At 38.3% G+C, this 72,089-nt stretch overlaps 4 protein-coding genes across 5 annotated transcripts; 1 reads left to right on the forward strand and 3 right to left on the reverse strand.

The window, feature by feature from the left end:
* Positions 1–15,613: 15,613 nt before the first annotated feature.
* LOC144708329 (RNA binding (RRM/RBD/RNP motifs) family protein) lies at positions 15,614–26,417 on the forward strand. 2 transcript variants are annotated; one of them, XM_078581575.1, is made up of 10 exons: positions 15,614–16,045; positions 16,144–16,173; positions 16,454–16,554; positions 16,653–17,025; positions 18,051–18,806; positions 19,426–19,483; positions 19,677–19,738; positions 20,114–20,220; positions 20,302–20,389; positions 25,938–26,417. In XM_078581575.1, exons 1-10 carry the CDS (start codon positions 15,917–15,919, stop codon positions 26,244–26,246), a joined length of 2,013 nt encoding a protein of 670 aa, XP_078437701.1. In that variant the 5' UTR covers positions 15,614–15,916; the 3' UTR covers positions 26,247–26,417. The 2 variants fall into 2 exon arrangements, with proteins under 2 accessions (XP_078437701.1, XP_078437702.1); XM_078581576.1 differs by lacking the exon at positions 16,144–16,173.
* A 3,655-nt stretch (positions 26,418–30,072) lies between these two features.
* Positions 30,073–36,193, reverse strand: LOC144708346 (nucleolar protein gar2-like protein). The gene is made up of 8 exons (XM_078581599.1): positions 35,938–36,193; positions 33,667–34,488; positions 33,344–33,593; positions 32,934–33,101; positions 32,668–32,841; positions 31,743–31,928; positions 31,420–31,533; positions 30,073–30,459 (listed from the first exon to the last, which is right to left on the reverse strand). The coding sequence occupies exons 2-8, from the start codon at positions 34,449–34,451 to the stop codon at positions 30,109–30,111; spliced, it is 2,028 nt and encodes a 675-aa protein (XP_078437725.1). The 5' UTR covers positions 34,452–34,488; positions 35,938–36,193; the 3' UTR covers positions 30,073–30,108.
* A 7,108-nt stretch (positions 36,194–43,301) lies between these two features.
* Positions 43,302–43,886, reverse strand: LOC144708746 (uncharacterized). The gene has a single exon (XM_078582186.1). The coding sequence runs from the start codon at positions 43,799–43,801 to the stop codon at positions 43,454–43,456; it is 348 nt and encodes a 115-aa protein (XP_078438312.1). The 5' UTR covers positions 43,802–43,886; the 3' UTR covers positions 43,302–43,453.
* A 21,132-nt stretch (positions 43,887–65,018) lies between these two features.
* On the reverse strand, positions 65,019–70,646 carry LOC144708778 (Beta-ketoacyl synthase). Its single transcript, XM_078582214.1, has 14 exons — positions 70,486–70,646; positions 69,582–69,811; positions 69,406–69,513; positions 69,256–69,327; positions 69,100–69,186; positions 68,077–68,228; positions 67,880–67,960; positions 67,760–67,793; positions 67,617–67,683; positions 67,464–67,540; positions 67,225–67,285; positions 66,139–66,221; positions 65,896–65,967; positions 65,019–65,319 (listed from the first exon to the last, which is right to left on the reverse strand). Exons 1-14 carry the CDS (start codon positions 70,595–70,597, stop codon positions 65,155–65,157), a joined length of 1,401 nt encoding a protein of 466 aa, XP_078438340.1. The 5' UTR covers positions 70,598–70,646; the 3' UTR covers positions 65,019–65,154.
* Between the last annotated feature and the right edge of the window lie 1,443 nt (positions 70,647–72,089).

Here is a 72,089-nt window from a genome sequence, read left to right on the forward strand (position 1 = left end):
AGAGGTTGAAGTGATATGTAAACATGAAATGGATGGAAAAATGGGAAAAAATTCGATGAAATCCTAATTAAGTGTTTAGGAGTTACCTCTTCCTTTGGTGATTCTCCCAAGCATTAATCTCCCTTCATGAGGCCGTATATTTTTCCCGTTGCCTTGGTGCATTGCAATAGACACAAAGATAGATTGAGAGAGGGAAGAAACTCACTTTAGAAAGAAGAAAACCCTAATTGGCACTCCAAAGCCTTTGTCTCACAAGGTCTCCCGAAATGGAGAAAGACAAAAAGAGGACAAAGATTTTTCGGACCTTGGACCTCTATTTATGGGGCCCACTGCTCCATTGGAAGAGGGGAAGGAGAGTAAACTGCCAAAAATATTTCAGTCACAAAATCCTCCAGATTGAGGAGTTATGGCCATTTGAAATTTGGCTCAATTTCTGATTTTTTAGGCATTTTTGTGATTTTTTCTTGATTGTTTTATGGCCATACTGGTTATTTTGATCATCGTGAGCCGTTGGATGAGTGGAATCAAGTACAGATCTTCTCTCAGCTATCCGATCATTGGCGATCTGATCGGGTGAATTTTAACACAAGGTCCATTGCCCAGGATCACGCCACGTGTCCTGCCGAAGATCCTGCACAAAAAGACAAAGCAGAAGGTAAGCTCACCTCTCTTTTTCACCTGATCACTATCAAACTATCGCAATGATGCCACGTCGCGCCTCCTTGAAAAAAGATTAGTCCCATATCATTTTTTTGTAGGATATTTCTGGCAATAAATATGGAGACCACCTTAGCATTTTTAAATAGTGCACACTCATGCCTCTCTCTCTTCCCACATGCGCACTCACACGCGCCCCATTAGCATCACCTATGCTCTTGTCTATGCTACAGTCGCATGCCATGTAGGGGCGCCTGCCACAACAGCCCGATGGATATGGACTCCCTTTTTGTGATTTTTAATCTATAAAAACTTAGAAAATATTCAATAAATTCTAGAAAATTTCCAAAAATTCAAACTTAAATATCTTTCAAATTACAACTCCAATTTAAACAAAATTTGCACCAATTAAATCTTTTTAACTCTATTATTCTCTAAAATCATAAAACTTTAGAATATCATTCTAGTTTAAAGAATGGTTATTTATGAAAATTACATAAAATTCATGATAACGTGCATAAATTAGCTCAATTTTGCTCTAGAATGCATGAATTAACATGCTTATTTGCATGTTATCACAGAACTAGGGTGACTTTTAATACCAAATAGTTTTTCTTGAATACTAAGTTTTGTTCTGTATTTTTCTAAAGCCAACAAAAATTTCTATGTACATCTCTTCTTATAATTTTACATATAGAAAATCATTGTTTACATCTAGTTGTAACTCCGACCCTTTATTGCAACTAGGGAAATCTATATTCTGACAATGCTTATTTCTTCCACTAGAGAAAGTTATTACAACTAGTATGTCACATATGTCTAGGTATAACCTTTGGCAATCATTTAGCCTTATATCTTTATATCTCTCCATATGATCAGTATTTCACTATGAAACCAATCCATTACCGATCACCTTTTCCCTTTTCTGTAGTGCTACAAAGGACCATGTGTCATTCCCTTTTACTCTTAACATATCTTCCTATATCTCTTTTGAAGATTAAGCTTTAAGGCATTTTAGTAAAATACCTTAATATGTATTTTGATGAATTTTGAAAGCAATGCATACCTTGATAAAGTTTTGATCAAGCACAATAGGTCTTCAGTCAACTAGTTGACTGATTTTAAGTGAATACCAAATAGCGCACTTGTTTGTATTAAGAGGCTACTTAGTTTGACAACATGGTGAACAAGTCAAATGATGAATTTAGAACTTGGATTTTCTGTGACATGAACATAAATATATTCGCAAACACTTTCAAAATATTTATCTGAATTTGACCTCATTTGATTGTTTTAATAACTTCTTCAAATTTCTAATTACTACTGCCAGGTATTTAAGGTTGAATTTTGATGATTTAATTAATTATATAAAGATATTATTATCCAATGAGAATATTTTGGGAAATGATGTAGTCAACATACTTGAAATTTTCAGATTATTTTAAAGCTGAAGTAGTTGGCATAATGGCCTGGTCTGATTTGGGCCAGCTCAACCAAATGTTGGGCTGGTCTGATAGCCATTGGGCTTCCGTTGAGCCGTTAGGGCCCACCATCGCAGAATGGCCCTTGTTCAGTCTGAACGGGCCCCATTCCGTGCTGGGTTGGCCCCATTCCACCTTAAACAAAATCCTGTTGAGCCACCGAATGGGGTTGTTCAAGCTCAAGAGAGCATAGAAAGGAATGGGGTGTCATGCCCAAGGGGAATGCACCAAAAAAATTCAAAAAACATTTTTTTGCACTCCATTTGGACGATTTTGATGTCATTCTTCATCATAATCAAGGCAGAACCTAGCTCTAATACTATTGTTGGGTTCCAGAGGCCTTGATCTGGATGAAAATGATGTTTCCATACAGTGGAAGTCTTATAACGGAATCATAACGACATCTACAAAAACATGAAATGAATCACATGTGCATGGATCATATTTGTGATATATTGGATTATGGAGTGAGATGAGTCGAGCTGCTCATGTGCGCAACCTCTAGACGTATCCACGCAATGCTCGACACATCTAATCTCCTCCTTCACCCTTGCAAACTCCGTTCACCCTCCGTCGTTGTCGTTACGTCATTCCGATTGCATTAGGAGTGAAGAGGAGGTGTGGGGAGAAGGGAGAAGAAGGGGAAGGCCCTTGAAAAATTATGGCTTGGGTGAATTTCATTCAAGCCCTTCCCTATTTATACTAAGTGGTTATTTTTCATAAACCCCCCCAAGATTAAATACATCTTCCAACGTCCAAAGATCATTCATCTATGACCCTCTAGGCCCATGTATCAGTCTACTTAATGACTCTAGCAGCCCAATAACATTTTATTAACCTTATAAATTAATTAACTATGTATTCATATCAATTTAACCCAATTGATAGGTTTAGACTCCAACGTGTGGGGTGCCAAGCTACACTTCATGCTCTAGAAGATACAAAGGAGTGTGGATAGATTCACTCATGGAACCTGTTTATCATCGGTTACCATGTACATATAGTCCCTTATCCACTTGATGCTCCTTGGATGACTTAGAGTATGGTCAACTATCAAACCCTAATTGGTCATCTGAGTTAGTATTAATGCATTCAGAAAATCATCGGAGAACTCTTCTCTAATATTTTACTACCTTGGCATACTACCATGGATTTGGATGAGTGAGGGTGATAGATAGAGGTGATGGATGATGATGATAAATGAACTACCCAAGTGTGTTGAAGAAGAGTAAATATAAGGCAAGAGATTAACATTAGATCCCTATATTCCGCCAGAATCAAAGCATCTTCTTGATGCATATCAACCTTCCGGCTTCTGTGTTGAACCTCTCCAAGCACTAGGGACTCCAAGAAACTCTTGATGGACCTTCAAAACTTCACTCTCTTTCAATCTTCATCTCTAGGAGGAACTGAGCTTAAAGGTATTGTTTACAAAGATTGCAAAATCAATTTATAGATCCAACCATGTGGATGGATAGATGACATGTAGATGAAGCTATCCTTAAAATTTCAGTTACCCTCAATTTGTACCATTAGATATCAAGGTTAGAAGTTGGGCGATTCCAAGCTGTTTATTTAATCAAAATATTTCTTTACCCTCATCCTTGTCAGTGCCATCAAGTCGTTCGATTAGGGTTTTGTCTCATCTTAGCATTTAATTTGATGATTGGTTGAGATTCTTCCAAGTCATCCATGATCAAAGGCTCTCGTTGCGCCACATGTCACCTTGGGGAAAAAGATAAAGTAGTAATAAGGGTTTATATTATTTAAATATACTATAAAATAACTAGTTGGTAGCTGGCATGCCGTCGCGTCAGCGTGAGCCACATTAGCACATTCCCTTTGACACATGTCCACGACGTGTACACGTGCACGCCACATGTACATATAGTGCAATATGTCTCGTGCCACATCGGCGTTGTCGCAAATGTTCATTGGTCAGCCTAAATAAAAAATTCAAAGCTTTAAAAGTCGAGCCTCGGTCACCACGTGCATTTATTAAAAAAATGTGTCCTTTTTTTATTGGCCACATCACCCTACGCCATAAAAAATAAATAATTAAAGCGTTAGTCTTAAATGCCACTATTAAATCATAGTAGGGATGCCCTCGGTTTAGGTAAATGATTAACTGACACTAATCATTAACTGGGCTTAATGATTGGTTGTCGCCAATCATTATCACCAACCCGAGTCAGTGCCATTTGACGAGTAGATCAGTGACACATGGCGTCGCAAAAATAAAGGGTTTAAAAAATTTCCTAAGATTCAAATTAAATTAAATAAAGGCCCAAACATATAAAAAATATGTATTTCAACGTAGAAAAAACATTTATTTATAATTTTAATGTAAAAAAGTTCTAAAAAATATTCTAACCCAATTCTTTCAGAATTTAATACCACAATAATCTCCAAAATACTTTAAAATGCAGAAAATTCAGAATATCATTCCAAAAATAAATTTAATCATTTAAAGCTTGATAACATGCACATATAATTAATTTAATTCAAATTAATTCATTCGATCAATGTGAGACATAATTTAATGAAACTGTCCAAATTTTGGAATTTTCAATTTTTTCCATACTGGCTGTAGAATCATAAGTCCTTTTGCTGTTAGATCCTTTATCTTTTGGAAAAATTCAGATATTAGATGAATAAACTCTAATTGTGTGCCATATGTTCTATAGCTCTAGCATTCAAAATCTATAATTATCATATTTTTAATGGTAAATTACATGACATGAGAGGTAACATAATATCAGAGATACATGTAATCACAAAGAGCTGAAAATTTTTATCAATCTAGTTAGTGGGGGAAGCCATCCAATCATCCACTACATGTTGAGTGTGTGTAAAAGATGGTACCACCAATTATCAAAATGCCCCAAGAAGATCTGAGTGAAGAGAGACCTGCTATTATGCTTCTTTTCCAACTTGATAGAAAAATGCCTTTGGTTCATCAAATTATGGTCATCCATGAATATTCTAGAAAGTCTCTATGGTGTGTACATTCTTCCTGAAATGTGAGCACCATAAGTTGGACTTTGGGTTGTCACCTGAAGACTGACCAATATAAGGTCAAAGAGTTTTATGGGCTGAAACATGAGTCAGATAACAATCCATTTATAGGCTTTATATCATCCAGTGATAAGGCATGCAAGCAAAATTTTAGATCCCCTCAAACAAAGTTAAATGACTTGTGTACCAAAATTTCCATATCCAACTTCTTACTTTACATAGAGTACATCTTCTGCACTCAATCCCATAGCTCACAAACTCCATGTCAGGCAACCATTAGGGAATATTTCCCATTTTCTGATGTGATTGACATGCATCATTGTGTCATTCACTAGAAAAGGATAAAAAAGAAGAATATAGTGAAATGGTGTGCGGTGACGCAACACCACGTCACAAAAATTAAACTTAAAGTTGTTTCTCTTTTTCTTGTGCACAGGTACGAGTTGCACTCTCAGAACGTGAAATTATAGAAGACAAGGTGATCGTAAAAATCATTAAATGATTGATGATTGGACATTTCACCTGCCAACAAAAAATGAGGAAGCGTTAGCATCGGCGATGATTGCTCCAACTTCAAAGCTTGATATCTGATACTCCAAAATTCAAGCTGAGCTTAAATTTTGAAGGATGCTTTGTCTTCACACCCTCTTTCCATCCATACTCTCTCATCTATAAATATAGGTGTGTATCATTATCAAATTGATCCTTAAACTTTCTACCTATTCATGTGGATTGATTGAAAGATAACGAGTTTTTGAGATACATCAAGTTTATTCTTGGTGTCCTAGGTGTGTGGGAAGAGGCAACAAATAAGAGAAGGATCTTACCTACATTTTGAAATCGCCATAATCCTCGCCAAGTGTAAGGATCTACTATAAATGTCTCCACCTTATGTTGTTCTTTCTCGACATCATTGATGTCGGGCGTCGTCTAATGTCGTGATGAATCCTTGGCAGACATACGTGCATGCCCTGCCTTGTGGGGATTCGCCGAGCTCCGACCTCCGAGGTTGGCGACCGGTGATGGTGATGGTGACCTTCTGATCCTCGTCGGAGCGACGATGGTGACTATTGTACCGAACGGAACAATTTTGTTGGCACTCCCACGTAACGGACGGGCTCGATCCGTACCAGGGAATTCACTCGAGACATAGTTTTTGATAGATAAAATCTCTCACCTAAAATAACCCAAGCGAGGTGGAGTGCAATTGAAAATATACTGAAGAAAGTAATGTAACAGATGAGCAAGGGACGGCGTACCTCGTCGGGGCGATGCTCGTAGTCGGGTTCTTCGTTGGTGCAGGTTCCGATGTGGGCTGAAGTAGTGAGAGATGTGCCATAGAGGGGTACGGCTGGGCTCGACTAGCGGCGATATCCCGGTGCAGGAGCGAAATGACGGAGGTCGGAGGAGAGGAGGAGAGCAGCGGAAGAGAAGCTCAAACAAATGACTGAACTCAGCGATCGCGACTTGAGTGGTCGATCTGCGTGGGTGGGGTGAGTTCTGGCGTACAGTGTGTTGCGAACGACGCGACAGCGCAGGTCTTGTAGTGCAAGGCGCAGCGAAGACATCACACAAGCACGGTGATGGCGGAAGTCATGGTGCGGAGTGCATACGGCGGGTGGCAGCTCCTGGCGTGGGCGTCACAACTTGGCAGTAGTGGGCGCTACCTGGATGGCATGGACGGTGCCAAAGAGTGCACGTGCGGTTCAAGAATCGGATGGTGCAACACAAAAGGAATTGACGTTGCAGTCGCAGGCGGCCACACAGGATGTCAGCGCAGTTGATCGGGCGTCGCGCGGGATCAGCGGTGGGTGGCTTCCCCCCAGGCACGGGTTCGAGACAATCAGCATGTGCGGTTGTTGGGCGAGGAACTAGGCAATCAATGCGACCCGTCACCTAGCCGACGGCAGGAGCCGCAAACGGTCAAGCAAACATAGTGCTCGTCAGGCTGTCGAACGGCCAACGACGCTGGTTGTGTGGGTGTCCACGCATTGATGCAACTTGTGATGGTCGTCAATCCCGGACAGGTGCTCTCCATCAATCATTGTTAGATTAGATCAATTTTACTGTCACATTACCTTGTGTCCGTACACTCTCTAGTCACATCTTAACATTTTCACATCATTGTATCGTTGTTACCCCATTCATTCGACTCGCTCTTTACATCACTTTGGTGCATTCCTCTTTTTATTGTTATTTCATCCTCATTCTTGCTCGAATTTCTAAGATATTAATTATTACCATCAATTAGCTACTATAATCATCTTAATTCTTGTACTAGTTACCAATATTTCACCTCACCTTTTTCTCGTCACCTATCTCATATCATCACAATAATCCCTACCTTAAGAATATTAAATCATTAATCATTGTTCCTTATGGAGACAGATAAATTTATATTTTTATTGATTAATCTCAAAAATATTAACAAAGAATTAAAACCCTAATTTTTTACATTATCATGGTCAATTGTTATTATGATGTTCTATGTTGATGATATGCTCACCACATCAAAGAGATGACATGAGAGCGTGAGATTGAAGGTATTTTATATGAAGGAACTTGAAACTACGAAGAAGATCCTTATTTAAAAATATAGGAGAGAGGTCACTTATGGTTGAATCAAAAAAGTTATCTTGATAATAATATTATTGATCTCTTTGGCATATCGAGTGCTAATATGGTGATTACTCCTGTTCCACATCATTTCATGGGGTCTGCCTGCCCAAGGTTGAATATTTTTCATGGGGTTGGTGATGGAAATATATATGGCCGGCAAGCCAATCACACATTCCATATCTCGTATCATGTTCATTAATAGAACATATTCATCATAGTACGCATGTGACGCTTATAATGAAGTCCATGAATACATAATCCAACTTAGTGAATTATGATGAGATAGTAATACGGAGATCACTAGACTTTAAGCATGTGTTCTAAATATTCCTATTCAAAGGATACTCGAGAAGGACATCAAAGTATCCAGATAGAATAACAATATCTAGCCTCAGTCATATGATGAGTATGGTCGTTCCCGTAGCCATTAGTGTGAAGACACTAATGACAAATAGTGGGTGCTCTTTAGTGGAAAGAGTTCATTGAATCGGTCTGTAAAAACCCCTGAATAGTATTATACCAAACTGTCAATCAGGTTGATTCAAGTCACGGTTCTGTGGGTGGTCCTTAGACCTAAGACACCAAAGATGTATTATGGACGGACAGTTGTACTTTGATTATGGCCAACGAGTCTTTAATCATGGGATTCTAAATAGTCTTATTTCGGGTAAATCAAAAAGTTCACAAAGACGATTGAGTGGTCAAGATGGGATTGTCCACCCTCGGTATAAGAGGTGACAACTCAAGGAAGATGATGCGATGAAGTCCTTGGCCAAGGCAGTGAAATATCAGAGAAGAGTTTGATGATTTTCAAACACATCAGTACTAACTCGGATGACCGATTAGGGTTTGACAGTTGACCATACCCTAAGTCATCATAGGAGCGTCAAGTGGATGAGGGACTATACATACATGATAACCGATGATGTAAAGGTTCCAATAGTGAGTCAATATAGAATCCATTGTATCTTCTAGAGCACAAGGTGTAGCTTGGCACCCCACATGTTGAAAACTCAACCTATCGATTGGGTTTAATTGATCTGACATTAATTAATATATATGATGATATAGTTAATTAATTTGGAAGGCTAATAAAGGTTATTGGGCCACTGGAGTCATTAACTAGACTGATACATGGGCTTGGAGGGTCACACGTAAATCGTCTTTTGGACGTTGAAAGATATACTTAAGTTTTGGGGGTTTTATGAAAAATACCCACTTAGTATAAATAGGGGAAGGCTTTGAATGAAATTCACTCAGGCCAGAATTGTTCAGGGGCCTTCCCCTTCTTCTCCCGTCACCCGATGACTTCTCTCCACTCTCGATGCGATTGGGACAGTGTAAGAACGGCGACGGAGGTTGAAGGGGGCTCGTCAACAAGAAGGAGGAGATCCAACGTGTCGAGGACCGTGTGGATACATCTAGAGGTTGCACACTTGAGCAGCTTGACTCGTCTTGCTCTAGGATCTAAGAAATCATGGATGCGATACATGCTCAGGTACTTCGTTTCAATAGTTTTATTGATGTCATTCAATTTCGCAAAAGTCTTCCACTACGTATCATTTTGATTTCTTCATCCAAATCTAGGCCACTAGAACCCAACAATTGGAGCATGAGAATATTTATAACAAATCTATGGAAGGAGTATGAGAATGCGGTGATGTGATTTCTCCTAAATCTAAAGTGTTCAGTTGATTAATGAAAGAACTGGAGATCTTGAAGGGGAAATCACCTTTATTTTGTGACAATTAGAGTTTTATATTATTGGCAAAGAATCATATGTATCGTGCATGTTTGAAACATATTGATGTGCAGTGAGAGTAAACAATCACATTAATCAAAAGTTTCTGAAGTTAGGAGAATGTTCTTCAAGATATTCACCTTGAGGGTAATGCCTCAGAAATATTGATGAAGGTGTTCATAATTAATGTTGTCCATCAGAGTGAGGACATACTTCACATTGTTTGTACCTCGATGGAGGTGAAGAACCTAAGAGATGGTGGAGTGACATCTATTTGTCCTAGGAGGTCTGATTATGCAGATATTATTATACTGTGTCAAACCCCATAGCCTAGAATTAATAAGTTGAGGGATTGACCACATACCTGTCACATAATCAATAACTTTGTGTTAAGAATTATTCCTTTTTTCTTAGGAATGTGGGCTGAGTAGGCTTATATTTATTTTTTCATGTATAAGGACTTTTTTCATGTCATGTCAGACAACGATTGTTATTGGAGATTTCCTTTTTAGAGTTTTTTCATTAAAATTGAGTCACTACCCTTTTCTTTCTTATCTCTTCTCTCTTTCTCTGTCTCTCCATTGGAACAAAGGATTTTTTCTTGATTATGAGGAATATATTCTATTATCTCCATTAAAGCACATGATGTGAAAATTATTTCAATGTGTATTCTCCTTGTGTTGGTTCTTTGATAATCCTCATTTTTTATGAATTTGTTCACACCTACACAAACTTTTGTTAGTATTTATTATCTGCCCTTTCTCACTTTATCTCTCTCTCATGCCACCTGATGACATCAAATATGTAGTGATAAATATGCATTTTTTTATTTATATTAAGAGTATGCACAAAACTATCACTTATTCATGTTGAAAATGAAAGTAACACTCAGTTTTCTAATTGGTCTTTACTAATAGAGTTAAACAATTTATGAACTAACCCCATTGGATTCCCTTGAATCAAGTGGTTTATTGTTCTCATGATTGCCTCGGAGCTTCATTTATAAAAGGACTTAGGTGATTGGAATATTAATGGTGGAGAAGAGAGGGACCTAAAGCACAATGAAGCCCTATGGAGCAAACCCAATCTGAATCCCAAAAGGAGCTTAAGCCTAGTGTCATACGGTCAAATCTCGAGCTAGGTTTCTTGCTCGGAATTGGCGTGTGCCGGCCGCAGTGCTTGGAGCATAACACTGAGCAGCCTTGATCTCTTGCAGCGGAAGCTTGTGCAATTGCTTAAGATCGCTTGAAAGGGGTTAGAGGAGATGTTGGTGCTAGGCACCGTCAGTGAATAGGGTCATTGCATTGATATCTTAAAGAGTACATCAAGATTACATGGGGGAAGACGAGGGGTGTTACAAGGAACGAGACGAGGCACCTTACGCCGATGTAATGTCGCCACACCGCCTCAGGGCCGTCGCTCCGCGCGCGCGCCTGCTCTACCGCTACACAAGCGCGCCGGGCCGGGCGCCGTGCGCCCGCGAGCCTGGAAATCACACACGCCACCCCTGCCTTGATGATCACACACACCACCGGCACCCATGTCAACACTCTAGCGTGCAGTCTGTGCGACGCCGCCGCATTCGGCGCCCCCGAGCTGGGCGCTGCGCACCCAGCACTACCCACAGGAGTGCTGCGCGCCTGCTGTGCCGTCTCGGCGCTCTCTGTGCGCCACTTGCCTTAGTCTCCTGGCGGGATGTCTCCCTACCGCGCGCCCCGCACACGCAATGCGCGCGCTGCCCGCGCGGCCGTTGTGCGGCATCCCGCACAACTCCGCGCGCTGCACCCGCGGCATGCCGCCCGGCCTGCGCGTCCCGCACTCGCGCGCAGCGCTCAGTGCTAGCGCCCGCGCGTGGCGCTTGGCTTTGGCACGAGGCGCTTGGCGCGCGCGCGCACACACGCCGATCAGCCCGCGCGCCCAGCACGCGCGGACTGTACCTGATCCGTCCCGCTCTTGGGCGTGGACGACACGTGCGCAGTTTGCCGTGAATCACCACCGACAGTGGCAATGGCCTAATAGATCAGGTATTTGGATATCACTATCCATTATGACTCAGTCCTTAAAATGTCGTGAGCCAAATACAATGGACACGCCCTCCCAATAAGCACGCAGGCCTCTGGGCAGGGAATGCCGCCTAGTTAGGGGCCTAACACCTAGTCAAAGGAGAGGCCTATTTTTAAGGAGAAATTCAAGTGGGTGGTTGTTGTTTCTTTCCTATAAAGGGGGTCACAAAACTTAGTGGCCAAATAGCCAAATCCTGGCCACGCATTCTAGGTTTTTCACATTGAGAATCTAAGATCCTTATTTATACCCATTTTCTCCCACATTATAACTATCCCCTGAATTTCTGTCCCAAACTTTGTTTTGGCAGCCTTGAGTGCATTTGTGTTTCTTGGATCCACCATATTTGAGTATCATGTTGAGTGAACAAGAGAATCAGATCATCAGGTTTGGAGGAAACTGAAGAATAATGCGTCCTTGGCCCAAAAGGGAGTGACACAAGAGGTTCATGCAATATCGGAGGTTTCTACCTTCCACACTCAATTTTTATGGCTTGATAGCCAAGACCTAGGGCTTCCCAATGCCACAAATGGTGCTAAAAATTTTGTCGTACAGCTCAACTTATTGCATTTTACTGAATGAAAAAATGGGAGATCCGCCACATGTTTTTCGGCGCCGACACGCCAAGTCAGGGGTGCTCCTGTGGGAAACCCTTGTGCCCTCTGCCAAAAAAATACTATAAGATATTTTAAGTAGTTATTCTTTCATCTCTTAATATAACATGATTGAAATAAAGCTTATATTTGTAGTTATTCTCAACATTATTTAGGTTATCCTTCATTGCATTTTCTTAAAAACAAGAAAACTATTGCTTCTCTTAGGGTTAGTTTTTGTTTTTATCTAAACAACTATAAATCTATAATCCCATGGAAAAATATTCTACTTGATTTATGGCTCTCTGTGGTTCAACCCTTACTCAAATCTACACTTATTAATGAAACATAATAAATTGGTTGTTTAATCCAATAATTAACGATGAATTATACTCTTTTTCTTGGTTTAAACCCCATCCCCTTCTCTCTCTATTTCTCTCTCTCATGCCATCATCCATTCCACTTCCCTCCCTTTCTTTTTCTCTATTGTTCCACCACCAAAATTTCAGAAATGTGAGCAATTGAAAAGATAAAAAAAAGTGGAAGCACGTTTCTGACAGGGAGAAAGTTTATGTCCATCTTTTTACGTCCTTAGCTCATTCCATTTTATCATCATCATCACTCCATACATAAACATCAAACAAAAATTAAAATTCACGGATGCTATAAAATGGAATATAATGATGAGGTTGATGGGTTAGTTGACTGGTGGCTGGGCTAACGGCGATTAGACATCAAAATTTGTGCGCAAATGGATGGTTGAACTATTCATAAATTTATTTACGTGAAACATATATTTAGCCTTGCGTTTCACAAGTAATGGTGTTGTTATTTTAGTATCCTAATTTGGTAGGCGGGTGTTGAGAATAGTGTTGTATCTATAGCGTTTGGTGATCGTATAAATTTTATATTATTTATTACTATTTGCAATCAATGAGGAAAATGGGTCATCGGGTAAAATTATTATGTACGAAAAGAAATACATCAGCCATGTGTATTGTAATTGGGAGCTAATAGAATCATTAGTGTGGAAAGAAAATATATAATCAGTCTAATATCATTACTCTTATGTATTACAATTGAACTACCTAAACCGTTTTCTTAATGCATTGATAATTACTACAAGGATAGTTATGTAATTGTTATTAGAAGTGTTTTATTCATATTTATCATAGAGCTATCTAATATAATTATAGAGATAGATAGTGTCTTTAGGTTCGGTTAGACTGCAATCAAAGTTAGTTGGATAAGTCAGGATTATCGGTTGACCTGACCCAAAATCTACCAAACTTATGACCTTTTTTATTGTACAAAATGATCAGGATGCCTGACCCACCAGTTTTGGGTCACATTAGCTCACTGATAGGTCAGTTGGTACTAATCATCTCTTTTAATTAATGTTTAACTTAGAAAGTAGAGGCATTAATGATTTAGTATCAAAATGTGGATCTCAAAAATATAATGTACAAGTAAATAATTGACATAAAAAGTTAAAATATTTTTGTTTTAGTATACTCTCTAAGAACAGAAAAATCCTAAAACTATAATTTCTACAAAGTATTTGATTAACTCTTCCCATTGCATGGCTATAGATACATTTATTACTACAACTTCATGTCTTTGATTATACTGATTCAAACTGGATTGCATAGTGGAATTTCAATCGAACATGGATCTTAAAACTGAAAATATAGGTCATATCACTTTCACATGGATAGTGCCCATAATTTATTAGTTAAATGAGAATGTTTGAGCCACTCGGATGTCTGGCCTCCAAACATATCCACACAATCTTCACAATGTTGAATCTCCTCTTCTATTCCTTAAATTTTTCCACCAGAAATTTTAGTAGATTTCCTCACCATCTAGTCTCACTAGAAGAAACACTCACGAAGAGTAAGATAAGAGACGAAAGGGGGCACTCAAGAATGACTCGCATCGGTATCAAAAACAGGTATTCCTCTAGGTGTACTTTTTGGGACAGTTCCATAAAAGTCTTAGGGAGAATCATATAAAAGTCTCACAGAGTATATACACTAACATCTACATATATTGTGTGTGCGTTCATCTAGTCCATGTATTAGTAAAGTTAATAACTCTAATGGTTCTATATCCTTTATTGACCAACCTTTTTAATTAAGTATATCAATATATAAGTTAATCAATGATTTATTTAACCCAATCTACAGGTTAAATTACCAACTTATGGGTTACTAAGCTACAAATCTTGGTCTAGAAGATATAAAATAGTATGTCAACTCTCTCATGAAACACTCACTGTCATCTCTTACCACATACACATAATCATTCATCCACATGACTCCTAAATGGCGTAGAGTATGGTTAATATTAATGTACCATTCTGGTTACTACTAATGTGTCATTGGAGAACCTCTTATCCAAAATATCCTCTACCTCGTCCATCGAATTCAATGCATATTATTCTTTGAGTTTAATCTCCCCTTAGACCCTTGACGGACTATCCCACATGGACCACACAATCACCTTCATGGACTTCTTGCTACATCCCAGCTTAGACAGTCTTGAATCTCATGATTAGATACATGTAGGTCATCACAAAATAATTGTCCATCCACAAGGTATCTAGGTGTCTCAGGCCTAAGGATAAGTTACACAAATGTGATATGAATTTACCTGATTGGCATTAGTGACAATACCATTTAGGGATTCGATACACATCACATTAATGAATTATTTCCCATAAGAGTGCACACCATCTATTCTTAGTGTCTCCCATTCATGGCACCAGGATCACCCATGCTCATTATATGAGCTAGGCTAGATAGTGATATTTGTTTTGATATTTTGATGTCCTTCTCGAGTATCCTTCAAATAGTAATATGTATAACATATATTTAAATGCCTTGCTCATAGGTATCCTAATATTTTTATTTACAGTCTCAATAATGATCACCAAAAACAAACTGTGCAATCAGCATTAGAAGAAATGACAAAGAAAAAAGAAAGAATTTTCATGTAGTTTATTTGATAGGAACATAAACACATATTGAGAAAGTCCTCTCTGCAAACCAAATTATAAAAAAATCTTGAAAAATGTTATTTCTGCTATATTAATCTCACACTTTTTTGACAACATAAAAAATCTTTAAAAACGTACTTTCTGCAAAATATATGATAAACTTTTCTCTTTGAATGGGTACAAATACATTTATGTGAAGCAAATATTGCCAGTCAGGAAATAATCCTTGCTCATAGGCATTAAAATACTTACCTTCCAGTATCATCCAAAATTTACTCTAATACTATTCATGAAAAAAATTGATATGAAAAAAAATTGACATTTTCTGATAGTTTCTTCCAAAGGAGAAGAACCCAAAAAAATCTTGAGAAAGTACACTCTGCAAGATAAATGATGAAAAAATCTTCTCTTTGCACAACTATATATACAGTAATGCGGGGAAACCAGCGCCAGTAGGGAAATAACGCCTTGCTTCTCTCCTCCGTCGCCGATCTTCACCTTTCCCAGAGAGAAGATCAGTAGGTGGTCTGCCCGTGTTTTGTGGAAGATTTTTTGATGTGGGTCGTGTTGAAATCGGGAACTTTGCCGGAGGCAAGATCAAACTAGTGATTGCGCCCTATTGGTCATAAAATCTAGGGTTTTTCGGTGTGGGTAGGCATTGCATGAGGAGTTGGTGGGTTGGAGAAGGGTAGATATCAGATGATCGTTTGATTTCCTTGGTGGATTTTCCGCCGATGTGTTAGGAATGGATAACGGAGACGACGCTAGAACCTTCCAAGTCGATTTCCCGGCGGAGGGTTTTGCGAGGCTCCGGGATACTGTGAAGAATAAGCTTCAAGAATTTCTTGGCGATTACACCGATGACACTCTTGCGGTAAGGATCGGTATCATTTAGTTCTTCAAATACTCAATGATGAGGTTCATGCTTGCGGGTGATGGTTGTTTTCTGTGTTTTTCTCTTCTTCAATTCAGATTTCTTCGCGGAAGAAGATATCCTTGGTTGTGTGTGTTTCTTTCCTTTTTTTCTGAAATTATGTCTACTCTCTTTAAGGACTGCGTACATTTATGCAATATTTTGAAACAATTTTAGATGGGTTATTCGTTGATTTTATTCTCATTATCCTTTTTTGCCATCTTCCGTAAAGTGCCCGTTGCTCTCTTACAGTTTCATGCCATTTACATTTTTTTCTTCTTAATTTATTGTCTTCTCGTAGTTCTTGAGCATTACAGAAAGTCAATTTCGTAATTAAGGCAGAATCTTTGTTTTGCTTCCCTTTTTTAGGAATATGTTATAGTCTTACTTCGAAATGGAAGGCGCAAGGAAGAGGCACAAAAAGAGCTCAGCGTCTTCCTCGAAGATGATAGCATCCCGTTTGTGTCCTGGTACCTCTCTCTACATCTTGGATCAATTTTCTTTGACAAGAAACATTTCATTTAATCAAACTTGAAGTTTTTCGTTTTGAATATCTCATTTTTTGCAGGCTTTGGGATCATTTATCATCAAACATGCACCTTTATCTGCCTCCAAGTGAAGAATCAATGGATTGGGAGAATGATCCATCCCCAAGATTGGATGAAGAGGAAAAAAAATCCGATCAAAAGGTGGAGAATATAAGTGGTATCTCCAAGACAGATTTAGAAAATGGGCAGAAGGGATCTATCCGAGAGTCCAGCAATCGGCGGAGAAGAGACTGGAGAGGAGTTGCTCGAGATGAGATGAACTCATTTAGTCTTAGCACTTCAGTCGAGAATGCTTCCAAGGAAAGGACTCTATGTCACCGCAGTCCCAAGCGCAGATCTCGATCGCCAAGGAATGAAAAACGGAGGAGACAGGATGAACTACATGAAGTGAAGGTAATTTTTTGTATTTTTATTCTCTTGATAAAGCGGTGGTTTCTCTAACTTTGTTATTCAATCTTCTGTGATCTCCTTGCACATTCCTTGGAAATTTCTCTGTATGATAAGTTTTTACCCCATCCGGATTTTACTAATAATTATATTTAAGTAAAGGTCAAATTTTCTTTTTCCTAATCGGTCATGTCATATTTATTTCTGCATTTCTAAATTATTAGCTATTGCGGACATGTCCGAGAGCTTCTATTATAAAAAAATATTAATGAATTTTAATCATCTTTTGCTGATGTTAATCATACCTGCTCTCGCTATGTGGGTCTATTGGTTATTGAGCATCATTTTTTCACATAATAATGAATGTTGTTAATTAGGAAAACTTCTATTAACTAGGAAATTAATCAAGATTCTTTTATGTTTTGTAAGGCGACGACACATATTTTTCTTCCTTAGTTTCTCATTGGAGGCTTTATAAATCTTTGGGGTTTCCTTTTTTGCGTTCTCATATCTCCATTAATTGATTGGGTCTGGTGCTTATCCATCAGCATTTTAATAACATGATAATGAATCGAATATTAAATATATTTAAAATATGAAATTAATCAAGAAATTTATCGTTTTTCAAGGAGATGGCTCATATTCTTCTTCTCTGGTTTTCTCCTTGGGTACAGTCTCAGTATTTTGGGGTTTTCTATTGTGGGTAGTTTTTATCTTTTCATTTGTTTACTATCTAATGGAGTCTGGTGGTTATCTACTGCAATTTGGTAGAACATGATAATGAACGGTTATATCAAATACAAACGTTTATTCCAAATTGGAAATTGAATCGTTAACGTTTTGTTTTTTTAAGAAGATAACATGCATTCTTTGTCCCTTGTTTTCTCTGGATACCTTCTCGATATTTTGGGTTCCTTTTTGTGGGTAGTTGATTTTGCTCTTGTCATCATGTAGTTTGACTCATATGTTCTTAACTGATCTAGGTTGGGTCAATTAATCTGTTCAATGTTATTTCACTTTGATTTTTACAGGATATGAGTGCAAAACCTGTTTTAGCAGTTCCTAGTCGTCTGCTCCAGTTTGCTATGAGGGATGCAGTCAAAACATCTCAACAATTATCCCCCAGATGTGAAAATGTATTGACATCTGACCTCGGCTCAAGACGACTCAGATCTGTTGTTTCTACTTCTCCGACTTCTACCACAGATGAGCTACACCCGAAAAAAAGACCTACTCTATCATCTGTCGTCATTGCAACTGCTGTGAGGGCAGCAGCAGAAGCGGCAACCGAAGTATCAAGACCCCGACCAGCGAGGAATGTATTCAGCAGATTGGGCAGCGTTGTGGATCACATTGCTCCCAGATACTCCAATCATAAACTGGCATCAGATTCAGACCGCCGTGATGAGTTTGGGTGGGATGGCCATGAAGAAGAATTGACGGGGGTCAAGGAGATTTCTAAGTCTGCCTCTAGTTTAGACAATGAGGATGGAATGTTTGAGAGTATTGATGATTCTTCTATTAAAGGTTTTTTAGTGAAGCAAAGGAGAGAAGAGAGTACAGTTGATACATCAAAGAAAGATCAGGAGGCTCTTGGAATTGGTGGTTTAAGTACGATTAATAAGATTTCAAATACTTCTGTGCTTGTGGATGCAAGAACACTGCTCTCCCGTCGTTTGCCGAAGGAGCAGACTGTTGATACCCAGAGGGAGCAAATAGAAGCGGTGCATGAGAATTTGGTTGGCAGGCTTCCTGCGGGTAGTTCCAATTTCAGCAAAACCATAGAAGTATGTTGAGATCATTTTTTTTAAACAGTGGTGCTTATGCTTTCTTCAGATAAATATCAATTTTAAATCTATTGTTAAAAAAAAAATCATTTTAAAATCTAGACGTAAGTTCAAACTTCATTCCTGTGACTGGCACTAGTTCCAAATCTCATTAGCAACTGAGTTTGATTTTTCTGAAGATTTGAACTTGGAGGGAACAGAGCTCTCTCTGAACAAAGATTGTTAAAGCTATTCATATTTTATTATAATTTTGAGTATAATTTTTTTAGATCAACCGTGTTAAAGTCGATAAGTTTGTAACTTTATTACTATAATTTAGGTGAGGTTGAAGCTGTATCGGCTACTGAATCTGATTTTTTAGAAGATTAAAGTTTACCCTGTCCTTAAAATCTGATTCCCACGTCTCCGAAATATGAAGGCTATATTCCTTCTAACTCTAAAACGAGGTTTTATATGTATTTTCCCTTGTAAATATGATATCTTGCATTGTAACGAATATGTATTGTTTCATACATTCTGCTACACTTCTTCAAATACGGATACATGCGAATTTTTTTTTTGAATTATCTTTTAATATAAATTTTGGGATAATCTTTTTATCGAATCCCCCGTTGTACAGGAGTCAAATAGTGCTGAAGGCCAAAAGAGTGTGCAGAGGCCTCCAATGCCCGCCACAGGTATGCCATTGATCAGGGTTTTCAAAAATTTTATCAACACGTCTGTCATATAATCACCTTCGTCATAAATTTTTATACCGTTGATTCAATTCGGTACATGAATTGTTTTTCAATTGAATATCCTTACTCATATAATTGTATTACCATACATAATTTAAAGGCATTTAAAGTGATTTAATTTTTGTTGCGACAGGTTCTTATTCGACAACTCGTCCCTCAGAAGATGCAGATTCCAGAACAATCTTCGTCAGCAATGTATGCTCTTGTTTCGTTGAAATTAAAATGCCAAATTATAATGTAATTATAAATTATAAATGCAATGATTGCTTTCTTTATAATCTAGTCTGTTATCGTCCCACGTCAATGTTTGCGAGAACAGGGAGAAGGCAATCTCAAAGGACTCAACTCGTGTTATTCTATCTCCCTTAAATAGGCGGGTAGGAGATACTATATTTGCCTAAAACACCCTACAAAAACACTGAATGTGCAATCTCCTTCAGTCATGTACCATCTATTTCTTTGTCAAATAGATCAGTTTTTTATCTTAATCTATTCGCTTTGATATTATGCAAAACTTTGGTTTTTCCCTGAAATGGGATATTATGGTACGATACTTCTATCCTTTGGCAGGTCCACTTTGGGGCGACAAAAGACTCGCTCTCACGACATTTTAACAAATTTGGCGAAGTGCTGAAAGTGATAATCATAACTGATGCGGCTACCAGGCAACCGACTGGGTTAGTTGTTGAGAAAAAAAATATTTCCGTTTTATTAATTAGCATCTTATGTTCTCTAAATTTGCATTGATGGATCCACAGGTCTGCCTATGTGGAGTTCTTGAGGAACGAATCTGCAGAGCTCGCCTTATCTGCAAACGGGACATCGTTCATGTCTCGAATTCTCAAGGTATAACATATTCAATTTTATACATGTTATTCATAAAAACAAGTGGGCGGTACATCTCCAAACTAATCAGCACTGGTTTAGCAATTCGTCAATCATTAGCTGTTTGATTTTGTTTCCTAATCCCTATTTATCAGATACACTGATTGAAAACGTAACCAGCATTTCAATTTTGATAATTTTTGAGTTGGTGAATGGATGTCTGTTGGCCTACTCAAATGCTGACTCTGGAGCATGGATTTTGTTAGTTCTTGGATTCTAATCAATGGTTATAATACAATCTATGCCCCCTAGGGGCATCTTCATTGTTTTAGCCTATCATTGGCATACTATTCATTTCGCATCAAGGCTAGTTTCATTTAAATAGATGTAGAACTTACTTCTTCCTTTCTGAAGTTCAACGAATAATAAAGAATTGAGTTTGCACCTTGGATCGACCGTCCTAGTCTCTCTCTACCCGCAGTGATTCCCTCCGTCACAGGATCTTTAGCCAGCTCAAGCTGTGATTGATCCTGCCTCGTCTTGTATGAGTCTCCCCCTCAACCCTCAGCGATTGCCCCTCCCCCCTTGTGATTGTTTCTTTTTCATTGGATCTCCTGCCAGTTCGTCCAAGATCGATCTCTAGCTCATCACCTGATCAATGCCTCCTCTACCCTCGGAAATTCCATTCCCATGTGATCGTCCTCTGTCATTGACTGCTCGTTGCTTGATAAATTCATTTTTTTTGAAATTATGCTTGATAAATTCATTCTCGTCCCTGATTGGTATCTCCTCCTCAAACCACCCTGATTCCTGTTACAATCGGAACATGTATGTGAAGAGGAAGAGTGAAAAATACCAGTTGACGGAGAAAGAGGAAAAAGGAGCATTACCAGGTCAGCACGTGAAAGCCATTCGTGCCGAAATAAGTATAAATAAAGAGGAAGTGAGTCAACATGAGGAAAGTGAGTTGGGAAAAGGGATACTTAAAAGGAGGAGCAGAGAAGAAAGGGATCATTGTCATTTCTTGGAAGTTATGTTTACGAGGACAAGGTGTATTTGGAAAAGGAACTGGTGATGCTTGTGTGAATCAAATCTTCAGGAGGGGCAGATATCTGTGGACGAGAGACTCCATTTGGCTCGCTCGTCTGAAGTTGCTGCTGCCACATGGTAGTTGGAGTTACATTGGCAGAATTCGCTCTCAACTAGAAAGGGAATTTAAACTGTTCCTTGAAATAAAACTACCAAGACAAGGTATGGGAATTCAATTGAGTTCGTGAACTTCGCTTGTCTCGCATCAAGGCCCTCCAACCATGGTTTTCTCTCCCTTATCTTATCTTCTGCCCAGTCCCACATCTGGGACTTGGATGTGGTGCGCACAGAGCATCGTCCCATTCGGTTCACAAGCTCCACCTTCCCTTGTAACTGTCCCTTGCTTGCCAGATATTCAGCTGGATTGTCCCGCAATCGATCCCAACCTCGTCTCCAATCAGCCTCTCCCTCAATCTTTGGCGATTTTCCTCCCCCTGTGACTCTCTCTCTCCACAGATCTCCATCTGGTCATTCCCCAATCGATCTCTTCTTTACCCTTGGCAATTCCCTTCTGTTGTGAATGTCTCTCCCACACAAAATCTTCAGACAACTTGTACCAGATGGATATTTAATTCAAAATAAAAAATCTACTATGTTTCCTTTTGGTCTTACCCTCCTCAGCCCCCAGTCATTTCCTCCCCCATTGATTGTCTTCCTGTCATTGGATCTCCAGCAGGCTCATCCTCGATTGATCCCTACCTTGTCTCCAATCAATCTGCTGCAGGGTTATCCCCCTCTCAGAATTATAGAGTGTGTCATCAAGGCTTGATAATAGATTACATTAAGGTTCCTTGCAGGTTATTGAATTTTCGATGCTATTTCTCCTAAACACAAAATTTATCTGTCCTGGTAAGTTAATCAGCTCAGTATAAAATCCAATTTACCACCATATTTTTCCTGTATTCTATTTGAAATTAGCCTATCTAGATTTCGAAGTAAAAAGACACTCTTTTTCATAATGAGCCACTGACCATTAGTCTATACTCTATGCAATCATCGCACATTGCCATAAAATATAACCTACATTCTTTCTACTTGTTCTAGAAAATCCATGAGGAAAACCAGCTTTGCTAAATTGTTAGATGATCCTGGGGCCCTATTAGTTTAGGGTTACTGGCTCCTCTGGTGTGAGCTACTATCATGGTGTATTTCAAAGTTGTTTGTTTATTTATATTTCTTTATGTTAGATGTCGAAAACTCATTTCTGAGCATCTTTTCATTTTATTTGTCATTTTACCCTAGTCTCCATTTATTTAGTTTCATACCCACTGTTACATCTACTTCCTTTATGACCTTTGTATGCACTTGGCTTCGGATCTTAAGATCCGAACCTGCTATGTATTTTATAAGAAGGGCATTATCCCTAACCAATAATACAAGACTTTTTCATGTTCATGTCTTGCGATTTTTCTCCTCTCTTGCTGCCCTTGATCTTCTTCCCGTCAGATCTGTGAGAGCTGACATTGTCTTGAGGAGATCAGAGATTCCAATACATTCCAACACATTCCAACACATTCCGTTTTTTATTCATGTAAATGAGCCATGTTATGAGTGGCCCAGAAGATTCTTTCACTTTGTGTAGATGGGGCTCCCGTGGCTGATCCCACTAGGATAGTGACTTGTTCTACGTGAATAGGTCACTTAAAACAGGCGTATGGGGCATTTTTAGCACGCGATCTATTGCAACTCTCAGAAAAATAGAATTCCATCAACAATGTTTTGTGGTCCTCATCCATACCCCTGTACTCTGAATCGTAATCAGCTGATTATGATTCAGCGTTAAGGGTTTCTTTCTTTATTTGTCTCTTCCATTTGCCCAACCTTAGTAGGATCTGCTCTCCTCTCCACGACCACCTGTTTGTCGGTCCCTTTTTATATGATATCTCAGATAAAAGGAAGAGGGTGTTTCGACAGTAGCAATGGCAAAGTCTGACAAAGTCTCTGAGACGACCGGGGTCACTGACATCGGGAGGACTTTGATTGTCTTTCATGATATTGAGGTCACGTTCGATGGCACAAAAATGTTTTTTTTTCCACAAAAGCATGTTTGAATGGAGCACAGCATTGGAACTTACTCTTGAAAGCAGGGAGCTTAGAGTTCATTTGACCAAAGAACCTATTCCAAAGGACCCAAAATACAGAAGGCGGAAAGCTAAAGAGACCCTTCTATGTACTAGGAAACCAGCATGCTGGGTTGCAGACCAGTTAATCCACCGGCCTTGGTTAACAAGGAGTTCTTTCAGAGACCTATTTGACAGCTAATCTACTTGAATCCCACACGTCCAGACATCTGGTATGGTGCAAGTACTAGGACCCAATTCAGAATCACGTTCAGGGATGTACCAGGTCCTGGCCTGTTGGAAGAACACAGTTGGTAAGGGACTTCTGTGTACAAGAGATGGAGGACTGTCGGTGGAGGTCTTTACTGATGCCAGCTCCATGGTTGATTGGAGTTCTACCTCCAGACATTGGATGCAGTTAAACATGGGGAAGTAAGAAGCAGAAGGTTGTAGCATTTTCGAGTGCAGAGGCTGAATATGGTTGTCTGTGAAAGGTATTTGTCGGCAGAGTGGATTCATGGAGTGTGGAAGTTCAGAAGTTGTTTGCTCAGAAAATCCATACTGTGACAATCAGTCTGCACACGCGATTCTTGTAATCCAGTTCAACATTAACATACCAAGAATGTTGCAGTCAACCATGGTTTTATCATGGGGAATATAGAAAGTGGTATCATTCTCCTAGTGTTTCTGGTGTCGAAGGAACAGACAACTGAAATCTTCACCAAAGGCCTCCCAGGTCTCTAGGTTCAGAAATTGATGTCCGAGTGGGGTGTGGCTAATATCTACACCCAACTTGCAAGGAGTGGGGCGGGTGTTAGATAATGTTAGATAATCTTAGCTTTTACTCATTTGCAATCTTGTAAGCAAGCCACGTTCTATTAGTGGCGCTCTGTTCTGTTCCTTGTTTCCCTGTTCCATTTCCAGTTAAGTGACTCATGAGTTGTGACATACATGTAAATAAGTGACCTACATGTAAACCCTGCTTTGGCACACCAATGGGTAAAGAACTTGTATTAAAATTGGCCAACCTAACTAAGGATTTAGATGCTCTAACCCTACTCCGCTCTTGGTAGTTTGTGGTGCTGGAGTCTGTACATCACTGTTCTTGGTGATTTCTAACAATTTTCCGTGGAGTCAGATCTCTAAGTCAGTTTAATACAAGCAGTTAACAGGTACTCTGACATTTGGAGTTACTAAATGTCATGATACGCGCATTCCAGTGAACAGAACAGACATATTTGCTGGAACAGGAGGTACGAATACATCAGGGTGCTGCTCCTTTAGTGGTGGCAGTCTTTTCACTTGAGGAAGTAAGAAACAGAAGGTGGTATCCATTTCAAGAGCAGAGGCAGAAATTTATGCCCTGGGCCATGGAATTTGTGAGTCACCATGGAGGGAGGGAATGAAAAGACCTAAAAGTTTTCTGTCAAGATGGTATTTGGTTTTACCATGACCAGTCTGCTATAGATTTTGCCCACAACCCAACCCAACATGGCAGGAAAATACTAATGGAGATAGATCGTCATTTTATAGTATCATTTTCCCAGTGCATGTGGGATCATCTGAACAAACAGCTGATAGATTTACAAAAGGACGACCAGGCCTGAAGTTCCAGAAGTTGGTGTCCAAGTTGGGCATACATAACATCCATACCCAAACTGGGGGTGTTAGTTTATTTATATTTCTTTCCTTTGTCTATTTCACCGAAGTGAACCACATGTTACAAGTAGCCTACATGGTTTATTTTATTGGCTCAGTGGGCCACTCTCTTGATAAGTGGCCCACTGAATTGTGTGGGTCCTCGTCCATACCCACTGACTAATTTATTTAACATGCTGATTCACGATTCTGATGTTGTAGTTAAATTACGATGGGATTACTTTTTTCATTTGCATTGAATTCTGTATGGAATTGGAACTTTCATTGGGATTGCAATTTTGATGGGATTACGATTTTCGCTGGGATTGAAATTTCACATTGAATTGAAATTACAGTAGGATGGTTATTTTCATTCGGATTGAAATTTTTATGGGATGACGAATTTCGCTGGGATTAAAATTTTCGAATATAATGAAATTACGGTGGGATTGTTATTTTCATTCGGATTGAAATTTTTAGGGGATTGCGAATTTCGCTGGGATTAAAATTTTCAAATAGAATTGAAATTACAGTGGGATTGTTATTTTCATTCGGATTAAACTTTTTAGGGGATTGCGAATTTCGCTGGGATTAAAATTTTCAAATAGAATTGAAATTACGGTGGGATTGTTATTTTCATTCGGATTGAAATTTTGATGGGATTACAAAATTCAGGGGGATTAAATTTTTGAATGGGATTAATAAATTTGTCAGTTATAAAAGGTGTGCAGGTGGTCATTCAAATTGAACTTTACAGAAAACAAACGTTTTTTTGTTTACAGGTGGTAATGAGGAGCTCATCTGCTCATCAAGAGGCGGCAGCCTTGAGCCCTTGGTCCCAGGGAAGCGTTTGGGCTCAGCAATCATATCCGGGCCGAGGGGGACGATATTCATTTTCTAGAGGCGCCGTGGCCGGGCCATACCGAGGCCGGCTCGCTATCAAGCCGGGAGCTCGGAGCTTGCAATGGAAGCGTGATTCGCCTTCTCCGTCGTCTTCTTCTCCGGCTGCCAATCCAAGCAAGACCCTTTTGACTCCCACAGGCAGGAGCCTCACCTATGTCAGAAACAAGCCAGATGCAGCTTCAGCATGAAGAATTAAGCTTTTTAGGGTATTATGCAGCTAAAAAAGTGGAAATTTCAGGGTTCCCGTTTTGGAGGGGAGTCTGCTATTGCTGGAAAGAAATAAGCTTCTTCATGAGATTATTAGGTTTTTTGGTCTTGGTGTGTGAACATGATCTATTTTAGGTAATTTTTTGAGGTGATGATGTGGATCTAAGGGAAGGCGGTTTTGAGGGGAAAGCATAAATATTTTAGAAAGAAATTTGCCTAGTGGTTAGTGATTCAAGGACTTACATTGCATTTCTGTCTTTTCATTCATGACACCCATTATACCTAAGATCTCTCAATGCCTGTATGGTCTAAATTGTCTATTGCTTGCAGAATACTTTGGAAAATTAAAAGATGTCACGCCCTTCTAATTCCAAACGTTTGTTCGGTATTAATATCGACGTTATGGGCAGACAATGATAATGCTTGTTATGGCCCAGATTATACCTCATTGAACAGTGTCTTAATAACCTGCAAACTGAAGTTACTATTAGAGTTAATTCAAGATAGTTATAAATTACATCATAAGCATGACATTTTGGTGCACATCTTAAAGGTACCATTCTGCAACTTCATTATATATTCGATAAATTAGTCGTTGAGGTAAAGTTGCAACGAAATATGATAAAAGCTTTTACATAAACTTGAATATTCTTGTTCTGTTTGGCATTCTTAAGCATTTAGTTGGGTTAAAGTATTATACATAGATTATGAAAATGAATAAAAGTGGAAAAATTTAAGCTAGTATGCAAAGGGGATCACCAACTATGGTGACCATTATAAGGTCATTATCTAGCCAAAAATGACCTTTTGCAGCAAGCAGATCCCCTGAGAAATGTCTTTTCATCATTTATACACATTGATGAGAAAACTAGCTCCTTGAGCGAAGGGATAATAGCCATATTTGGAGAAGAGGGGCATAATTTTTTAGAAAACCGTTAGGTATCAACAGCCTCAGAAAGGAATATAATTAACACTAAATTCTAATGGTTATATGTAATATTTCCTTAATGGAGTTTTTAGAAACTCGATTAGGTGAAAAGAACAAAAAGAAAAGGTCTATGATATCTCTGGTGTGAGTAAAAACCTAAGAGGGCCTGAATTATAATACATTATAATCTAATTGAACCGTGTGTAGATTTGAACAAGAGGGGCATGCATTCTTAGCAGATCAGTTATACCAACAGCCTAAGAAGGGGGTTGAATTAAAGTGGGAATTTCTAATTTTCCCTTCGATTATTTAATTTTTAAAAGTTTAGATTAGGAGAACAAAACAAATGGAAACGGTCTATGATATTTTTGGTCGTTTGAAAGAATGAGTAAAAATCTAAGAGGGCTACTGAATTAGGTACTTTTAGAAATTCGAAGGACAAAGGTAGATATCTCATACCTTAGAATCCAATCGAATTATGTGTACATTTATTTGTTTTTTAGGGAACTACTAACCGTGTTACCAAAGCCTATCCCATTCATAATGAGGGAGTCTAAAACACTTCAGAAATCGCAAAATTGACTCAGGAAGTTTGACATTAAAATATCCTGCATCTGATAATTTGACCTCCACATCTATGAACCATATCATTTCCTTCTGACAATGCCTCCAACATATGTTCCTCAAAATCCCCTAATTTTTCACCTTATCTCAAATATTTTATTTAAGCCTAAATCTCTACTAAAAAGTAGTCACATAAATCAAAATAATAAAATAATTCTAGATCTCTATCCCAACCTAAATAGTCCAACGTTATTTATATTTCTATCTTTTTTTTCAAAATCCATCCCTATTACTTCATCTTGAAAGTTAATGACACTCTAAGAGGCATAGATTTACATAATTGTTTTCTGATATATTACTTTTCAATCAATTTAGATGATAGGTCTGGTAACATTCATTTATATAGTAGGAATCTGAATGTAAGAACACACACACAACACTTAGGTTACCCTAGATCATCCTAAACAAAATCCTTTTACCATTTTTTTTTTCCATTTTTATGATACTGAGGAGTACATGTAGATTTTATCTCAGTTATCCTATGAGATGAATTAACATACAATAAAGCTATAATTTTAAAACATAATTTTTATCTATTCACATGAGTAGACATTATATATTTTACCATCTTACAAAAGTCCATTCGAAATCATCATAATTTAACAATGTCCCCTTGATTCAAAATGACAGCAATCCTTTCAAGTTTACTACCAGGGACACATTTTTCACCTTAATGTATTTTATTTAATTTTACATGAAAATGAAGTTAGGGAACTTTGTCCTTCCAATATAGGAAAAATACTAGATTGGGATTTTCCTCATTCCCAGGTTGATCTTGAGGAATACCTGAGAAAAGCACGCAATAAAAATCATATGGGGGGATGAGAATATGTAGATCATACAAATACCTTCATATAAGATGTTTACCAGAGCTAATATCATCCCTTTGAACTGTCAAATGGAGTGATGTTACATCATCACACGTACTGCATCATCACACATACTGCACCTATGAGTTTGGTCTGCCTAATATAAAAGTTAGTGTACACATTTATTCATGTTCATATTGTATGAATTTTCTGCTAGTCGTTTGGAAGCTTAATAGAAACAGCTTATGAACTAAAAAAGGATTTGTATCATAATTAGCATATTTTTTATGCAAAGGAGGTATGAAAATAGTTTGTTTATGACAGCTAATATATCACTCGGTTATTAAAAAAAGTAATATCTGGACAAAAGAAACATTAGTGTTTTAAAGTAGAGACGTGGCCAAAGGATCGATAATTAGTTCAGAACTATGCTTCCCCAGTCTTCAATTGGTTAATTAGTTGGTAATATTCATTGACTTAATTTCGATGCGAAACTGTGTATAATCTGATAAACAAGCCTGATACCCTTTAAAAGTGAATCAACCTGTGCACCTCAGGAAATAGCATTGTACAATGCGAGCTTACATCAGCTATGCCATTTGATACAAGATTTCTAATAATTAAAAAATACGAGGCTTAATAGATTACAAAAAAGTATAAGACCAATTGTAGGTCATATTTATTAGTTTTGGTTTGCTTTGGATAGGAAAGTCTCCAGATGAGAACCAAGGTAAAATAAATTATTCTGCAGCCATTCATTAATAATATTAACATCACAGAAGGTTGAAGTTAAAAATAAGGAATTGCCTAGATTCCTTATTTAAAAAAAAAAGAGGAAACTGTTTTGGACAAAGCCAACCACTGTTTCTCAGATTTGCCTAGACTCTATTAAAGTTAAAAATAAGGAGGCTTTATTTTGTGAAGGCCAATTGTAGTTATCAATTTTAATAACTATATTCCTTACCCCTCTCTTCGAGCCCTGATTCAAATAACTGGTGTTGATGAATAAGAAAATATAGATAGTGCCATATTGTTCCTCTACGACTAGAGGTAGATATGACAAATAGAGATAGAGATGGAGATAGATAGAGAGATATAGTGCAAGGAGACGATAGAGAGAGAGAACGGAGAGAGATAGAGATAGAGACAGAGATGGAGATAGAGAGGTCGACATAGAGAGATATGGAGATGGATATAGAGCAAGAAAGGACAAATAAATATAGACGTAGAGATTGAATGAAAGAAAGGGGCCATATACATACTAGAAATAATGCTGATACGAACCCATTAAACGCATCGAAAGCAGCAGAAAATATAGAGCTAGCCCATGTGTCATACTCATCTCTCTCTCTTTATCTCTCTCTCTTCACTTCACTTCTCTCTTTCTCTCTCCAGCAGGAAGATGTAATGGAGGCCGAATTACAATCAGCCCAAACAATGACGACGTATAAGATCAAATAAATATATAAGAAAATAAATATATCATTCAGACCATACCTCCAGAAGAAGTTTGAACCTCATACTCGCCTTGGCGCTTTCCTTGTGGGCCCCAATTCCTCTTCCATTTCCATTTTCTTTTCCGGCGTTGACTTGTCTCCGGTCAACGACGGAGGTGAGGGGCGAGTCGAGATCCTCCAAGTCGTCGTCGCTCGTGTAGCCTCGTCGCTGTATGACGGATGGGCTCCTCCCGAGCGCCGCCGCCCCTTCGCCGCCGCAGTTGGCCGCCTTCCCCGCCACGTCAGCAGTGGCCGGAGGAGCGTACGACACGGGATCCGCCGCACAGGGAACGTTGTTGATCAACGCCTTGTCGAGGGACCGTCTTTCCAGCACCATCTGGGCAATGGCCAGTCATTTCTTAAGGTTAAAAAGAAGCTATTCAATTGTGAGAGAATTCACTTCTCCCCTTCTCGCTCCACATCTATATATCTATGTATATCTCTTGTAAATCACCTTCCTTGACTAATCCTCCAACAAATCAGTATCTCTCTTCACATGCATCATAAACCCTAAACCCTAAACCCTAAACCACTTCTCTCCTTCACGCTCCACATCTATATATCTATGTATCTCTCTTGTAAATCACCTTCCTTTACTAGACTAATCCTCCAACAAATCAGTGCCTCTCTTCACATGCATCATAAACCCTACACCCTAAACCACTTCTCTCCTTCTCGCTCTACATCTATATATCCATGTATCTCTCTTGTAAATCACCTTCCTTTACTTGACTAATCCTCCAACAAATCAGTACCTCTCTTCACATGCATCATATATCTATCTCATCCATCTTCATCTCTCTCTCTTTCTATTTTCTTCTTCTTCTACAGGTAATTGAACGTCTCAGTAAAAGCAACTCGAGATGCGTAAACACAGGTAATTGAACTTTCTCTATCCCTCTCCCTCTCTCTCCTTTTCCTATTTAGCTTTTTTTCATCATCCAAGCGAGGTAACTTAATGACTTTATGGAAATAACTCAAGATGTATTCCCAGTACCTTAACTCATCTCTCTGACTCCCTCTCTCTATTTATTTTTTCGTCCAAAGATGGGTAATTTAACTTCTCTCAAACTAGTTCAATAAATTTTCCCAGTGTTTACTCTTCTCCATCTCTCTCTGTATCGTTTTATCTCTCTCTCAAAAACCGTCCTTACTTTCCCTTTCCATTCCGCTCAATTAGACCCATTAAAAAACCATGAATATCAAAAAATAAACTAATAAGATGACGTGATGCATCTACGAAGGCCATGTAAAATTGCAAGAAAAAAAAACAGAAAGAAAATCTGTCAAAACTCACCTCAGCGCTCAGTTCCTCCAGGATGATCCCTGGCACTGGATCTGGGCAGAACTCATCAGGAGCAAAGTTGCAGAGAATTCGAGTGATCAGCGGTAACCCTATCTCTGGGCAAACCTTGCATTTCCAAAAAAATCAAAACAAATAATTTTCAGAAAAACTGCATAATTTTAATTTTTGTTGAAGAAAAAAGGGGAAGATCACCCGTGAACGGTGATCGACTCAATTATTACAAGTATGCTCCATTATTCTAAGCCTGATGATCTCCCAGATTAAAAAGAAGCTGACTCAAAGTAAGAGAAAGAAAAGCCCTTAAACTTAAACACCTCTTTTCTGATGGATTTGCTGAGGAGCATGTCCTTGGGAAGCATGAGAAGATCGCTCAAGGAACTGAGGAGAGGGAAGGCCTTGGACATGCCCACATCGCCCCTTCTAGGATCATCGTCCTCGTCTTCTGTCTCCCCGTAATTCATTCCGAAAAGATCGGCCAGACACCTCGACCAATTCCCAATCTGTAGCAACAACCCAAAGCACATTATACTCTACTAAAGAAACCTCTGGTATGTTTGTTTGATTTCTTCCTTCTGCAAGCTTTAGATTTACTGTTAAGGTTTTAAGGGTTAGGGTTTAAGCTACTGAGAGGATGACATAAGAAACTACTAGGATCCTTGATACTAACAGAGATTGAGAGAGAGAGAGAGAGAGGGAGAGGGATAGAGGCAGAGAGAGAGAGACAGAGAGGGAGAGAGATCGAGGAAGAGAGAGAGAGAGAGGGAGAGAGATAGAGGCAGAGAGAGAGAGGGAGAGAAAGCGAGAGGGAGGGAGAGAGACAGAGAGAGGGAGAGAGAGAGAGAGAGAGGAAGGGTCAGGGAGAGAGAGGGAGAGAGCGAGAGGGAGGGAGAGAGACAGAGAGAGGGAGAGAGAAAGAGAGCGAGGGAGGGAGACAGAAAGAGATCGAGAGAGAGCGAGAGGGAGGGAGAGAGAAAGAGAGCGAGGGAAAGAGAGAGAGAGAGAGGGAGAGAGACAGAGAGACAGAGAGACGGAGAGAGAAAGAGAGCGAGGCAGAGAGAGAGAGGAGAAGAGATTAAGAGAGGGAGGGAGGGAGAGAGAGAGGGAGAGAGAAAGGGTAAGAGATAGAGAGAGGGAAAGGGGGGGAGAGAGAGAGACAGAGATCAGAGGATACTAGGATTTTTTATGCTAACAAACCCAAATTATCCTTTTCATGCCCGTCGAGTTGTAACAGAAGCTCACCGAGTTCTTGAGCTGGGCGCCCGATCCAAAGCTCAACTCACCGGCAGGAATTGGCAGCACCTTATGATCAAGGATGGGATCTGAGACAGGATCAGTTGGAATCTCATTTGCTGACTCACGCAGAATGGCGTTGAACATGGCCACGTCTAAGCGCGCCACGCACTGTTCCATCACCTGAAGTAAATGCAAAGAACTATAAACCTAAAAAATATACTTTTCTTGACGATGAAATCAGTTGTGATGATAAGAAATACATATAAATTTACCATGCGAGCTAAAAAGGGCAAGCAGCCGCACTCGTGCTTCCCTTCCCTCACTGGGCAGAGCCTTTTGAAGGCTTCTCGGAATGCATTTTTCCATACATTGACAGAAAAGTTGCCATCATGCTGAGTGTCCTGCCCTTCGTCAGGGGACTGCATGTAAGGAGCCAAGGTCTGAAAGAAAATCACGTAGAAATACATTTAAAATTGTTAGACTACAGGGTTATAAGGGGGTTTTATGTAAAAGATATAACTCCATTTGTCTATTAAGGCATATAGAGTGAAGTAAAAGATGAGCTATTCTACTGATGTTCAAGTGTTTATTCCCTTTCCCTCCACTCTCTCTTTCATTCATCCATAGTTGATAAAAATTAAATAACAAAAAATCGGAGATATATATTTGAGTAAATGGTCACCTGCCACCAGATCGACTCAACGATCCGAGAGAACATCCAAGATTCAATCTTTTCAAGCGCAGTGATGAATGTGCGAGTATCCTGCCAATCATCCATGAATGGCATAATGCCCAAATTTCTTGTCTGTTTTCCAGTATTGCCATTCGAACTCAATTTCCCAGGAGAAAATTTGTTCTCCATTTTTGAGACACCAAAAGCTTGGGAAATAATGTCTCTGAGAACGACAGTGTTTGATAGCCAGAATGTTAACCTTCAAACATAAAAAAGGAGAGTTTTATTAGTATAAAAATGCATCACCTAGGAAAATCATACTTTTTAATCACCTCGGAACATCATTTCCAGATGACTTTGCAATCAGAACAAGGCCTGAAACAGCATTTTTAGCGACTGTTGCCTTTCTATCTTGAGTCCAATGTTTGCAGGCGTGGATGTACATCCTCGAAAGACGACGAGCGGGAGTATGGAGTTTGTGTGAAGAACTTCCATGCTCGGGTACAACAGAATAAAGGGAAATCTCAAGGGCTGCAACTTCTCTCAGCTCCTGTTCAAGCTTCGTAATTCTCATCTCCATTTCATCAATCTTTTTTTGTTGGTCTCGATCATCGACATCAAAAACATTTTCATCAGCTCCACCCGTCTCTTCATCATTGACCTCACCTTCCTTGATCTCTTCAACTGAATTCTTCTCTTCCCCTGTCTTTTCAACAGACCCTTCAGATGATTCAGATGGTGTGTCTGGAATTTTTACCATCGCTGATTTATTCTCCGGCATGTCGTTGGTAACCAAAGAAATTTTGTTGGGTTTCTGAGATCTGTTTTGATTGCTATTCATTGTTTTGAACTGTAATTTATTTGATTCACGCCGATCTCTGGCACCGACTCTTGATGGCCGAATGATCTCTGTGCCTTGTTTCTTGGTTATCTTCTGAGGAACTCTTGATGCTCGTCTGAATTTATTTTCTTCCAATGTCTGTGTATCTTTTGAAGGTTCGTTGTCTGTGTCCACATCTTTGATTTGAGAAGCCTCCTTTTCTGAATCTCCTGAAAGATCCTCTCTTTCAATCCCGTTTTCTTTGGCAACCTCACCCGCATGGTTTGCGATAGTCATTTTGGAGATTCACGCAGATAACACAGCTTCATTCAACCTGGAAAAAAATCAGAAAGTTGAAATAAATCAGTTAAAATAGATATCCCAGTTTCATTCAACACGGAGAAGTTCCGTACGTTGATCTATAAATTTTTGGTCTTCAAACAAAGGGATAACGGTTAAATAATGGACATCCAGACGCTAATTAATGAAAAAATGCATCCCAGGCGTCAAATGACATGATTGAGGTAAGAGTGAATAATCACACAGCTACATGAAGATTGATCGAAAGAGAATGAAGAACTGTTAAGAATCAACTGGAACAACATAGAAGGAGAACGACTCGTCCAATACTAACTGTAACTCCAGCCCACCCGTTTTCTGCAATATCTGAAGAGATCTTTACGCTAATTCCTTCATGAAGGCAACAAATGATAAAAACAGAAGATCCTGAAATCCACATCGTGATCCCATTTCCTCGTCCAAAAAACAATTCAAGGATATTCTCATCTCCCCAGAGGAAAACATGAGGAACAAGATGGAATGAGGCATCAATGAGGATCCCAATTCGAGTGTCTAATTATTACCAAACGCCATTAAAAAAAGGAAAACATAACGAAACTATTAATAAAAGATTTATCAGTCTGTCTTTTACTGGAATTGCTTCCACTAAATCCATTTACTCAGCCAAAATCCACCCAATAGATATTGACATCCCCAAGAGAAAACCAGAGAAACAAGCTAGGAAAAAGGCATCAATAGATATCCTACTTCAAGTGTCTGATTATCACTTAACACCGCTAGAAAACAGCACACATAACCAGATGGCTTATCAACTGAATCTAGAAATGAATCGGCGAAGTCTTCTCAGGTACAATAATAAAAAAATTATTAACTTTGGTTGACTGCAAAAATGCAGTAAATGAAAAGTAATGCTTGCCTAAAATGCGCAATCCTTTTCTTTGTGACCATATCATGGAAAAATCACAAAATTATATTCACGTTCAATCAGGGATGATTTAATAACTTCTACAGATGCAGAGGATTCCATGGAACTAGTCCGGATAAATAACCACGAGATTCATCATTCAGTCTCGTAAATGAATTCATTTCACTAAATCCATTTTCTCGACCAAAATCCAGCTAACGGATGTTATCCTTCCCAGGATCAAACCAGAGGAACAAGCTGGAAAAGAGGCACCAATAAATATCCTACTTCAAGCGTCTAATATCACCAAACCACGAAAAAAAATATCTGTCAGTCAGTCTTGTACAGGAATGTCTTTCCCGAAATCCATTTTCTCGACCGAAATTCAGCTAATGTATACTATCATCCCCAGGAGCAAACTAGAGGAACAAGATAGAAAACTTCAAGCGTCTAAATATCACCAAACGCCGGTAAAAACACAACAAACACAGCCAAACCAAAAAGAAAACACCTATCCGGAGAAATCTCTTAAGAAAAAGCATTAATCGAAAGAAAAAGAGAGAAAAGAGATCCGCTCACTCAGAAATCTGAAAAGACAGAATTGCAGATCACAAACAGCGTCCGTCCTCCGTCTCCTCGCCAACATTCCAGCATGTAAAGATCAATCTGCGCTGCACACAAACACAAACAAACACTCTCTTCGCAATTTCGCAGGGATCGACGCCGTCTTCTGACGATTCTTCCTCTTGTTCTTGCGCAGATTTCTTCTTCTTCGCGCGCTGTAGAGCAACAACCGCCGATCTCGCTGCAAGTAGCAGCAACCAGCCAGCTCAGAGAGTTTTTCGACTGGGGCTTTAAATACGCCACGTGCTTAAGATCCTCCGCCGGTGAAGTTACCTCCCCTGTGTCCCAATTTATTTCCCCAAATAATATTATCTATCCGATCTCAAAAATATCCGTAGATCTAATTTGCATCATCTGGATGACGATGACGTTGACGAACAGATGACGATGGTATCGACTACGTCTCGAGGCATTGGCGTCTCCGGAGCCCCAAGATTATGCCATCGTTCTCGACAAAACCTATTGACGCACCATCATCATCGTCATCCAGACATGGAAATTAGACTTAGGTGAAGTTACCTCCCTTTTTTCCCAATTTATTTCCCCAAATTATCATAAATAATTTAATCTCTTCGATCTAAAAAATATCTGCAGATCTAATTTGCCTCGTCTGGGTGATGATGACGTTGACGAACAGATGACGATGGTATCGACTATGTCGAGAGGTATTGACGTCTCCAAAGTCCCAAGATTATGTCATCGTTCACGTCAATACATATTGACACAACATCGCCATCGTCATTGTCATCAAGACATGGAAATTCGACTTTGGCGAAGTTACCTCCCCTTTCTCCCAATTTATTTCCCCAAATTATCATAAATAATTCAATCTCTTCGATCTCAAAAATATCCGTAGATCTAGTTTGCCTCGTCTGGGTGACAATGACGTTGACAAACAGATGATGATGGTATCGACTACGTCTCGAGGTATTGGAGTCTCCAGACCCCCAAGATTAGGCCATCGTTCACGACAAAACCTACTGACACACCATCGTCATCGTCATCTAGACATGGAAAATTAGATTGAGGTGAACTTACCTCCATTTTCTCCCAATTTATTTCACCAAGTGATAAAAAATAGTTATAAGCTCTCTGATCTCAAAAATATCCCCAGATCTAATTTGCATCCTCTGGATGACGATGACATTGACGAAAAGATGACGATGGTATCGACTACATCTAGAGGTATTGATGTATCTGGAGTCCCGAGATTATGTCGTCATTCACAACAGTACCTATTGACACACCATTGTCGTCATTATCATAATCGTCATCGCCATCGTCATAGTCATCCTTGTCATCATCCATGCATGGGAAATTAGACTGGGGGGATAAGTCGGAGATCAGGGAGCTTATATAATTTTTTTACGATTAGGGAAAATAAATTGGGAGAATGTGTACTGACGCCGATGTCGTCTTTCTGCTGTGTCCCAAGATTTTGTCGTCACTCACTCGATATCAATGTTGACATAAGTCAAAGTTGATGACTATGTTGAGGACCGTCACGTGGTAAACTTGACACTCGAGACTGGTTCTGCTCGGAGTCTCTCCCACTCATCCGAGACTCATTGTCATCCATTCCTTAACATGGTCCTACCCTGAGAAATTCACCAGAGGCCCAGAATCCTCCTTTGCTGATGTCATCATTGTCGTTGTCTTTGTCGTCATCGTCATCGTCAGTGATCCCAAGTTTGGGGCGGGGTTGATGTCAACTGTTGTATCTCGTCATCGTCCCTTAATTACTTGTTAACATTCCTCAGCAAATGAAGAACGATGACGTAATTGGCATTAGTATCGTCAACGAGGTTTGATGGTGTTGACCAGGGCCAAACCCATGAGCCCAGAGATGGGATTGGGGATTCGAACTCGATCTAAGACCTTGTTCGATCGAAAGATTGTTCGGATCGAACATCATTTTGATCGACAGAAACATTCGATCAAAATTAGATCAAGATTCGATTCGATCCGAACCCCAATCCCTAGACCAGATACCAACGAGAGGACGATGATGAATCGTCACCGTCATCCGTTAAAAAGACAGGCGAAAACGTTGACGAAATAATAAACGTCATCGTCATCCGGGCGCTAACTAATTGCGAGAATTTTCTTTTATTAAAAAATTAAAGATTTACTGCTGTCGTTCCCACGTGCGCATAGCGGTGATCTTAACGCGGAACCGCTGTGGAATGTACGGCTGAGCTGGACCACGCGAGGAGTGGGCCCCACGATGACGTGGACCCGTCCGCCCCGTCTACGATAAGTGGAAGTAGGTGGGGCCCACGTTCTTTTAACCTGTCGGCAGAAGTTACTTTCAACTTCAGCGACGGTGCTATTTTGGATTTATGGGGAGGCAGTAATTCCAATTAGAAATAAATTAAATCAAGGGATTTATCCCACCTTAGGAATGAATAACACACTAAAAATAACAAATAATCATTAACACAGTATTACTTTTTTGCTTTCAGAACTTTTGGCAAGCTTGATGCATCCAGGATGCTAGGTTCATTTAATTTTATCGATATTCCTAAAAATATAAGTTTAAAAAATAAAAACAAAAAGGACAGCTAGAATTTTTTTTTTTCCGAGTAGAAGAATACTAGAATCCCAATTATAGGATAGGCATAGATATTAGACATATAGGTTCTCTTTTCTTTCCATTATTCGGTCCTTCTTTCCCAGATAATCAAGTTACATCATGTTTTCTTTCAAACACTGGCCTTTTGTTAGCATTATTGATATTCTTAACAGGGGAAATGGACACAGAGTCAAAAACACTCGATGATAAAAGAGTGAACGGTAGAGAGAGAGAGGGAATGAAAGGGAGGAGAAGGAGAGGAATAGAGAGAGAAAGAGCGAGCAGTCCGAGAGAGAGAGAGAGGGAGGGAAAGAGGAGAGAGATAGAGAGAGATATAGAAAGAGAGAGAGCGGGATGGAGTTAAGGGGAGGGAGTCACAGAGAGAAAAAGACTTGGAGAGCGAGAAAGAGGGACGTAGTAGAGAGAGAGAGAGGGAGGGAAAGAGGAGAGAGATATAGAAAGAGAGAGAGAGGGATGGAGTTAAGGGGAGGGAGTCACAGAGAGAAAAAGACTTGGAGAGCGAGAAAGAGGGACGTAGTAGAGAGAGAGAGAGAGAGGGAGAGCGAGACGGAGAGAGACAGGGAGAGTGAGAAGGAGAGAGAGAGAGAAAGAAAGAGAGAGAGGAAGAGAGACAGGGAGAGTGAGACGAAGAGAGAGAGGGAGGGGAAGAACGAGAGAGGGAGAAGCAGAAAGGGGGAGACAGAGAGAGAGGAGGGGAGAGCGAGAGAGGGAGGGGGAGAGAGGGAGAGAGAGAGGGGGGGGGAGAGAGAGCGAGCGGGGGAGAGAAAGAGAGACGAAGAGAGAGGGGGGAGAGAAAGAGAAAGAGCGAGCGGGAGAGAGAAAGAGAGAACCGGGGATAGAAAAAGAGAGAGAGAGAGAGAGAGAACCGGGGATAGAAAAAGAGAGAGAGAGAGAGAGAGAGAACCGGGGAGAGAAAGAGAGAGAGAGAGAGAGAACCGGGGATAGAGAGAGAGAGAGAGAGAGAACCGGGGATAGAAAGAGAGAGAGAGAGAACCGGGGATAGAAAGAGAGAGAGAGAGAGAGAACCGGGGATAGAAAGAGAGAGAGAGAGAGAGAACCGGGGATAGAAAGAGAGAGAGAGAGAGAACCGGGGATAGAGAAAGAGAGAGAGAGAGAGAGAGAGAACCGGGGATAGAAAGAGAGAGAGAGAGAACCGGGGATAGAGAGAGAGAGAGAGGTCTCGATGAGGACCACTGTTTAAATGTGTGGGCAGGCTGATGTGTCTATCATGAAGTGGCATCCCATGAGGACCACTGTTCCTTCCTGGTTTACTTCACACTGTGAAACCAGATAGATAGAGACATGACCCAAGCATGATCGGAATTACCCACCTTTGAAACTACATGGAAAATTTTATCAATATTGTTCCCCAATTCTAAACAGAAATTTCATTGAAATCGTTGGGCGAAAGATTTTTTTAAACCCGAAAAATTATTTTCCAGTCCTCCAAAGTGATGAGCAAAGTCCTTCAAAGGGAAATAAGAGAAAAGGATGAGAAGACAAAAATGCCCTTAGTGAGCATAAGAGATGATGCAGATCATATTAGATAAAAGAACCACAAGAGAATGGCCAGTCTCCCATGCCTAGGGCTTAGCGCCTCAAGTTCTAACTTAAGGAAATTATAAGGCATGCTAATAAAGAAGAAACTAGCAAACCAGACTACTCTCACAATCTTTGAATGAAGATTATTAGTATCTGTTTTAACAAGAAACATATATTTCTGGAAATTTCTGACTTGTATGATAGTGAGAAAACTTGTTCAAACTTAGGGAGAAGGGATATGTTAGTTTGCATTACATTGGAAGTGTAGTTTCTATGAATACCATAATAACATTTTTAACTGGATAGGCATGGTTACTGAAGATCTCCCACAAACTTCCTGTTAGATACATTTTCCAATAAGACATGTTATTCCTAACGATTGGACCACTTATTGATTGGATATAGATAGAATCTTAGTTGGGATCCTTACAAAACATACCTTTGACCCAGGATGATCGGAATTACCCACTTCCTAAGTACAGAGTATTCTTACCATCTTTGAAAGAAGATTATTAGAATATGTATAACAAGAAACATATATTTCTGGCAATTTCTGACTTGTATGATAGTGAGAAAACTCAATCAAACTTAGGAAGAAGGGATATGTTAGTTTGCATTAGATTGGAAGTGTAGTTTCTATAATACCATGATAACAGTTTTAACAGTACTGGGTCGGCATGGTTACGAGAGAGAGATACATTTTCTAATAAGACTGTATATAGACACTCTATCCCTAACGATTGATTGATATTGATAGAATCCTAGCAGGGATCCTTATTAAACATACCTTTGACTCTCTCTCTCCCTCTCCATCCTTCCCTCTCTGTGTTTCTCTCCCTCTGTCTCTTTCCCTCTCTCTCTCTCTCCACCTTTAAAAACAATTATGGGTTCCTTAAAGATATTGTTTTCCCCTGTAACTGTAACATGTGATATGATCTATCCTTTTTTCAAACCTTCAATTGTTGGAGTCTTGTTTACTAACTTCCCTAGTGCTCACCCATCCCAAATTCCTCACACCGCGAACGCTTAACTTCAGAGTTCTTAACTTGTGGTATCAACTATGGTGAGCCAAGCAGATCATCTCTCTCTCTCTCTATCCATTTGTATTGGTCCTCAAACAGGGATTGAAATCCTCAATTCATTCAAAATCAAGTTGTTGGATTTGGCGAAAGTGGAGGAGATGAGATGGAAGGGAGGAAGGGATCTTCCTTACCACCCTAGAACAGTAATTTCTGTCTTGCAAATCCTCAGAAAAACACTCTAATTGACACGCATAATTTATGGTCTACCCCTCTTGAATAGAATGTTACATTTTTTAGTAAAAAACCCAAATAGTAATCAGGAATATCATTCTTCTACTGGTGGAGAGTGTGGAGCACCTGCAATACTCTGTGATGAATTCACATCAAAGGTTGTTGATTTGATCAGTGAAGAACTGGTGGTGTTTCTGCAGCATGGTAGAATCATCAAGAGGATACTTAATCCTTTGATCAAGTCCCTCCCATCTTCTCAGGTTTCTTGATTCTGGCAGGGCATCAACACCATACTCCATTTATATGAGAATTTTCTAAGAGTTCTTGATTATGATAGTTTATATTATTGCATCTCACAAGTGCCTCTGATACCAAATTTTTAGGATTCTTGATCTTAACAGGAAGAACAGGGAAAAGATTGACTGAGAGAACAACAAATGCTCCTCACATGTCATCCCTCATGCAGGAATTATGAGCTGAAGGTTGAAAATCTAAAATGACTGATGTGCCATTTTCCCACCTCAGGGTTGAAAATCTTTATTATTTAACTTGGATTAAGAAGCAAAAAATGTAGTTTCTATGATGTTATTTCCCCACGAACAAGTCACTGATATCTTCCATACCCATCAGGATATCCAATCATCATTGAAATATTGTTCTTTAAATAGTTTTCATTGATAAGCTAACAGCAGAAGATTCTCACCAGAGAAATCAATCTTGTTTCTTGATTGCCTTATCGACATGATATGTTTTTCCAATTTGTATAAACATTTTCAACTTTACATTGCCATTCTTACAAAGGTTCGATAGTCTTATATTGAAACATCTTCATATGACTGCCCAACCAAATTCTCAATTTTCAAATTTATCTTCTAAAAATACTGGAACAAAGTACACTTCATCGAGATATAAAAATGGCTTGTTAAATAGATATGAAGGCAGATCCGGTATAGATATGAAAGGTGAGCCCGGGCGAGAATAAAACAACACTGAACCTTAGGGTTAAAAAATTTAGCAAGATCAAGCAAGCGAGGCCAAGAAAATAAAAGCTAATCATGCTAAAATTTCCAAGGTTCAACTAGGATATTCAGCTCTCTGTTCCTTTTTAGTGAAGATTATAGAAGGAAATCTCACAATAGCTGATCTGCACAAAGGAATATTTTCATCCTAACGTTAAGCATTATGATTGTTCATGAAGCAAAGGATTGATGTAAATGAAAAATAGCTCAGACAACAAGAAAACGAGAAGATTGGATAAACATCTAAGCTAATTTTTCTCAGCGGAGCGATTAACAGATACAAAACTTCCCCAAGTCCATTCTGAAGATCATTCCTTACGTCCCGAATAAATTGATAAGCCCCTTAAAGTTTAAGCATTTCACAAAGAAGATTTAAGTTTGATTTTTTTTAGAAAGAAGACTTCAGTTTGGTGTTCTAGCATTACGATTTTTCAGGAAGCAAAGAAACGAGGAGAAGAAACGATTTGTTAAATATCTAATTTTACTGGTTCTCAACGATGAGATTAGCAGCCGCCCCAATTCCATTTTCCAATATAATTCCTCAGTTCATGGCGTAATAGAAGACGAACAACAACATTTACCAAATCGACGACACCCTAATTCATTCAGAAAAAAATGCTAACTTTCTCCGATTACCAGAACGAAGAGCAATCGGAAAAAAAACACGCATAAAACACAATTTGGAGGACGAACCTCCCCAAATCCATTTCCCATCATCACAATCCCCCAATTTCTTCGCAAAAGCGAAGACGAAGCAAGGAAAAAAAAGGGGATCAAGAAGAATTCATGGCAACCCAGAAACCCTAATTCATTCAGAATCCCCCCTAATCCATTTCTCATCATCACAATCCCCCAATTTATTTGCAAAAGCGAAGACGAAGCAAGGAAAAAGAAGGGGATCAAGAAGAATTTATCGCAACCCAGAAACCCTGATTCATTCAGAATCCCCTCAAATCCATTTCCCATCATCACAATCCCCCAATTTATTTGCAAAAGCGAAGACGAAGCCAGAAAAAAAAACATTGATCAAGAAGATTTTACCGCATCGCGGAAACCCCAGTTCACTCAGAATCTCCCGCAGCGGCAGAGATCGGCGATTGCTGATTCTGAAGGCGTTCGAGGGCTTTTTCGCGGGCCCAGGTCTCGAGGGTCAAATCGGGCTTGGCGTTGAGACCCACCCCGAGGATCACGATGGTGAGAAACGAGGTGATGTAGCAGGGAAGCTCCCAATCCTCCCATTGGCGAGATTGTCCGGGAGGAAGCGGAGTTCGATTGAAGAGGTAGCCATTGCCGCTCTCCTGCATGCCCGGGCTGGTGAATCTCTTCAGGTCGCCCCCACCGCGCGATCGCAGGGAAGAAGTGACCCTCGATCGTAGCATCCCCGCCGCTGCCGCCAGCTTCGACGACATCTCCGCTGCCCTGCGATGAACTGTGGAAGAAAGAACACTTCTTGGAGAGATTTGTATAGCTTGTTAAGGGAGAGGGAAGAGGGGAGAGAGAGAAAGAAAATGAGTGGAAATGATGGTGAATTACTAGAAATATAGAGAAAACCAGATAGAGAGAAAGCTAGAGAGAGGGATAAGGAGATTTTTAGAGAGAGAGAGAGATGGGGCGATTCCTTGAGAGAGAATGAGTTTATTGAAGATAGAGCTTTCTAGAGAGAGAGATGGGGAGATTCCTTCAGAGAGAATGAGATTATTGAAGATAGAGATTTCTAGAGACAGATGGGGAGATTCTTAGAGAGAGAATGAGATTATTGAAGATAGAGATTTCTAGAGAGAGGGAGATGGGGAGATTCCTTGAGAGAGAATGCGATTAATGAAGATAGAGATTTCTAGAGAGAGAGAGATGGGGAGATTCCTTGAGAGAGAATGCGATTAATGAAGATAGAGATTTCTAGAGAGAGAGAGATGGGGAGATTCCTTGAGAGAGAATGCGATTAATGAAGATAGAGATTTCTAGAGAGAGGGAGATGGGGAGATTCCTTGAGAGACAATGAGATTATCGAAGATAGAGATTACTAGAGCGAGAGAGATGGGGAGATTCCTTGAGAGAAAATGAGATCATTGAAGATAGAGATTACTAGAGAGAGAGAGAGATGGGGAGATTCCTTGAGAGAGAATGAGATCATTGAAGATAGCGATTACTAGAGAGAGAGAGATGGGGAGATTCCTTGAGAGAGAATGAGATCATTGAAGATAGAGATTACTAGAGCGAGAGAGATGGGGAGATTCCTTGAGATTTCTAGAGAGAGAGATGGGGAGATTCCTTGAGAGAGAATGAGATTATTGAAGATAGATTTTTCTAGAGAGAGGGAGATGGGGAGATTCCTTGAGAGAGAATGAGATTATTGAAGATAGAGATTTCTAGAGAGAGAGAGATGGGGAGATTCTTAAAGAGAGAATGAGAGCATTGAAGATAGATATTTCTATAGAGAGAGATGGGGAGATTCTTGAGCGAGAATGAGATTACTGGTAGGGTTCGCTATTTTTTACCGAAATTCGATAAAACCGGACCAAACCGATATCGTTGGTTCAGGAATCACTGGTTTATCGGGAATCAGGAGCAAACTGAACTGGAAACCTGACCGAAAATATACACATTTTAGAATTATTATATGCATCATTTTATTGATTATACCTTTATTTTACAATAAATTTTCTCTCTGTGCATTAATTCTTGAAAATCTTCAACATGGCCATTTTTCTCACTAAAATCCTATCTAGTGCTTGAACACCATTTTTATCGTATTTAGAAAATATTTAGAAATTGTTATTGCCTTAAATTTTAAGTGGATTAAATAAATAAAATAATAATAAGAAGAATAATATTTATAAATGTTTTTAAGTGGCTAGCGAAGGACGACCTAGCGGCACTCAAGCCAGCCGCCAGCTCAAGCCGGCCAGCAGCCAGAGAGCATCGCCGCACAAGAAGTCTAATTGCTGGCCCACTAAGCGCACAGATAGGCCCCCATAGAGACCCAACAATAAGCCCATAGAAGCCCTTGGAGAAGTCCCCGCACAGACCTGAGAGAGGTCAAGTAATTTCAGAAGTAAGAGGAAAATGACATTTATATTAGTATGTGGCATTTTTAATTTCTCCGTTATAGGTTAAAAGAGGGTTTGTAGTTTTTAGATCCGCATCAGGACAGGCTCAGAAATAATAAAAAGGATCGCGGCCCAATGGGCTGCGATCTTAAGAAATGAAAGGAAAAATTGTAATCGGGCTTCGAGCTGACCCGGCCCAAAGCCCGTGTAATTTAGGGCCATTTTTAACTAGACAGACATCATCTCAACTGTCCAATTTTAAGGAAGATGGGACGTTTAGAACTATTTTTAATATCAAATCATTTTCTTATTTGTTTTCCAGGACTCTGATTGGCTCCAACAACTGAGGAGGAAGGGGGGACCCATCTACAAGTAAATCATGAATGCAGACGCTGAGTGAGCAGGTTGAAAAGGCAGTCGACGAGGCAGCTAACATGGCAAAGATGGTGCACCGATAAAGAATGGGTCCACGGCTGCAATTTGATCGCAGCCTTTCAACCATTTTAAGGGTTGATTGAACAATTGAGGGGCCATACTGTCTTTCTCCTCCCCAAGCCACCGTCCTCATCGGCTGGTCAATGGACGTCGTCGCCGAGGGGACCAAGCTGATCCAATGGCCCTTAGAGAGCTGTTGGATCAAGCCTGATCCCTTGAGGGGTCGAGAGAACCTCTCTTGACCTCTTAAAGGGAGATTTTGACTGCTCTAACATCATCTTCGAGGTTTGGAGCACGCGACGGCGTTGTGACAGCTCCGGCAAGAGTGCAAACAGCTCAGGGAGGACTCATGGAAGGGCGAGGAAGCAAGGATTCTGCACCATCAAGGAAGAGAGGAAAGGGGGAAGACGCACACCGAAGTTAGGGGGTGGCAATCGGCCTCCCCACCCCCGTTCCTTGATTCAGAGCGGATTCATTAAGCTTTCCAGTTCAATTTCATTGCAATTGAGTAGAACAACATCATAGATTTATTTGAGTTATTTTCATCACTCAGAAAGTTTTCTTTTATCAAAATTCAAGACCGTTATATCATTCAAGAAATTCTTCAAGCACCTTATGCACATTCGAGGTTTCTCATCGGTTTATATAAGTCCATTTCGATTTATCCGTATAAAACATATAAATATATATAATATCTAAACTTCAGAAAAATTTTAATAACGCTCCAGTATTTCGGCCTCTTTGAGGCATTCTATCGAACATCTCCAAGGTGTTGACAGAATTTCCTCCAGTCCTCCCAATTTTTAGCCATAAAAAATTATATAAAATTATGTATATACATATATATATATTACCATATAGTAATTACAACATCTCCAAGTCGCAGCCAACTATTATAATCAATTGAATAATAATATATATTCATTCTTAATATTCTTATTAGTCTTTTTAATTTCTCTTAACCCCTCTCTCTTCTCTCATTACTTTCCCTTTGCACTCAAGCTTTTCTAACTAAAACAAAAATCAATTTATGTATCTATCTAGTTAGCTATACTACCTAAGATATTATACTGACCTATCTAATTAGTTATCTTACTAATTGAATAATATTTATACGTCCACTAATTTCTCTACTCTTAAAATATAAGCATACACACATATATCTTCTCATCTATTCCAATCTATCATTCAACTTATACTACTAATTTTCCTTTAGCTTTATAATACTATTCTATGTCTTGTCTTCGTCTTCACATCTCTACTAAACTACATACCTCTATAAACTAACTACTTACCACTTATTACTATGAGCTCTTATTCCCTATCTCGCTAAAATCTTAATATCATTATCCTTACATCCACCTCCTATTTTCATATATCTTACTACTAAGTAATCAAAAACCTTATATTCTATCTCTTATATATAATTATCTCATCAATTTAATATATCCTCTACTTACTAGTTACTTATTTACTATATCCACTATCTATAAAATTATTAATACCATCTCGTGATATGTTTAACATCCTAAATATAACTATCTAACTTTGTCCTTTTACTATTACTTTATCTCAATACTTAGTATTCCTTATCATCATATATAAGCCTAGCATCTTCAGTTCCTACTTTACTGATATTTACTTACTATTCTTTACCGTGCACTGTCTTGATTGCTATAATTACCTTCCCTTCACTATAAATCAGTTATTAAATTCACATCTAAAGGCCAGTCTCTGTGGAGACGACCTTACTCTAACTGTATGTTTTGAGGGAGTTTGTATATTTTAATCAAATTTATTTGACTCATGCAAATTAAAAATTACAACATTAAAAATTAGTTTGCAATTTTTCTCCATCAATGGGGAGATTCCTAGAGAGAGGATGATATTACTAGAGATGGAGAAAACCAGATAGAGAGAAACTAGAGAAGGGGGGAGCTAAATAGAGAGAGAAAGGGAGATGCCCAGAGAGAGTGTGAGATAAATAGAGCTAGAGAAAACCAGATAGAGAGAAAACTGGAGGGAAAGAGAGGGAGATATCTAGAGAGAGATGTGGATCTTCTTAGAGAGATAATGATATTATTAGATATGGAGGAAACCATATAGAGAGAAAATAGAGAGAGAGGGTGAGTTTAAAAAGAGAGGAAGATAAATTCCTAGAGAGAGAGTGAGATAACTAGAGATAAAGAAAATCAGATAGAGAGAAAACTAGAGAGAAAGAGAGGGAGATAGAGAGAGAGAGATGGGGAGATTCCTAGTGAGAGAATAATAGTACTAGGATGGAGAAAACCACATTGAGAGAAAACTAGAGAGGGGGAAGTTCGTTAAAGAGAGAGAAAGGGAGATTCCTAGAGAGAAATGTGGAGATTCCTAGAGAGAAAGTGAGATAACTGGAGATAGAGAAATACAGATAGAGAGAAAACTGGAGAGAAAGAGAGAGGGAGATAGCTGGAGAGAGATGGGGAGATTTTTAGAGAGATTGAGATGCTTGAGATAAAGAGAAGGAGATAGCTTGAGAGAGATGCAGAGATTTTTAGAGAGTGAGATACTTGAGATAGAGAGAGGGAGATGGCTAGAGAGAGATGGGGATATTTTTAGAGAGAGTGAGATACTTGAGATAGAGAGAGGGAGATAGCTAGAGAGAGAGGGATATTCCTAGAGTGACAACGATCTTGCTAGAGATAGAGAAAACCAGTTAGAGAGAAAGCTCGAGAGAGACAGAGAGAGAGAGAGCTTAAGAGGAAGATTGCCACGGAAACTGGGAGGGAGATTCTTAGAGAGAGAATGAGATGACTTGAGATGGAGAAAACCAGATAGAAAGAGAACTAGAGAGAGAGGTAGATAGCAAGAGAGAGATTGTGAGATTCCTTTATAGAGATTTTGGGACATTCCTAGAGAGAGTGTGTTTATCCAAATTTAATTTTTATTAATAAAAGTTCACCTATTCTTAACAGATCAGAAACTAATTTTCAGGATTTGTTTATCCAAATTTAATCCAGAAAATTTTAATCTACCTTCAATTGAAGTTGGGATGAATCCTCTGACAAGTCATAGCTCTTTCTGATTTGCATTGATTTCAGCATGTCGATATGCATCATAATGAGCTTCTTCTCTTCTTCCCAAGCCTTTTCCTTCTCCTGCATTCTTATATACTCCTCCCATAGTTTTTTTTGGGAGATCTTCCAATTGAGAAGATGAATCGACCTGAGACGAAGAGAAAGGTCTATCTATATTCTTTAATGATTCAGTTAAACCAATGGTTAGTTATTGGAGCAGATAGCACATTTCTTCGGACATGCGTATTTTTTTCCGATGGATTTACATGGATTCATTAATGGAAATTTTTGGATATAGTGAGTAAGAGGCTCTGGTTGTTCGCCATTCAAGAATTCTTGTTTAGGGTATCAAATAAATCCAACAAACTTTGGTTAGTTTGATCATGAGAATTAGGTGAATAAAAATTTGGAGATTCAGAATTACCATACGTGTTTTTTCCATATGCATCACAATTCTCAGAAAAATGAGTGGTATTTGAAGTATTTTGCATGTTTTTTTCAATTATCAAATCAAACAAAGTTTGATCACAAGGATAGGAAGTAGAAAGAGAAAAATAGTTTGAAGATTGGGATTCATAGGAAGTACATATGTCAGAAATTCTAGAATTCTCACATTTATTTTCTTGAAAATCCATTCATATTCCCAGAAATAGGTATATTACTGTGAAAATTAGGAAGAGTAGGATGAAAATTGGAAGAATTCCTAGAAAATTTATCATATGAAATAAAATTTCCTGAATAATGTTGATTATTGCTAGTCTCTTGTCTATTCTCCAGAAATTTACTCTTAGGACAATCAATATGATCATATAAAGGATTACAATAAAAATTAGAAAATTGAGACCATTAGGCGGAGCATGTGAGTTATAATTATTTAATAATCAGGGAATTTCAGTGTGGGTGTTGAGGTGTAATCAGAAGAATAATAAGAATAATTTCCCTGATTATATGGAGAATAGTTTTTCATATTTCCATATTTTTGTTATGGAATTCAATTCCATAACAATTAAAAATTATTTCAACCAAACATAAAAAATGTCAAATTCTAATAGAAACACCTGGATGGTATCCATTCACTTAACCAATAAACTTATTTATCCCTTAGTGCTCAACAAATCCCTAGATAAAAAAAATGAACTTTGGCCGTTTTGCTTCCCTGGCAATGGCGTCAATTGATAAGCTCGAAAAGTGCGTGTTTAATGTCATTTTTTAAGGGCTTTCGAACTTAACCAATAAAATTTATTTATCCCTTAGTGCTCAAGTAAGGGCTCGAACCCTAGGGAGGGGATGATGAAATTCAATTTTGATCGAATTAGGGTTTAGAAATCCAAATCTAATGATATAATTTTGTTAGGTGCTAGAAAATGCTTGTGACTTGTATTTAGCATTCTAAACGTTTTAAATTCAAATCATTTCTAAACTTGTATTTAGCATTCTAAACTCTGTCATTTATTAACAAAGACTTAAAATGAATTAAATTTTCATTTTTTGGCAATCAATGAGAATCAAATTTATGATTACTTAGCAATTCCTGATAAGATTTGCTAAATAATTCCGTAACTTAGATCAATTATGTGCCACATTTTAATACTCCTCTTCACTAATGTGTGAAATCTAGATTAGAAGTCGACAATTAGAATTAATATTGTGTTTGATTTAGAAATTTAAATTGGGTTGAATTGTGTTTGTAGTTATGTAGTGCATTTAAAATGTATTCAGCAAATTGATTGAGTTCTAATTGATTTAAGATTTTTATCAATAAAAGTTTAACTATTCTCAAAGGATAAGAAACTAATTTCAGGATTGTTTATCCAAATTTAATCCAGAAATCGTTAAACTACCTTCAATGAGCAAAGCTTGATCAAGCTTTGCAAATTAAGGAAATGATGAATTAATGGAATTTTAAACGAATACGGGAACTGAACGGAATTAAGAAATTGCTAATATTGAGCACAAAATTAAGTGTGAATTGAATTCAAATTGAGCCTAGAAATACCAGGAATAGACTTGGAGTCGTCTTGAATGAATTCTGTGCAACGAACAACCAGATTTTCCTCGAATTGATGCTTGAATTTTGGGGAAGAACACGGCGCCGGATAGTCTGGATTGCCATCCAATTCGAGCTTTAAATTCACTCCAAGGTGCTCTTGAGTCTTCAAGGGAGTCAGGCGATCTCTCCTCAAACTTTGAAATCAAGAACCCTTTCTATTTCCTGTTACTTACGTTTTTTTTTGCTTTGTACGCAGGTTGAAAGAAGCGCCATGATTGGGCCACATGGTGCCGCGTACACGTCAGACTTCATTCACACGACGCTGTGTACGTGCAATTTGCACGGACGAAGCTTGCATGGACTATGTGGATCTGAAATCCAATTGGTCCACGCGAGCTTTGCATGACTTACTCGCTGCGTCGCACGCAGCGAGTTAAGTCATACCTTGTTAGTTCACGCTCGCTATGTGTGGTGCGCACAATGTTGTGTGTGTGTGTGTCCCGCACCGAAGATGCTTCCGCAGCTTCTGATTGGCTTGCGCAGTTCTTGTACACCCTGCACAACTTATCAAACATTGAGCGCTTAAACGGGCCCAATAAGGGTAAGTTTCATTAAAAATGACTTTTATTTAAAAAACAATTGAAATAATGCGTAAAAACAATTATTAATGCATAAAAATGCTTTATTAATTTCTCAAATATGTTTTATTATTGATTTATTTTTATTTATAGAAATAGGTCCATTAATACATTTAATTTATTATAAAAGTCAAATTTTAAAACGTTTAAAATGTGTTAATTGACCTAATTATTTATCAAAAGTACTGTTTCTCTTGAAAATTAAGAAAATTCTTGTTTAAACATAAAATCATGATAACATGCACTAAGATTTAATGTTCTTAAGCTATAAAAGCCCACAAATATGACAGTAAACTCTAAATTATCATTTTAGTGCAAAGTTCGTTCAAAAACATTAAAGAGAAATAAGATTTTAATGTGGACCCTGATATTAAATGATACATTTCTTTTTTTGACTATTGAACCCTTTAACCATTGATAGTTTTATAAAATCTGGGCTTCTCTACACTTGCAATGTATTTGTTTTCCACTTCCATTTTTCTCGTTTTCTCTCGTATGGTGCTCACTTTCCAGGCTCTCTCCATTAGGATCTAAAGATCATGCACTGGTATCATGGAGGTTCTTTGCAACATTCAGATGTCCCCTCTCCATGGTTTCTGGTGTATTTACTTTCATCTTATCATATGAGGACATCTAGGTGTGACAGTTTCATTTTTATGCAAATATTCATTCCATCTTCCTATGCTTAAATTGTTCTTCGTGGGGAGAGCCATAAACGTGACTATGGTGTGTATCTTGACATAGACAGGGTTATAGCCCCAATCATCCCTACTGCTTAGCTATAGCCCTATCATCAGGGAGAGCCATATTATTTTCTATTCCTTGAGCCATAGCCACACCATAAGGGAGAGCTCACTGATTGAAATATATATGGTCGGCAAGCCAAGCACAAATTCCACATCTCATTCCATGTTCATTAATAGAACATATTCATTATAGTGCACGTGTGATGCGTATAATGAAGTCCATGAATACATGATCAGACTTAGTGAATTATGATGAGATCATAATACGGAGATCACTAGTCTTTAAGCATGTGTTCTAAACATTCCTATTCAAAGGATACGCGAGAAGGACATCAAAGTATCTGGATAGAATAGCACTATCTAGCCTCACTCATATGATGAGTATGGCCGGTCCTGTAACCATTAGTGTGGAGACACTAAGGATAGATAGTGAGTACTCTTTAGTAGAAAGAGTTCATTGAATTGATCCGTACGAATCCCTGAATGGTATTATACCGAACTGTCAATCAGGTCGATTCACGTCACGGTTGTGTAAGTGGTTCTTAGACCTAAGACACCAAAGACGTCTTGTGGACAGACGGTTGTACTCTAACTATGGCCCACGAATCTCTAATCATGGGATTTAAACGATCTTAGTTCGGGTACATCAAGAAGTTCATGAAGACAATTGAGTGATCAAGATGAGATCATCCACCCTCAATATAAGAGGTGACAGTTCAAGGAAGACGATGTGATGAAGTCATTGGCCAAGGCAGTGAAATATCAGAGAAGAGTTCTCCGATGATTTCTGGATGCATCAGTACTAACTTGGATGACCGATTAGGGTTTCCACTTGACCATACCCAAAGTCGTCCTAGGAGTGTCAAGTGGATGAGGGATTATACATAAATAGTAACGGATGACGAACATGTTCCATGAGTGAGTCGATACACACTCCTTTGTATCTTCTAGGACACGAGGTGTAGCTTGGCACCCCACGTGTCGGAGACTCGACCTATCGATTGGGTTAAATCAGTCTGACATTAATTAATCTATATGATGATATAGTTAATTAATTTGGAAGGCCAATAAAAGGTTATTGGGCCACTGGACTCATTAACTAGACTGATACATAAGCCTAGAGGGTCACACGCATATGGTTTTGGACGTCGAAAGATACACTTACGTTTTGGGGGTTTTAATGAAAAATACCCGCTTAGTATAAGTAGGGGAAGGCCCTGAACAAAACTCACCCAGGCCAGAATTGTTCAGGGGCCTTTCCCCTTCTTCTCCTTTTTCCCCACACTCCCTCTTCATCCCCGACGCGATCGGAACGGCGTAACAACGACGATGGAGATTAAACAGGGCTCGTCAACAAGGAGGAGATTCGATGTGGCGAGGATTGCGTGGATACGTCTAGAGGCTGCACAATTGAGCAGCTTGACTCGTCTCACTCCGGGAGCCATGAAATCATAGATGTGATCCATTTAAAGGTACTAGTTTCAATGTTTTTGTTGATGTCGTTCGATTCGTTCAAGTCTTCCGCTACAAATTATTTTCATTTATTCATCCATGTCAAGGCCTCTAGAACCCAACAATTCCTACCACCAATGGTCAATTTTTCACAAAGTTGGCATGGGAGACTATTTGCCATCATTTTCCTACAAATTCCAAGAGCCAAGGCAATCTAGAATACAGAAATACAGTTCTAAATGTTGAAAATATTGATGAAAACCATACCTACTGATCAAATTGTACAGAAAATAGGAAATAATTGGCATCAAAATGTGTATGATGCCGACGGGAACAGAAAATTGAAACCTAGGTATATTGTTTTATGTAAAAACAGAATGGTCAATAAATAATTGTAACTGGAATGCAGGAAACTGGAATTTACTAACAAGGACATGTCAATCTTTAATGGAATTTACTTTGATTCATTATCGATGAAAAGAAACTAAGGCCTCAACTCTGAAACAACATGGTTTTATGTTGATATTATGGGAAATTAGGAAAAGAACCTATTTTTGGTTGATAATATGAATCTTGCAATATGGGATCAAACTATTCGACAAATTGATTAGTCCACTAAAAATCTCCTCCCAAGATGAAATACAAGTGCCTAAATAATGGAATTCAGACATGCTATTAAATTATATTGTGTATCTTAAAGAATTGCAAAATATATATACCATAGCGTTGGACTTCTTCCTCATCAATAATAATTTCATTAATCTTGTTTTATGCTTCAAGGAATTGCGTCCTGCTCCAATTCAAAATCATGGCAAAACATATTCTTGAACAAAAAATATAAATATGGTTATTTATCACCTCTTACAGAAACTTGTAAGGCCAAAGTTACTTTAGTTTTAAGATTTTTGCTTTCAATGTTTGGTTCACAATATTTTCCCCTTGTGTGTGTGTGTTTTTTTTTGTCCTCTTTGAAATTTCCATTTTGGAAATACTCAGATCATGAGGGCACCTTATCATCATCTAGAATGAAGAAAAATGTATGGAAAACAAGAGATACCCCCTCACTTCATAATTCTTCATATTTTGAATGTTTTACTTTGATTGCATCGAGGACTCTGCATGAACTGAATAAGGGGTATTTTTTCTAAATTTCTATTTCCTAAGTCCATTTATTTAATTAATTTTGAATTATGTTTTATAAAAAATGGTACATGTTTACAGAATCCTAGCTTTAAAAGACCATCTTCTCTGTATGAAAATAATATGTTGTTAATATTAGAACTCAATCATATTCGTGTGGAAAATTATTTTCATGCACAAATTCATAAAACAAGGCAAACAAATAATTTGATCCATATTCAACTAATAGGTATGAAAGTGTTATTATTTTCTCAATTGATAATTATGTACACTTTAATATGAAATTCATTATTAAATCAAAAAAAAATTTGATGTTTTGTTGGGAACCTCTTCCCTCCTTGATTAATTCCGCGGGAGTGTTTTTGGAAGCCCTGAATTTGTTCGGCCTCTAGAAGTAGTCAGGTGATCAAGGGGATCTTGGATCTCCACTTTTTCTTATCCAACTGATCTTGATGATATTGTTGATCTTATCACAAATTGGGTGCCCTTCCCTTATTTATATCTCACTTAAAACTTTTTAAAAAATTATCCTAACTAAAGTATATACACTAATAAACCTTTTAATCATACGCGTGTGACCCTCAATGGTCATGTATCATTCTAGTTAATAACATTAATGGCCCAATGACGATTACCACTAAACCTCATTAATTAACTTTATCAATGTTTAGATTAACTGAGGATCAATTTAACCTAATTAATAGGTTAATTTTATAGCTTGTAGGGCCCAAGCTACATCTCATGCTCTAAAAGACATAGGGCATCAAATGAACTATCTCATGAAATCTTTACCGTCATCAGCTCTCGCATATATATTTAATAACATCATCTTCCTTTACCCAATATGCTTTTATGCTAAGGGTGAATGATCCCATTTTCCTTTAGTCAATTACCTTTGTGTATCTCTTACTACATCTGAGCTAAGGCTTATTGATAAGCCAAAAATAGGGGTAAAAACTATGCAATTTTTAGCCCTTGTCGTTGTGAATTTTTGTCTTATGCAATAAAATTTATAAAACTCTACTTAATATGTATAGTGATAAGTATGAGTGTCGTCCAAGGGAAGCAAGTAGGAATTTCAATTGATTTTATTTTTGCTTTTTTAGATCCTAATTAGAGTGAATTTGATCTTCAATGAGGATCAAGTCACCCTAATTAGGTGAGAATTTAGAGAGGGGGATAGAAGAGATGAGAAGACTAGAAGAATTAAGGGCTCAAAATTTCCTTCTTTGATCCTAATTAAAGGATCCAAGAAGTCATTTAGAGAGGTTGAAAGAGGGTTTTGATGTCAGATTGGTTGGTTTTTTAGTTTGCTGATTCAGAAATGAAATGGGGAAACTTTAATCTCCTAAGAATTAAAACTAATTTTTTTAGAGTTTTTTATTAATGTGCACTCAGAATAGCTAGGTGAATCTCTCAATCTCTCCTCTCAATCTCAGTAAGGGCTTGTATGTTTCGCTCAAGCCTAGCGGTTTAGAAGTTCATACCAAGATCAAGAAAAATGAAGAAAAAATGACACTAAAACAACATCCAAATACACTAAAAGTTCAAATACAACAAGCAAAATGGTACCAGATAGGTTGATCCAAGCTAGAGCTCCTCCCTTTCTTGCAGCTGTGATAGAGCACCATCAAGAATGAGCCCCTCCTCTCGAAATTCAGCTTTTATACCTAGGTCACATGGTGAAAATCACCATTTTACCCCCATTTAGTAATTAATTTTTATCTATAAATGTAGGCTAGATCTGAATGATCCAACCGTACAGATAGAAAGAGGGGATCAGGATGAGCAAATCCATAAAAAATCATCTCAATCGGACTTCAGGATCAAAAGTTATTAATAAATCAATTTTAACCAATTTTAGCCATTGGATTAAAGTTTGATTTATTTAATAATACACGCCATGACGTGTCGACAGCCCATTGGCTGCGACGTTTTAAATCTTTTTTGGCGGATGCTCTCTCGTGGCGCCACGTACCCCCTGCGAAAAAAAGAAAATATAAGAAAAATCGAAAGTGCGAAAAATGCATACGTATTGTTGTGCGCCTTTGCGTGCGTCTGGTCGCAGGAAGACCCACTGAGAAGTCGCCACGTCACCCCCCGTGGGAGCGCTTCGCATGCGCCGCACGGGCGGTGATCTTACCGTCCTCACCCTCTCTTTCTTCAAAATCCATTCGATCCGCATCCGACGGCCACCGATGCGCCACGTCGCCCCTGCCAAGCTTCTTTCCGATTCTTTTTGCGCAAAACCCCTTACAAATCATTCTTTTGCAAATAAACGCCGCTTAAATGTATTTATACATATATCGTTTTCGCCTTCTCTCTCCTCCGATTTTCTCTAAAATATTAAAACAATTAAAAATGGAATTGCAAAAAAACCCTGAATGATTTTAAATAGGATCTTTACGCCTGCCGTGGCGACCGAGAGCTGTTTTCAGGGTCTTTTGCAACGAAACATTGCAAAAAGGCCCCGAAAAGTCTAGAAATTGCATAAATACATTTTTTTCTCTTATAAATATGCCCTTTTTTAATAGAATAAATGCATTTCTTCTTGAAATAAATCCCAGAAAATTCCTAAAAATTCGTAAAAAATTCTAGAAAATTCTAGAAAATTCCCTGATTCATTCCCATGCTGATAAATGTCGAAACAAAATATTAAATATGCCATTTTAATTCAAAAATAATTATTTCGAGCTTCAATAAATCCTTAAAAATTCATATGATTAACAGAAAATTAGGGAAAAATCAGAAATTACTTGCAAACATTACTTTCATGCAAATATATGATAACAGCCCAATTTTAAGCTCTTTAAATGCATAAAATCATGCTAATAACATGAAATAAAGACCGAAATCAGGCTTATTCAAGTCCCATGATTAGAAACTCGTAAGTCAAAACCAAAACACAATCATCCATCCATGTGATGTCTTTGTTGTCTCAGGTCAATGGATCACTTATATAACTGCAACATGAACAGTCTTGATTGACGTTTAGGTATAATACCATTGAGTGATTCATATGGACCAATTCAGTTAACTATTTTTCTATAAAGCACCCACAGTTTGTCCCTATTAGCACCACAATAAAGACTACAAGATTGGATAGTGTTATTATATCTAAATAATTTAACATCAATCTTGACTATCCATCAAATCAGAGTACTAAAATCTATGTTTAAAGACTAGCGATCATTGCATTATGATCCCATTATAATTAATTTATGGAGTTCATTATAAACACCACGCTACAATAATAATTGATAAATTTCTATTTCAAAGAACATAGACAAAACATGGTAGCGCGATTGGCTTGATGACCACATGATATCCATCAGGAATGATCATATTTTAGATTTACATTCACATGTGACATTATATATATATATATATATATATATATATATATATATATATATATATATATATATATATATATATATGTAGATATGTATATATATATATATATAATTGAATTGGTTATTGCAAGCATAACTGGAATACTACAAAGCTTATTTTTTGTTATTGTCCAGTCAAATTGATAATTATGTAATCACATATATGGATTGGAATGAGTATATGTCACGTGTGATTAAATTTAATTGACTCGTTTGAAGAAAAATGAAAAATATATCCCATAAGATAGTATATCTTCCTTATGAAAAATATGATTAATATTTGTTTCATCCTGGAAAAGATTTTTCTGCAAAATAAATATTTCAAATTTCAAACAAATGGAGATAAATTTCATTAAAACAAAATTTTAAATAGAAACTCATTCATACGTCAAGTGATTGTGCCTTACCTATACTTTTTCAGCCATGAGTCAGATTTATTTAGAAGATTTTTTATCTCAATATTTGTTTAATAAAGGAAAACATAAAAATTGATATTTATTTTTAACATTCTTTGTTTTCTTGTGTTTTCCATAGATTTTTCTTCTTTAATAATTTTAATTATCTAGAAATTGTATGATCTCTTAAAATTAAAATGCAAGAAGAAAGAGAGATAATTTGAGGTTGGAATTTCTTCTAGTTTAAAAAAAAAGCATTTTACTGCATATAGGTCTATACACAAAATGAATGAGGATGGTTATTTTCTGTATTTCTATTTGTAAATGTAATATATTTGAAAATACGAAGTTGGTTGTGATTTAATTAAGAGGGGGTTAATTAGGTTTACAAATATTATATTTAATTTGTAAATTATTTTAACAGATTCGTAGAAGTATCACTTACCACCCTAGCTGACGCTAAAAAAATTTATCCTGGATCATGAACTCAACATCATATAGGTCAAGTATCTATTATGTTGGCATATGTTCCTCCAACACTCGCTAGGGAATCCTAACTAGGGTTTTAAGGTTACCTAATTACAAGATGCAAAAATGTCCCCACGATAATGCCTACAACTCACAGTTATGATTTATCATTATCCATTCGTGTATTTACCTTTTCTTCTTCTAGGCTTGTGACTCCCTCAGATTGATCTCATCACCAAGATCTTGCGCTTTTCCGACTTTCTGTACGTTCTCATGGTGTGCTGCTCAACTCATGTAGAATTCTCTTTTACTCGCTAGAATTTTGATCCACAAAGATAATCCACCTTAAAAATATTCAATTAATTGTTGGGTTCTACAGGCCTTGATCTGGATGAAGACAAGGATTCCATGAAGTGGAAGATTCATAACGAAATCAAATGGCATCATCAAAATCATTGAAACAAAGCACTTGTGCATACATTGCATTTGTGATTGTTTGGATCCCTGAGTGAGAGGAGTCTAGGTGCTCAAGTGTGTAGCATCTAGATGCATCCACATGAGCCTCGGCACATCGAATCTCCTCCTTCACCCTTGCAAATTCCATTCACCCTTTGTCATCGTCGTTACAACGTCCCAATCGCATGGAGAGTGGAGAGGAGGTGTGTGGAGTGTGGTGAATAAAGGGAAGGCCCTTGAACAATTCTGGCACGAGTAAATTTCATTCAGGTCCTTCCCCTTTTTATACTAACTGGATATTTTTTCATAAAAACCCCCAAAACCTAAGTATATCTTCTGACATTCAAAAGACCATTTGCGTGTGACCCTCTATGCCCATGGATCAGTCTAGTTAATGACTCCAGCGGCCCAGTAACCTTTATTGACCATCCAAATTAATTATATATATATATATATATCATCATCTTTAGATTAATTAATGTAGAATCGATTTAAACCAATCGATAGGTTGAGTCTCCAACACGTGGGGTGCCAAGCCACACTTCATGCTCTAGAAGATACAAAGGAGTGTGTATCTGCTCACTCATGGAACATGTTTGTCATCAGTTATTGGGTATGTATAGTCCCTCATCCACTTGACACTCCTAGGACGACTTTGGGTATGGTCAAGTGGAAACCCTAATCGGTCATCCAAGTTAGTACTGATGCATTTGGAAATCATTGGAGAACTCATCTCTGATATTTCACTGCCTTGGCCAAGGACTTCATCGCATCATCTGCCTTGAGCGCTCGATAGAGAGGTACCCCTCGGTAGAGACAAAAAAAGAAGAAAAGTATCATTCTTTTGTTTTTTTTACGTTTTCCTGTTTGTTTATGATTTTGTCATCACAACAACAAAAAAGAAATCGTCGATCTGCCGACTTTGCTAGAGAAACCTGCCATCATCACGCCACCTACCGATGTGCCGCCCACTACCACACTCAACCACTGTTCCGCCCGCCATTGCCGCGCCTCAATGCCCAATTGCTACTGCGCCCTCGCGCTCAACCACCACCATGTCCCGCCACCACTGTGCCAAACACACCCCACCTGCATGGTGCGGTCGCCCAGCGCCCGCTATCGCGACAGCCTGCTCCCGTCGCGGTCACCCTAAGCTGCCCCTTCGCGGTCACTACCCGTCTGTAGGGTGCCCACCGCTGCCCGACCTTCATCCCCACTCGCACCATGGACAGTGGCCGATCATCTACCGCTCAGAGATTGTTTTCCTTCCCCTGTCGCCGCTGACCAGCCGATCACAACATCCTTGACCATTCTTGCAATCCGCCTCGCCATCGATGGTTATGTTCGCCTCGAGCATCCGGGCACTGAGGCTCTTCCCCTATCTTCCCCTATATTTTTCAGTATCATTACCTCTTTCAATGTCATCCTCATGTGCTCCCTTGCCAAGAATTTTCAACTCATAGGATTAGCCACCATATAGAGAGATAGGATTTCTGTTCTTGGTGTCGATTAGTGTAACTCTCGATGATGGTTTTGGATGGCCGTGGACAGTATTTGTCCCCCACCCCACTGACCTTCGAGCCAATTTATCGGCCATTAGGAGCTTGACCACTACCCTAGACCACTTCATGTCGTTATTTGTTTACACCCTAGTTCATTGGTTTTCCGGCGCATCTTCTCATTGAATTTAATACATCCGCATCATTCATCCTCTTACCATCACCATTTTATCTCTCTCTCTCTATGGTGTAATATCAATTGCTCAATACTGGTCGATTGTGTTACATCATAGTGCTTTGTTGTGTTTGTGTGAGTGATCAGAGCGGCCACTGCCAAGAAGTCTAGCAGGCCAAGTAATAAACCATTAGATGTTGTAAATGTGGATACATTGGACTGTGAGATATCAATGGAGTAGTCAATAATGGAAGGTAAATATGGAGATCAGGCATGCAGTTAATGCCAGAAGGATTTCATCATCTAGACTGTCCATTGAATCGAACGTCAAGAAATCAATGGTCTTGATAATCGACAAACTGTCAAATAATTTGTAAGAAATAAATAATATTGTATTTTCATTCTAAAGACATTACTGACATGTCAAGAGAGACACATCATAGCCCTTAATTTGGTCAAATGTGCAAAAGATGCAGCTAGAATGGGGTCCACGTGCCCCATGTTCCCAAAAATATTAAATTATATCAGAATTACCTTTTGTAGGGAAAGGATGGTCCATTTAGCAGATATCATGGCCTTCCTTATTGATCCACATGGATCCATGGATAGGTAAGATATACACTACATGGACCTCATTCTCAACATGTATTAAATAATGTCACATTTTATTTTTTTCTTCTTTTTAAATATGAATAATGTCACATATCCTAAATTGGATGCGTTCAGGTTTTATATGACAGTTTAGATGGATCGTGGTGCTGACGTAGATGGGGCACGTGGACCATGATAGCCTCTTGACATGTTGGACATGTCAGGTTTGTGGCTGTGCGTTCCACCCAACTCTGGGGCCCACATTGGATTGCGAGACACATAAGAAAAAATTTTAAGATGATATTGAAGATGACAATTCATGTTTTAATGTATAAAATCATAATTAAATTATCATAATTGAAGTTGCAGAATTCATAGACAAACAGAGTAAGCCCAAATTTGACATGTATGCAGGCTCCAGATTTGAACATAATTTGAATTTTTAAAATAAAAAATAAATCCTAAAATCTTGAATCTTCTCAAACGGGTGAAATAGTGATCCATTCGAAACAAAAAAAATTGGTTCTAATCCAATATATTTTAGTCTTTCTAATAAAATAAAACTTATTTTAGCTCAATCAGATCTTTGATGATGAAGTTAGAAGTAAAAAACCAAAAAGTGTAGGAGAGAGAAGCTATGTTCACATTTAGGGAAATTTAAATTCCAACTTCACGTGGTTTTGGTAGTAGCTTAATTAAAATGGATATGATTGGAATATCTTTTATTGTATTAAAATAAACTCCATGCAAATTTTATTCTTCAATACCAGGAAACTGAATACAGAATCAAATGGAACATGTACATAATTATGAGAGACTTGAACTCAAGATTAACTATTAATTACAAGAAAACTGAAAACAAGATATATGCTAAATGCTCCTAATATATCATTAACTTTTGATAAATATTTAGGGGAAACATAAAATACTTATTTAAAATATTTATTTAAATATTAATATTTGATCAATGGTTAAATCATACAAAGAAATATAAATACTTTTGATTCTTTACAAAATCTTGGACTAATCTACTCCTTCAGATTTGTTTTACTATATTATTTAGGTTTCTCCTAATACTATAGAATCCATATTAGTGATAGATATTATGTGGCCTTCAAGCCAATCACACTTCCCTGTCATATTTAAATTCATTGAAAAAATATTCATTATTATTTATGTTTGATGTTTATAATGAATTCCTTGAATATATGAAATGGTAAAGTGAATTATGAGGAATCATAATACAATGATAACAAGTCTTTAAACATGTATTATAAAAAATTCCATTCAAACCCTACTCCAGATGGACATAAAAGTATCTAGAAATACCATTCCTATCTGATGCAACTTGCATGATAATTATGGCTGATCATGTGAAAATTAGTGTTCTGACACTAAAGACAGATGGCTGGTGTCCTTTAGGAAAATAATTTACTAAAATGACCACTTAGTATTATATCTAACTATCAAATTGATTGACCCATGTCATGGTGATGCAAGTAGTCCCAAGACTTGAGAAACCGAGGATATTTTTAGGATATTTTGTGGGTGGATGGTTGTTTTGACAACTTATGAATCCCTAATCATGGTATTCAAATTATTCATAGCTAGGAGCATTTTCCCTCTATGTGTAATGATTTTGAATCAAGGAAGAAGATGTATTAAATTTCCTAGCCAGGGTATTGGAGATGTTGGAGAAGAAGTTATCCAATGGTCTATGTTACGCATCATTACTAACTAGAATAAATATTGGTGTTTTATGGTTAACCATAGCCAAAGTAATCAATCATGGATGAAGGAATAAATGTATTCAGTACTTGAAAACAATAAAGATTCAATGAGAAAGTTGAAACACTCCTCTATATCTTCTAAAGCATGAGTTGTATCTTGGCACCCCACATGCTGGCAAAGGAACACATATCTTGAGTTAAATTTATTTTTAATTTATTTATATGTCGGTATTTTTTTATTAATAAAGTTGGTTATTAAATAAATTAACTATACTGATACATGCGCCATGCACAATATAAATGGATATTGGTGGATATAATCAACGTTATAATGACTTTAATGAAAGCATCCAAAAGAGCAAAAATATGGGGCCACCAATTTTCAGGGGGGCATGAAACCCACGCTTGGTCAACCCCGTCACTTTCTCTTTCACCTCTCCATCTCAAAAGGTATCCCCTTGTAGTGTGACTGGTTGGTGAGAAGATCAAAAAATCTTCAAGAAGATTTGAAGATATTCAAGAGGAGATGTATCATTAAAGTGGTCATGTGGATACATATAGAGGCCAGACATGTGAACGGCTTGAAGGTACTCTTATAAGGAACCAGGCAAGAGTAGAATTTTTTCCACACAAGGTGATATGATCATCCTTTGATTTATAATTTAGTTCTAATTCAATTTGTCTATTCCTCTTAAGTATAATCATTTTAGATAGTCAATCAAGCCAACAGAACCCAACAAATAATGCATGTCTACTGATTTTTTTTAACCTTGCCAGTTTGGAATGTTAGTCTCGCTAGTTTACAGGTCATCAGAGACCATACATCTGAGAGATCCTTTCGAAACACCACTTTGAGTAAAGCATTTGCTATTTTCGACTTATTGTTTGACATCGGTGAAGCAGTTTACCATTTACTTGATCTCATCATGACTCAAAATTATTGCATATCAATTTTTGGAATAATAGGACATCATTAAAATATCTTAAAATTATAATTTGGATTTTTGTTTTACTCGATGATATCCTGTGATTTTTTTATTATTCATTGATTATTTTTCGTGTTTAGGGGTGCATAAAATCTCACGTTATTACTTCTAATTCCGTTAAAGCAAATATTTCCTTGTATGCATTGAAAGTATAAATTTGCATACAGTTTAAGTTGATCTTCCATAATATTTTATTGAGTTTTTTAATCATAATAATCCTTTGTTCAGAGGTTTTTAAGTCATCTTCCATAATAGGACCTATGTTCTCTTGATTCTTAATGAATTTTGATTTTGCTTCTCAGAGTATTTTTGAATATACATAAGGGATATTTCTTATGTCTTGCTCATTCTATTACTCCAACCTCTGGACTAAAAGGGATCGACTGAGCCAGATGAGCTGGTGCTGCCCCGCTGACTGTACCAAAAATCAAAAACCTTATCCAAGGGTATGAAAGTGAATCAACTTTACACAGTTGTAAGCATACCAAAAAAAGGGGTACCTATTATTTTGAAGCTAGTTTCTTCAAACAAAAAACGAAGAAATAAATATTCTCATTAAGAAGTTAGGGAGGAGTGCTGAATAATAAAGATGCATTTGTTCCACCGAAGCCAAAGGAGTTGGACAAAGCTGCTGTAATGGGTGTTTCCTTTGCGGCACTCAGAGGCATGAAAGTATCAGTGAAAATGGGGTCTGGCTTGTCCAAGTTCAACGTTGGAGGAGCTATTCCCTGAAAGAAATTAAGAGAAAAAAGAGAGTTCATTCTACCTTTGCCTTCATTTATAAGCACAAGATTATTCAGAAAGCTTTAAATCGTACATCACACAAACTTATGGAAAAAATAATTTTAACTAGACTCTTTTTGTCTGCATTTTCTTACTTTATGGCAGACACAAGTCAAGGGTCAGATGCGATGCCATAACATGCCATAACAGAACAGGCTCCAAATAATTTAGAAAAATTCCCTAAAAATTCAGCAGACTTCATGAGCACTTTGTTCTGCTCACGAGCAATTAGAAGACCTTTGGTCTGTTTATGAAAAATTAAATTATACTTTCCCGTTTTTTACTCACCAGACTATTCAGCAAGCAATAGCAAAATAAACTAAAACTTGTAAGGAAAAAAATAATCTTATCTGAGAAATATATGAGCTTCCTTCTTGTCATTAGATATAAACTGTACTAGCGTTTCCAAGATAATATGAACGTATGCTTGTTTTAATGCGGCATGCATCACACAGAAACCGACATTCATGCATATGGATGAATCAAACATGATGAATAAATATATTAGAAAGATTTCATACATGGTGGATGGCTAAAACAGTGAAGATAGCTTCCACAGCACCGGCTGCACCAAGAAGATGCCCTACAGCTCCCTGTAATAAAACAGATAACAGTTAAAAGATAAATTTAAGCTAGCGGGATAGAAACATTATAAAAGTAAGATTATAACAGCACCCCAAGTTCTAACAATAACAATCATTACTACTCAAAACATAATTAGAATTAGTGTGCCACCCAACGATAGTTTCAGTTACACCCTTTACCTTGGTGGAAGATATACTTAAAGCCCCAGAATCAGCATGTTCAGAGAAGACAGTTCTGATGGCTGTAGCTTCAATAGCATCCCCTGATTAAGGCTTAAAGTATTAGAGAATTTATGCAATGAATGTGATAAGGGCTTCAAAAATGATACAACTACAACACTGTTCTGAAGATAGATTAATGCAAGACAAGTTCAATGTCATTGTCACCATACATGGCGTGGACAAATGATGATGAAAATTTTATCATTGATAGTGATACAATCCAACCCTACAGAAGGGCAGACCCGTCCTTTCCCCCTCTTCATGTTACCCTCAAATAGAACGGCCCTCTCTTAGGAGGGCAGGCTGAAAGTATTTTGCAATTGGAAGCTCCTTGTCTCTTTTCCCATAAACGTCTGAGGTCCCTCACGCCCTCTGCAATCCATGTCCCTCATGATTGTCTCCACCTCACCGCATCTCATCCCCGAGAGATCCCTGCCTCCTCTGTTCAACCTATCAACTGATCATTCTCATTTCACCTCTCCATCCCAAGAACTCTCTTTCTCTATCCCTCTTCTCCCCCTCGGCTCCATTCTATCTATGCAGAATTAGTGCATTTCATGATTGAAATTACATCGAAGTCAACACATCCAGTGAGGAACATAACAGATAGTTGAATGACAATGATACTGACTATGATGATGACAACCAATTGGAGCCAAATGATGATGATGAAGACAGCATGATGAAATGCTGTATCTTAGCTCAAAACCTAAGGATGAGAATGCCATTGACGTCTCTTGGAAACCAGATGAAGATATACAATAGCTGATGAATGGCAATAATGGCCATTGAGAACCAGATGACAATGAAAAGGAAGATTCCTTATCATCATCGTCATTGAAACCATACTTCAAGATAAATAAAAACTAGAATTAACGGGAAGTGTAAGATTTCTGAGATCATGGGAGAGGTCCCAATACAATCTAGGGATATCTTCCTATAAAAAGTGGATTGACAAACAAATAAAAGTACACAATTCTCCGATTTTGAGTAGAGTTCAACATTCACAATTCGAAATTTGGCAATATAAATAAAGTGAATTACCGGCAGGTGTTGATGTCGCATGAGCATTTATATAATCCACTTGATCTGGTCGAAGCCCTGACTGAACATTAAAATATCCAAAAAAAGGGAAAAAAATAAGTTCAAAATAAAACTTTTCATCCGAAACAAAGACTTAGAGGAGAATGGGTTTAGGATCTAATATGACAAATAGACCTTTTCTGTAACGTTCAAATCAGTTGAAACTATGTAAAACATGTTTTTTGACGCATGGAGAGTACCTGTCTCAAAGCTCTGCTCATGGCTAAAACGGCACCTCTTCCATCGCTAGGCGGCTTTGTAATGTGATAGGCATCACCTAATGAAAAAAAAAGTTTATTCTGGCACCTATTGAAAAAGTTTTTTTCCATCGGTATGGGAGGATAAATGAGGACCTGATGCTCCATAACCTCTAATCTCAGCGTAAATTTTGGCTCCTCTCTCGCTGGCGTGATCCAGTGCCTTAATTCAAGGAAAACTCAACTAAACATTCATATAAATAAAATTAATGGCCATCAAGTTATAGAATAACACAAACCTCCAACACCATAACGCCTGCACCCTCCCCAATCCTGTCGATTTATGAACGTTTTACTGATAACTTTGATGATAAGAGAGTCAAAAATAATTGAGACAAGAGAAAAAAAGACATACATACACAAAACCATCTCTGCCAGAATCGAACGGACGGGAAGACAATCCAGGAAGAAAGTTGTATTTTGTACTCAGTGCTCTACACCTGAAGTAAAACGATTTTTGACAAAAAAAGTGTTAATCTTATTGATAACAATAAAAAGAGGGAAACAATGTCTTGTGAAAAATGATATTTTTTTCGTGAATATGTTGAGCATATACCGAGAAAATCCGGCAATCGACAATGCATCAATACTAGACTCTGTTCCCCCTGCAATCATGACATCTGCATCACCGAATTGAATCATTCTTGCTGCATCCCCAATGGAATGTGCCCCTGTGGCACACGCGGTCACAGTGGAATGAATCGGACCCTGATGGAATACCAACAGTTATTGGCTCATGAAATAAGTAATATTATAGGATGCCACAAAGAGAAAGTATAGTGGAATAACATGAGAACGGAAGCTTGATATCACTGAAGATCACCGTCAAATGCAAATTAAAGAAAACTAATCAAGGATAATAATGTTATATCATGGTAGGAACAAAAGTTTGCCTGTTACTGGGCCCGTCCAATAAGGGCATGATTGTCACTAGGTCTACGGTGTTTGTATAAGATCATCAGGAAGAATGTAGAAGGAAGGGAGTTTCTTGGAGATTCTCAATAGAACCCTACAGTTCTTTCAAGGAATCGTTTCCAAATATTGTCGAGGATAGCGGGGTATTGAGATGTCGATAGAAGACTGACGGTGGAGTGGATGTCACCATGAACTAGAGATGGAGTGGATGCCACCTTCTAGTCAAGGGGTAGAGGAGTCAGCGGGATGGACATTGCCCAGAGGAGGGATACCCACGGAATGGACAGTGCCTGGAACTAGAAGCAGAGTGGACATCTAGTCCAGAGAGAGAGAAATAGGGACCCAAATATTGTTCCAATTTACTTTGAGCCTGCCCTAATTAAATGAGGGCTGTCCTATTTAAAGTGACATATGAGTAAAGTGGAAAATGACTAAAACACCCTTAGCAGGTAAATAAAACAAAAAGTCCCTAGATAAAATGTGAATCATATTAATCCTCCCTAAGAGTTTGTAGATTCTCTTGATCTTTCCATCACCTATTCTCAATGCCCTCATACATCTCGGTCAATCTGCATGCGTTTCCTTGTTGTGTAAATTCGGAATCTTCAACGCAGTTGAAGAAAAATATTATATGTTTGAGAATGTTTGAGACGGAACCACAAACCTTGAACCCATATTTCATGCTCACATGCCCAGATGCCATGTTGACCAATATTCGGGGGACAAAAAATGGACTTAGCTGCCGCAATTTCTGCAATAAATTGATGAAAGTCAATTGTTTTCTTCGACAACACAGGAGAGAAAGATAACTTTTCTCAACCTTCTCATAAATCATACGCCCAGCATCTGAAATGTCACTGATGCTTCCAATACCAGCTCCAATCGAAACACCCTGAACGTTTTCATTAAAAATTTCAGAAAAAAGGGAAGGAGATCTCACACTTTGTCTTAAACAGAAAAAAAAGAATACCGTGGATTCCTGCTTCTCCACTTCGTTGGGTTTCCAGTTAGCATCATTTAGAGCTTCTTCAGTTGCACACAACGCATATGCTATAAACCTGGCTATGGCTCTATGATCCTACAAACAACAAACTACACAGTAAAATCAATTCTCATATTCAGAATGTGCCAGAATCTTCTTAATACCTGAGAAAGAAGACTAAAATCTTCGTTGAACTCTCCCTCTCCATTGCCACAAGGTACAATGGCCGCCACCTTGGAAGGCAGCTGTTCATACGTGTGCATAATCGTCTTCTCGTCGACGCCGTTCATCTTCAAATCCTCGGGCATCAACGCTCTGATGCCGCATTGCCCATCCAACAGCCGTTTCCAGGTTGTATTCACTCCACATCCCAGAGGCGTGACCGCTCCTAACCCTGAATCTCTCCATAACACAATTCCATCAAATTCGTAACAAAAACATCAATTTCACTGTAATTTAATTGAAGAATGGCGTTCTCATCGTGAAGGTCTGAATCTCCCCATAATAAAATTCCATCCAATTCTAAACATAAACATCAATTTTCACCACAATTTAATTGAAGAATGTCGTTCTCACTCGTGAAGGCCAGAATCTCTCGTACCAAACTTCCATCGAATTCGACATAAAAAAAAAATCAATTTCACAATTATTTAATCGAAGAACGTCGTTCTCACCGGTGAGGGCCTGAAACTCACCAAAACACAGAACCCTCGATCAATTCGAAACGAAGCATCATCTTTCCCTACGATGTAATCTTCCCAAAACACAATATCCTCGTTCCATTCGAAACGAAATTATTTATATTAACTAAAATTCAATCGATTAAAAGCGTTCTCACCGGCGAAGACTTGAATCTCCCTAAAACACGATACCATCGATCCATCCGAATCAAAAACATCAATTTAACTAAAAGTCAAACGAAAAACATCTTTCTCATCCTGGGAAGGCCTAAAACACCCTAAAAAAAATACCCTTGATCAAAAACCCCAACTTTACAGTAATGCCATCAAATCCGAAAGCGAAATCACAACTCTCACGATAATTCAGTATAAGAAATAACGTTCTCACCCGTGACGACGACACGGCGATGACCAGGAAGGGGAGGAGGATCGAGGGTGCGCGACGAGAAGCCGCGAGTAGAACGAAGGCGAGAGCACAGAGCGATCAGGGAACCGCGCATTGCGCTCTAGTGAAGAGAACGCTGATGAAGATGAACAGAAGAGCTTCATAGATTTTTTTTATTCAGCCTTTTACACAAATTATTTAGGGCTCGGCACGCGTCATCCGTCACCTGACGCGTCATCGTGACGGACGACGATGACGGGTGACGGTTGTGACATAATTTTTGAAAAGTTATAACGGACAGAAAATACATATAAAAATCATTATTTTTAATCTTTCCGAGGGCTGAGATTTCGCCACGTGACGTGGCAATTTTCATTTCCTAGCATTTTGCACAGAAGTCCCTGTTTTTTTGCGCGCATAAACCGAGCTATAAATAATTAGAGATATACCCCTTCGTTCAAGTAGGGAATTGTTCGCGTCACCGGTGACGGTTACGCCATCACGGTGATGGGAACGTGATGGGATGCCCTATGGGGGGACGGTGACGGGAACCTGACGGTTTTTTTTGCATATGCTAGGACGCGTGACGGGACGGTGATGTGACGAAAGTAAGCAAGTAATCCGTTTCGTCACATCCGGGGCATCACATCCCGGACATGGCGTTCCCTATTTACACTAAGCAAGTAAATTATTGGGCCTAAATAGTAAACTTTATGTAATGTGGGTCACTTATGCTCATGCTCGTAAACTCGCGTCTTTCTTTTTTTCGTAACTTTCTGATTGAAAGTAGCAAGCTCATCTTTCAGAAACCAAATGGGGGAGTTTATGAGACGGGATGCCTTTTGGCGATTAGGAGCGAGGCGTGACTTTAGGAGCAATGAAAATGAAGATTCATCAACGATGAATTAACGTTCTGCAAGAAACGTTACAAAGTCAAACAAATGTGCAACGTTGCAACGCATATGGATCTTGGAGGTTAAGGGTTTTGGATTTAGGGTTTTGAGGATTCAGGAAAGTTTTGTATATAAAAGCTGGAGATGAAATTTGGGTGAATAATGAGACCAAAAGGTAATGAATGAACTAAAATAGTTTTTTTCCATGAATATTTGGCCAATTGTTGATTTAAGAATGTTAATTGTATCTGGACATGGAGAATATAGTTCTTCTCTAGTTGGTTTTAGTATTTTTTTCTCTACTATTATGTCAACCACATGTCCTGTATGTTGTGCTTGTGTATCATATGATATAAATTTCACACGGCAAGATGTTGAGGCGCATGTAGCTGCATAATCTGATAAAAATGTGAATGCAAAAAATTATCTTGCAAAAATGAATCCAATTTAGTAATCCTAAATTGGATAATTTAACCATCAATGTGTTCTATAAGACGTATCATTTTAGCTGTATATTCACAATACGACAAATTTAATTAGTGGCTTATGTGCATGCATAGCATTCTTCATCACTTGTGATTGATATCCAATTTAGGTAAAGCATAAAAGGGTATATATCATTACATAATGTCGTAATAAGAAATAATTTTTTTATTTTTCAGTGGTTCAATGGAGCGTCCTAAACTAATTAGGACATTGATCAAAATTAAGAAT

The sequence above is a fragment of the Wolffia australiana genome, chromosome 10 (assembly GCF_029677425.1).
Source record: "Wolffia australiana isolate 7733 chromosome 10, ASM2967742v1".
In the NCBI taxonomy this organism is placed as follows: Eukaryota; Viridiplantae; Streptophyta; class Magnoliopsida; order Alismatales; family Araceae; genus Wolffia; species Wolffia australiana.

Excerpts from the sequence above, each read along its gene's own strand:
- LOC144708329 (XM_078581575.1), top strand. The coding sequence starts at position 15,917 with ATGGATAACGGAGACGACGCTAGAACCTTCCAAGTCGATTTCCCGGCG. Across the intron at positions 18,807-19,425 it reads ATTTCAGCAAAACCATAGAA|GAGTCAAATAGTGCTGAAGG; the intron begins GTATGTTGAGAT and ends CCCGTTGTACAG. Across the intron at positions 19,739-20,113 it reads GAACAATCTTCGTCAGCAAT|GTCCACTTTGGGGCGACAAA; the intron begins GTATGCTCTTGT and ends ATCCTTTGGCAG.
- LOC144708346 (XM_078581599.1), bottom strand. The coding sequence starts at position 34,451 with ATGACTATCGCAAACCATGCGGGTGAGGTTGCCAAAGAAAACGGGATT. Across the intron at positions 33,102-33,343 it reads TTGAGTCGATCTGGTGGCAG|ACCTTGGCTCCTTACATGCA; the intron begins GTGACCATTTAC and ends ATTTTCTTTCAG. Across the intron at positions 31,534-31,742 it reads GCAAATCCATCAGAAAAGAG|GTTTGCCCAGAGATAGGGTT; the intron begins GTGTTTAAGTTT and ends TGGAAATGCAAG.
- LOC144708746 (XM_078582186.1), bottom strand. The coding sequence starts at position 43,801 with ATGTCGTCGAAGCTGGCGGCAGCGGCGGGGATGCTACGATCGAGGGTC.
- LOC144708778 (XM_078582214.1), bottom strand. The coding sequence starts at position 70,597 with ATGCGCGGTTCCCTGATCGCTCTGTGCTCTCGCCTTCGTTCTACTCGC. Across the intron at positions 69,812-70,485 it reads TCGCCGTGTCGTCGTCACGG|GGTTAGGAGCGGTCACGCCT; the intron begins GTGAGAACGTTA and ends GGAGAGATTCAG. Across the intron at positions 68,229-69,099 it reads GCATGAAATATGGGTTCAAG|GGTCCGATTCATTCCACTGT; the intron begins GTTTGTGGTTCC and ends GTATTCCATCAG.